This window comes from Strix aluco, chromosome 4 (genome assembly GCF_031877795.1).
Source record: "Strix aluco isolate bStrAlu1 chromosome 4, bStrAlu1.hap1, whole genome shotgun sequence".
NCBI lineage: Eukaryota > Metazoa > Chordata > Aves > Strigiformes > Strigidae > Strix > Strix aluco.
In genome coordinates this window covers 86,286,840-86,356,770 of record NC_133934.1, presented here as the reverse complement: position 1 = coordinate 86,356,770, position 69,931 = coordinate 86,286,840, and positions in this window count along the sequence as shown.

Below are 69,931 nucleotides of genomic sequence, written 5' to 3'. Positions count from 1 at the left end.
GCTTGCAGAGCACTGGGGAAAGGCAGGCAGAGAATTCCCTGCTAGCACCTTCTCTGTGCCTGGGAAGCAGAAGTGTTCACATTGCTTCGCAGAATTGCTTTCGTGCAAAAAAAGGAACACTTGTTCAGAACGAAAGAAAGCACAGAGCCCCAGATTTGCTGTTGCCCTGGAGAGCTTGCATAGCACTGGGGAAAGGCAGGCAGAGAATTCCCTGCTAGCACCTTCTCTGTGCCTGGGAAGCAGAAGTGTTCACATTCCTTCACAGAATCGCTTTTGTGCAAAAACAGGAACACTTGTTCAGAACGAAAGAAAGCAGAGAGCCCCAGATTTGCTGTTGTCCTGGAGAGCTTGCAGAGCACTGGGGAAAGGCAGGCAGAGAATTCCCTGCTAGCGCCTTCTCTGTGCCTGGGAAGCAGAAGTGTTCACATTGCTTCCCAGAATCGCTTTTGTGCAGAAAACACTAACACTTGTTCAGAACGAAAGAAAGCACAGAGCCCCAGATTTGCTGTTGTCCTGGAGAGCTTGCAGAGCACTGGGGAAAGGCAGGCAGAGAATTCCCTGCTAGCGCCTTCTCTGTGCCTGGGAAGCAGAAGTGTTCACATTGCTTCACAGAATCGCCTTTGTGCAGAAAACATTAACACTTGTTCAGAACGAAAGTAAGCACAGAGCCCCAGATTTTATGTTGTCCTGGAGAGCTTGCAGAGCAGTGGGGCAACGCATTCAGAGAATTCCGTGCTGGCACCTTCATTGTGCCTGGGAAGCAGAAGTGTTCACATTGCTTCGCAGAATCGCTTTTGTGCAGAAAACACTAACACTTGTTCAGAACAAAGAAAGCACAGAGCCCCAGATTTGCTGTTGCCCTGGAGAGCTTGCAGAGCACTGGGGAAAGGCAGGCAGAGAATTCCCTGCTAGCACCTTCTCTGTGCCTGGGAAGCAGAAGTGTTCACATTGCTTCGCAGAATCGCTTTTGTGCAGAAAACACTAACACTTGTTCAGAACGAAAGAAAGCACAGAGCCCCAGATTTGCTGTTGTCCTGGAGAGCTTGCAGACCACTGGGGAAAGCCAGGCAGAGAATTCCCTGCTGGCACCTTCTCTGTGCCTGGGAAGCAGAAGTGTTCACATTGCTTCGCAGAATCGCTTTCGTGCAAAAACAGGAACACTTGTTCAGAACGAAAGAAAGCACAGAGCCCCAGATTTGCTGTTGCCCTGGAGAGCTTGCAGAGCACTGGGGAAAGGCAGGCAGAGAATTCCCTGCTAGCACCTTCTCTGTGCCTGGGAAGCAGAAGTGTTCACATTGCTTCGCAGAATTGCTTTCGTGCAGAAAACAGTAACACTTGTTCAGAATAAAGAAAGCACAGAGCCCCAGATTTGCTGTTGCCCTGGAGAGATTGCAGAGCACTGGGGAAAGGCAGGCAGAGAATTCCCTGCTAGCACCTTCTCTGTGCCTGTTCACATTGCTTCGCAGAATCGCTTTTGTGCAGAAAACACTAACACTTGTTCAGAACGAAAGAAAGCACAGAGCCCCAGATTTGATGTTGTCCTGGAGAGCTTGCAGAGCACTGGGGAAAGGCAGGCAGAGAATTCCCTGCTAGCACCTTCTCTGTGCCTGGGAAGCAGAAGTGTTCACATTGCTTCGCAGAATCGCTTTTGTGCAAAAACAGGAACACTTGTTCAGAACGAAAGAAAGCAGAGAGCCCCAGATTTGCTGATGTCCTGGAGAGCTTGCAGAGCAGTGGGGCAACGCATTCAGAGCATTCCCTGCTGGCACCTTCTTTGTGCCTGGGAAGCAGAAGTGTTCACATTGCTTCACAGAATCGCTTTTGTGCAGAAAACAGTAACACTTGTTCAGAACGAAAGAAAGCACAGAGTCGCAGATTTGATGTTGACCTGGAGAGCTTGCAGAGCACTGGGGAAAGGCAGGCAGAGAATTCCCTGCTAGCACCTTCTCTGTGCCTGGGAAGAAGAAGTGTTCACATTGCTTCGCAGAATTGCTTTCGTGCAAAAACAGGAACACTTGTTCAGAACGAAAGAAAGCACAGAGCCCCAGATTTGCTGTTGCCCTGGAGAGCTTGCATAGCACTGGGGAAAGGCAGGCAGAGAATTCCCTGCTGGCACCTTCTCTGTGCCTGGGAAGCAGAAGTGTTCACATTCCTTCACAGAATCGCTTTTGTGCAGAAAACACTAACACTTGTTCAGAACGAAAGAACGCACAGAGCCCCAGATTTGCTGTTGTCCTGGAGAGCTTGCAGAGCAGTGGGGCAACGCAGGCAGAGAATTCCTTGCTAGCACCTTCTCTGTGCCTGGGAAGCAGAAGTGTTCACATTGCTTCGCAGAATCGCTTTTGTGCAGAAAACAGTAACACTTGTTCAGAACGAAAGAAAGCACAGAGCCCCAGATTTGATGTTGTCCTGGAGAGCTTGCAGAGCAGTGGGGCAACGCATTCAGAGAATTCCCTGCTGGCACCTTCCCTGTGCCTGGGAAGCAGAAGTGTTCACATTGCTTCGCAGAATCGCTTTCGTGCAAAAACAGGAACACTTGTTCAGAACGAAAGAAAGCACAGAGCCTCAGATTTTATGTTGTCCTGGAGAGCTTGCAGAGCACTGGGGAAAGGCAGGCAGAGAATTCCCTGCTAGCGCCTTCTCTGTGCCTGGGAAGCAGAAGTGTTCACCTTGCTTCGCAGAATCGCTTTTGTGCAAAAACAGGAACACTTGTTCAGAACGAAAGAAAGCACAGAGCCCCAGATTTGATGTTGTCCTGGAGAGCTTGCAGACCACTGGGGAAAGGCAGGCAGAGAATTCCCTGCTAGCACCTTCTCTGTGCCTGGGAAGCAGAAGTGTTCACATTGCTTCGCAGAATAGCTTTCGTGCAAAAACAGGAACACTTGTTCAGAACGAAAGAAAGCACAGAGCCCCAGATTTGATGTTGTCCTGGAGAGCTTGCAGAGCACTGGGGAAAGGCAGGCAGAGCATTCCCTGCTGGCACCTTCTCTGTGCCTGGGAAGCAGAAGTGTTCACATTGCTTCACAGAATCGCTTTTGTGCAGAAAACAGTAACACTTGTTCAGAACGAAAGAAAGCACAGAGTCGCAGATTTGATGTTGACCTGGAGAGCTTGCAGAGCACTGGGGAAAGGCAGGCAGAGAATTCCCTGCTAGCACCTTCTCTGTGCCTGGGAAGCAGAAGTGTTCACATTGCTTCGCAGAATCGCTTTTGTGCAGAAAACACTAACACTTGTTCAGAACGAAAGAACGCACAGAGCCCCAGATTTGATGTTGTCCTGGAGAGCTTGCAGAGCACTGGGGAAAGGCAGGCAGAGCATTCCCTGCTGGCACCTTCTCTGTGCCTGGGAAGCAGAAGTGTTCACATTGCTTCACAGAATCGCTTTTGTGCAGAAAACAGTAACACTTGTTCAGAACGAAAGAAAGCACAGAGTCGCAGATTTGATGTTGACCTGGAGAGCTTGCAGAGCACTGGGGAAAGGCAGGCAGAGAATTCCCTGCTAGCACCTTCTCTGTGCCTGGGAAGCAGAAGTGTTCACATTGCTTCGCAGAATTGCTTTCGTGCAAAAACAGGAACACTTGTTCAGAACGAAAGAAAGCACAGAGCCCCAGATTTGCTGTTGCCCTGGAGAGCTTGCATAGCACTGGGGAAAGGCAGGCAGAGAATTCCCTGCTGGCACCTTCTCTGTGCCTGGGAAGCAGAAGTGTTCACATTCCTTCACAGAATCGCTTTTGTGCAAAAACAGGAACACTTGTTCAGAACGAAAGAAAGCAGAGAGCCCCAGATTCTATGTTGTCCTGGAGAGCTTGCAGAGCAGTGGGGAAAGGCAGGCAGAGAATTCCCTGCTGGCACCTTCTCTGTGCCTGGGAAGCAGAAGTGTTCACATTGCTTCACAGAATCGCCTTTGTGCTGAAAACATTAACACTTGTTCAGAACGAAAGTAAGCACAGAGCCCCAGATTTTATGTTGTCCTGGAGAGCTTGCAGAGCAGTGGGGAAACGCAGGCAGAGCATTCCCTGCTAGCGCCTTCTCTGTGCCTGGGAAGCAGAAGTGTTCACATTGCTTCGCAGAATCGCTTTTGTGCAGAAAACACTAACACTTGTTCAGAACGAAAGAAAGCACAGAGCCCCAGATTTGCTGTTGCCCTGGAAAGCTTGCAGAGCACTGGGGAAAGGCAGGCAGAGAATTCCCTGCTGGCACCTTCTCTGTGCCTGTTCACATTGCTTCGCAGAATCGCTTTTGTGCAAAAACAGGAACACTTGTTCAGAACGAAAGAACGCACAGAGCCGCAGATTTGCTGTTGTCCTGGAGAGCTTGCAGAGCACTGGGGAAAGGCAGGCAGAGAATTCCCTGCTAGCACCTTCTCTGTGCCTGGGAAGCAGAAGTGTTCACATTGCTTCGCAGAATCGCTTTTGTGCAGAAAACACTAACACTTGTTCAGAACGAAAGAAAGCACAGAGCCCCAGATTTGATGTTGTCCTGGAGAGCTTGCAGAGCAGTGGGGCAACGCATTCAGAGAATTCCCTGCTGGCACCTTCCCTGTGCCTGGGAAGCAGAAGTGTTCACATTGCTTCGCAGAATCGCTTTCGTGCAAAAACAGGAACACTTGTTCAGAACGAAAGAAAGCACAGAGCCTCAGATTTTATGTTGTCCTGGAGAGCTTGCAGAGCACTGGGGAAATGCAGGCAGAGAATTCCCTGCTAGCACCTTCTCTGTGCCTGGGAAGCAGAAGTGTTCACCTTGCTTCGCAGAATCGCTTTTGTGCAGAAAACACTAACACTTGTTCAGAACAAAAGAAAGCACAGAGCCACAGATTTGCTGTTGTCCTGGAGAGCTTGCAGAGCACTGGGGAAAGGCAGGCAGAGAATTCCCTGCTAGCACCTTCTCTGTGCCTGGGAAGCAGAAGTGTTCACATTGCTTCGCAGAATCGCTTTTGTGCAGAAAACAGTAACACTTGTTCAGAATAAAGAAAGCACAGAGCCCCAGATTTGCTGTTGCCCTGGAGAGATTGCAGAGCACTGGGGAAAGGCAGGCAGAGAATTCCCTGCTAGCACCTTCTCTGTGCCTGGGAAGCACAAGTGTTCACCTTGCTTCGCTGAATCCCTTTTGTGCAGAAAACACTAACACTTGTTCAGAACGAAAGAAAGCACAGAGCCCCAGATTTGCTGTTGTCCTGGAGAGCTTGCAGAGCACTGGGGCAACGCAGGCAGAGAATTCCTTGCTAGCACCTTCTCTGTGCCTGGGAATCAGAAGTGTTCACCTTGCTTCGCAGAATCGCTTTTGTCCAGAAAACATTAACACTTGTTCAGAAGGAAAGAAAGCACAGAGCCCCAGATTTGATGTTGTCCCGGAGAGATTGCAGAGCAGTGGGGAAACGCAGGCAGAGCATTCCCTGCTAGCGCCTTCTCTGTGCCTGGGAAGCAGAAGTGTTCACATTGCTTCGCAGAATCGCTTTTGTGCAGAAAACACTAACACTTGTTCAGAACGAAAGAAAGCACAGAGCCCCAGATTTGCTGTTGTCCTGGAGAGCTTGCAGAGCACTGGGGAAAGGCAGGCAGAGAATTCCCTGCTAGCGCCTTCTCTGTGCCTGGGAAGCAGAAGTGTTCACCTTGCTTCGCAGAATCGCTTTTGTGCAAAAACAGGAACACTTGTTCAGAACGAAAGAAAGCACAGAGCCCCAGATTTGATGTTGTCCTGGAGAGCTTGCAGACCACTGGGGAAAGGCAGGCAGAGAATTCCCTGCTAGCACCTTCTCTGTGCCTGTGAAGCAGAAGTGTTCACATTGCTTCGCAGAATAGCTTTCGTGCAAAAACAGGAACACTTGTTCAGAACGAAAGAAAGCACAGAGCCCCAGATTTGATGTTGTCCTGGAGAGCTTGCAGAGCACTGGGGAAAGGCAGGCAGAGCATTCCCTGCTGGCACCTTCTCTGTGCCTGGGAAGCAGAAGTGTTCACATTGCTTCGCAGAATCGCTTTTGTGCAGAAAACACTAACACTTGTTCAGATCGAAAGAAAGCACAGAGCCCCAGATTTGCTGTTGTCCTGGAGAGCTTGCAGAGCAGTGGGGCAACGCATTCAGAGAATTCCCTGCTGGCACCTTCACTGTGCCTGGGAAGCAGAAGTGTTCACATTGCTTCGCAGAATCGCTTTTGTGCAGAAAACACTAACACTTGTTCAGAACAAAGAAAGCACAGAGCCCCAGATTTGCTGTTGCCCTGGAGAGCTTGCAGAGCACTGGGGAAAGGCAGGCAGAGAATTCCCTGCTAGCACCTTCTCTGTGCCTGGGAAGCAGAAGTGTTCACATTGCTTCCCAGAATCGCTTTTGTGCAGAAAACACTAACACTTGTTCAGAACGAAAGAAAGCACAGAGCCCCAGATTTGCTGTTGTCCTGGAGAGCTTGCAGAGCACTGGGGAAAGGCAGGCAGAGAATTCCCTGCTAGCGCCTTCTCTGTGCCTGGGAAGCAGAAGTGTTCACATTGCTTCACAGAATCGCTTTTGTGCAGAAAACACTAACACTTGTTCAGAACGAAAGAACGCACAGAGCCCCAGATTTGATGTTGTCCTGGAGAGCTTGCAGAGCACTGGGGAAAGGCAGGCAGAGCATTCCCTGCTGGCACCTTCTCTGTGCCTGGGAAGCAGAAGTGTTCACATTCCTTCACAGAATCGCTTTTGTGCAAAAACAGGAACACTTGTTCAGAACGAAAGAAAGCAGAGAGCCCCAGATTTGCTGTTGTCCTGGAGAGCTTGCAGAGCAGTGGGGAAAGGCAGGCAGAGAATTCCCTGCTGGCACCTTCTCTGTGCCTGGGAAGCAGAAGTGTTCACCTTGCTTCGCAGAATCGCTTTTGTGCAGAAAACAGTAACACTTGTTCAGAACGAAAGTAAGCACAGAGCCTCAGATTTTATGTTGTCCTGGAGAGCTTGCAGAGCACTGGGGAAAGGCAGGCAGAGAATTCCCTGCTAGCACCTTCTCTGTGCCTGGGAAGCAGAAGTGTTCACATTGCTTCGCAGAATCGCTTTTGTGCAGAAAACACTAACACTTGTTCAGAACAAAAGAAAGCACATAGCCACAGATTTGCTGTTGTCCTGGAGAGCTTGCAGAGCACTGGGGAAAGGCAGGCAGAGAATTCCCTGCTAGCGCCTTCTCTGTGCCTGGGAAGCAGAAGTGTTCACATTGCTTCACAGAATCGCTTTCGTGCAAAAACAGGAACACTTGTTCAGAACGAAAGAAAGCACAGAGCCACAGATTTGCTGTTGTCCTGGAGAGCTTGCAGAGCACTGGGGAAAGGCAGGCAGAGAATTCCCTGCTAGCACCTTCTCTGTGCCTGGGAAGCAGAAGTGTTCACATTGCTTCGCAGAATCGCTTTTGTGCAGAAAACAGTAACACTTGTTCAGAATAAAGAAAGCACAGAGCCCCAGATTTGCTGTTGCCCTGGAGAGATTGCAGAGCACTGGGGAAAGGCAGGCAGAGAATTCCCTGCTAGCACCTTCTCTGTGCCTGGGAAGCACAAGTGTTCACCTTGCTTCGCTGAATCCCTTTTGTGCAGAAAACACTAACACTTGTTCAGAACGAAAGAAAGCACAGAGCCCCAGATTTGCTGTTGTCCTGGAGAGCTTGCAGAGCACTGGGGCAACGCAGGCAGAGAATTCCTTGCTAGCACCTTCTCTGTGCCTGGGAATCAGAAGTGTTCACCTTGCTTCGCAGAATCGCTTTTGTCCAGAAAACATTAACACTTGTTCAGAAGGAAAGAAAGCACAGAGCCCCAGATTTGATGTTGTCCCGGAGAGATTGCAGAGCAGTGGGGAAACGCAGGCAGAGCATTCCCTGCTAGCGCCTTCTCTGTGCCTGGGAAGCAGAAGTGTTCACATTGCTTCGCAGAATCGCTTTTGTGCAGAAAACACTAACACTTGTTCAGAACGAAAGAAAGCACAGAGCCCCAGATTTGCTGTTGTCCTGGAGAGCTTGCAGAGCACTGGGGAAAGGCAGGCAGAGAATTCCCTGCTAGCGCCTTCTCTGTGCCTGGGAAGCAGAAGTGTTCACCTTGCTTCGCAGAATCGCTTTTGTGCAAAAACAGGAACACTTGTTCAGAACGAAAGAAAGCACAGAGCCCCAGATTTGATGTTGTCCTGGAGAGCTTGCAGACCACTGGGGAAAGGCAGGCAGAGAATTCCCTGCTAGCACCTTCTCTGTGCCTGGGAAGCAGAAGTGTTCACATTGCTTCGCAGAATAGCTTTCGTGCAAAAACAGGAACACTTGTTCAGAACGAAAGAAAGCACAGAGCCCCAGATTTGATGTTGTCCTGGAGAGCTTGCAGAGCACTGGGGAAAGGCAGGCAGAGCATTCCCTGCTGGCACCTTCTCTGTGCCTGGGAAGCAGAAGTGTTCACATTGCTTCGCAGAATCGCTTTTGTGCAGAAAACACTAACACTTGTTCAGATCGAAAGAAAGCACAGAGCCCCAGATTTGCTGTTGTCCTGGAGAGCTTGCAGAGCAGTGGGGCAACGCATTCAGAGAATTCCCTGCTGGCACCTTCACTGTGCCTGGGAAGCAGAAGTGTTCACATTGCTTCGCAGAATCGCTTTTGTGCAGAAAACACTAACACTTGTTCAGAACAAAGAAAGCACAGAGCCCCAGATTTGCTGTTGCCCTGGAGAGCTTGCAGAGCACTGGGGAAAGGCAGGCAGAGAATTCCCTGCTAGCACCTTCTCTGTGCCTGGGAAGCAGAAGTGTTCACATTGCTTCCCAGAATCGCTTTTGTGCAGAAAACACTAACACTTGTTCAGAACGAAAGAAAGCACAGAGCCCCAGATTTGCTGTTGTCCTGGAGAGCTTGCAGAGCACTGGGGAAAGGCAGGCAGAGAATTCCCTGCTAGCGCCTTCTCTGTGCCTGGGAAGCAGAAGTGTTCACATTGCTTCACAGAATCGCTTTTGTGCAGAAAACACTAACACTTGTTCAGAACGAAAGAACGCACAGAGCCCCAGATTTGATGTTGTCCTGGAGAGCTTGCAGAGCACTGGGGAAAGGCAGGCAGAGCATTCCCTGCTGGCACCTTCTCTGTGCCTGGGAAGCAGAAGTGTTCACATTCCTTCACAGAATCGCTTTTGTGCAAAAACAGGAACACTTGTTCAGAACGAAAGAAAGCAGAGAGCCCCAGATTTGCTGTTGTCCTGGAGAGCTTGCAGAGCAGTGGGGAAAGGCAGGCAGAGAATTCCCTGCTGGCACCTTCTCTGTGCCTGGGAAGCAGAAGTGTTCACCTTGCTTCGCAGAATCGCTTTTGTGCAGAAAACAGTAACACTTGTTCAGAACGAAAGTAAGCACAGAGCCTCAGATTTTATGTTGTCCTGGAGAGCTTGCAGAGCACTGGGGAAAGGCAGGCAGAGAATTCCCTGCTAGCACCTTCTCTGTGCCTGGGAAGCAGAAGTGTTCACATTGCTTCGCAGAATCGCTTTTGTGCAGAAAACACTAACACTTGTTCAGAACAAAAGAAAGCACAGAGCCACAGATTTGCTGTTGTCCTGGAGAGCTTGCAGAGCACTGGGGAAAGGCAGGCAGAGAATTCCCTGCTAGCGCCTTCTCTGTGCCTGGGAAGCAGAAGTGTTCACATTGCTTCACAGAATTGCTTTCGTGCAAAAACAGGAACACTTGTTCAGAACGAAAGAAAGCACAGAGCCCCAGATTTGCTGTTGCCCTGGAGAGCTTGCATAGCACTGGGGAAAGGCAGGCAGAGAATTCCCTGCTGGTACCTTCTCTGTGCCTGGGAAGCAGAAGTGTTCACCTTGCTTCGCAGAATCGCTTTTGTCCAGAAAACATTAACACTTATTCAGAACGAAATAAAGCACAGAGCCCCAGATTTGATGTTGTCCTGGAGAGCTTGCAGAGCAGTGGGGAAAGGCAGGCAGAGAATTCCCTGCTAGCGCCTTCTCTGTGCCTGGGAAGCAGAAGTGTTCACATTGCTTCACAGAATCGCCTTTGTGCAGAAAACATTAACACTTGTTCAGAACGAAAGTAAGCACAGAGCCCCAGATTTTATGTTGTCCTGGAGAGCTTGCAGAGCAGTGGGGAAACGCAGGCAGAGCATTCCCTGCTAGCGCCTTCTCTGTGCCTGGGAAGCAGAAGTGTTCACATTGCTTCGCAGAATCGCTTTTGTGCAGAAAACACTAACACTTGTTCAGAACGAAAGAAAGCACAGAGCCCCAGATTTGCTGTTGCCCTGGAAAGCTTGCAGAGCACTGGGGAAAGGCAGGCAGAGAATTCCCTGCTGGCACCTTCTCTGTGCCTGTTCACATTGCTTCGCAGAATCGCTTTTGTGCAAAAACAGGAACACTTGTTCAGAACGAAAGAACGCACAGAGCCGCAGATTTGCTGTTGTCCTGGAGAGCTTGCAGAGCACTGGGGAAAGGCAGGCAGAGAATTCCCTGCTAGCACCTTCTCTGTGCCTGGGAAGCAGAAGTGTTCACATTGCTTCGCAGAATCGCTTTTGTGCAGAAAACAGTAACACTTGTTCAGAACGAAAGAAAGCACAGAGCCCCAGATTTGATGTTGTCCTGGAGAGCTTGCAGAGCAGTGGGGCAACGCATTCAGAGAATTCCCTGCTGGCACCTTCCCTGTGCCTGGGAAGCAGAAGTGTTCACATTGCTTCGCAGAATCGCTTTCGTGCAAAAACAGGAACACTTGTTCAGAACGAAAGAAAGCACAGAGCCTCAGATTTTATGTTGTCCTGGAGAGCTTGCAGAGCACTGGGGAAATGCAGGCAGAGAATTCCCTGCTAGCACCTTCTCTGTGCCTGGGAAGCAGAAGTGTTCACCTTGCTTCGCAGAATCGCTTTTGTGCAGAAAACACTAACACTTGTTCAGAACAAAAGAAAGCACAGAGCCACAGATTTGCTGTTGTCCTGGAGAGCTTGCAGAGCACTGGGGAAAGGCAGGCAGAGAATTCCCTGCTAGCACCTTCTCTGTGCCTGGGAAGCAGAAGTGTTCACATTGCTTCGCAGAATCGCTTTTGTGCAGAAAACAGTAACACTTGTTCAGAATAAAGAAAGCACAGAGCCCCAGATTTGCTGTTGCCCTGGAGAGATTGCAGAGCACTAGGGAAAGGCAGGCAGAGAATTCCCTGCTAGCACCTTCTCTGTGCCTGGGAAGCACAAGTGTTCACCTTGCTTCGCTGAATCCCTTTTGTGCAGAAAACACTAACACTTGTTCAGAACGAAAGAAAGCACAGAGCCCCAGATTTGCTGTTGTCCTGGAGAGCTTGCAGAGCACTGGGGCAACGCAGGCAGAGAATTCCTTGCTAGCACCTTCTCTGTGCCTGGGAATCAGAAGTGTTCACCTTGCTTCGCAGAATCGCTTTTGTCCAGAAAACATTAACACTTGTTCAGAAGGAAAGAAAGCACAGAGCCCCAGATTTGATGTTGTCCCGGAGAGATTGCAGAGCAGTGGGGAAACGCAGGCAGAGCATTCCCTGCTAGCGCCTTCTCTGTGCCTGGGAAGCAGAAGTGTTCACATTGCTTCGCAGAATCGCTTTTGTGCAGAAAACACTAACACTTGTTCAGAACGAAAGAAAGCACAGAGCCCCAGATTTGCTGTTGTCCTGGAGAGCTTGCAGAGCACTGGGGAAAGGCAGGCAGAGAATTCCCTGCTAGCGCCTTCTCTGTGCCTGGGAAGCAGAAGTGTTCACCTTGCTTCGCAGAATCGCTTTTGTGCAAAAACAGGAACACTTGTTCAGAACGAAAGAAAGCACAGAGCCCCAGATTTGATGTTGTCCTGGAGAGCTTGCAGACCACTGGGGAAAGGCAGGCAGAGAATTCCCTGCTAGCACCTTCTCTGTGCCTGGGAAGCAGAAGTGTTCACATTGCTTCGCAGAATAGCTTTCGTGCAAAAACAGGAACACTTGTTCAGAACGAAAGAAAGCACAGAGCCCCAGATTTGATGTTGTCCTGGAGAGCTTGCAGAGCACTGGGGAAAGGCAGGCAGAGCATTCCCTGCTGGCACCTTCTCTGTGCCTGGGAAGCAGAAGTGTTCACATTGCTTCGCAGAATCGCTTTTGTGCAGAAAACACTAACACTTGTTCAGATCGAAAGAAAGCACAGAGCCCCAGATTTGCTGTTGTCCTGGAGAGCTTGCAGAGCAGTGGGGCAACGCATTCAGAGAATTCCCTGCTGGCACCTTCACTGTGCCTGGGAAGCAGAAGTGTTCACATTGCTTCGCAGAATCGCTTTTGTGCAGAAAACACTAACACTTGTTCAGAACAAAGAAAGCACAGAGCCCCAGATTTGCTGTTGCCCTGGAGAGCTTGCAGAGCACTGGGGAAAGGCAGGCAGAGAATTCCCTGATAGCACCTTCTCTGTGCCTGGGAAGCAGAAGTGTTCACATTGCTTCCCAGAATCGCTTTTGTGCAGAAAACACTAACACTTGTTCAGAACGAAAGAAAGCACAGAGCCCCAGATTTGCTGTTGTCCTGGAGAGCTTGCAGAGCACTGGGGAAAGGCAGGCAGAGAATTCCCTGCTAGCGCCTTCTCTGTGCCTGGGAAGCAGAAGTGTTCACATTGCTTCGCAGAATTGCTTTCGTGCAAAAAAAGGAACACTTGTTCAGAACGAAAGAAAGCACAGAGCCACAGATTTGCTGTTGCCCTGGAGAGCTTGCATAGCACTGGGGAAAGGCAGGCAGAGAATTCCCTGCTAGCACCTTCTCTGTGCCTGGGAAGCAGAAGTGTTCACATTCCTTCACAGAATCGCTTTTGTGCAAAAACAGGAACACTTGTTCAGAACGAAAGAAAGCAGAGAGCCCCAGATTTGCTGTTGTCCTGGAGAGCTTGCAGAGCACTGGGGAAAGGCAGGCAGAGAATTCCCTGCTAGCGCCTTCTCTGTGCCTGGGAAGCAGAAGTGTTCACATTGCTTCCCAGAATCGCTTTTGTGCAGAAAACACTAACACTTGTTCAGAACGAAAGAAAGCACAGAGCCCCAGATTTGCTGTTGTCCTGGAGAGCTTGCAGAGCACTGGGGAAAGGCAGGCAGAGAATTCCCTGCTGGCACCTTCTCTGTGCCTGGGAAGCAGAAGTGTTCACATTGCTTCGCAGAATCACTTTTGTGCAGAAAACAGTAACACTTGTTCAGAATAAAGAAAGCACAGAGCCCCAGATTTGCTGTTGCCCTGGAGAGATTGCAGAGCACTGGGGAAAGGCAGGCAGAGAATTCCCTGCTAGCACCTTCTCTGTGCCTGTTCACATTGCTTCGCAGAATCGCTTTTGTGCAGAAAACACTAACACTTGTTCAGAACGAAAGAAAGCACAGAGCCCCAGATTTGATGTTGTCCTGGAGAGCTTGCAGACCACTGGGGAAAGGCAGGCAGAGAATTCCCTGCTAGCACCTTCTCTGTGCCTGGGAAGCAGAAGTGTTCACATTGCTTCGCAGAATCGCTTTTGTGCAAAAACAGGAACACTTGTTCAGAACGAAAGAAAGCAGAGAGCCCCAGATTTGCTGTTGTCCTGGAGAGCTTGCAGAGCAGTGGGGCAACGCATTCAGAGCATTCCCTGCTGGCACCTTCTTTGTGCCTGGGAAGCAGAAGTGTTCACATTGCTTCACAGAATCGCTTTTGTGCAGAAAACAGTAACACTTGTTCAGAACGAAAGAAAGCACAGAGTCGCAGATTTGATGTTGACCTGGAGAGCTTGCAGAGCACTGGGGAAAGGCAGGCAGAGAATTCCCTGCTGGTACCTTCTCTGTGCCTGGGAAGCAGAAGTGTTCACCTTGCTTCGCAGAATCGCTTTTGTCCAGAAAACATTAACACTTATTCAGAACGAAATAAAGCACAGAGCCCCAGATTTGATGTTGTCCTGGAGAGCTTGCAGAGCAGTGGGGAAAGGCAGGCAGAGAATTCCCTGCTAGCGCCTTCTCTGTGCCTGGGAAGCAGAAGTGTTCACATTGCTTCACAGAATCGCCTTTGTGCAGAAAACATTAACACTTGTTCAGAACGAAAGTAAGCACAGAGCCCCAGATTTTATGTTGTCCTGGAGAGCTTGCAGAGCAGTGGGGAAACGCAGGCAGAGCATTCCCTGCTAGCGCCTTCTCTGTGCCTGGGAAGCAGAAGTGTTCACATTGCTTCGCAGAATCGCTTTTGTGCAGAAAACACTAACACTTGTTCAGAACGAAAGAAAGCACAGAGCCCCAGATTTGCTGTTGCCCTGGAAAGCTTGCAGAGCACTGGGGAAAGGCAGGCAGAGAATTCCCTGCTGGCACCTTCTCTGTGCCTGTTCACATTGCTTCGCAGAATCGCTTTTGTGCAAAAACAGGAACACTTGTTCAGAACGAAAGAACGCACAGAGCCGCAGATTTGCTGTTGTCCTGGAGAGCTTGCAGAGCACTGGGGAAAGGCAGGCAGAGAATTCCCTGCTAGCACCTTCTCTGTGCCTGGGAAGCAGAAGTGTTCACATTGCTTCGCAGAATCGCTTTTGTGCAGAAAACAGTAACACTTGTTCAGAACGAAAGAAAGCACAGAGCCCCAGATTTGATGTTGTCCTGGAGAGCTTGCAGAGCAGTGGGGCAACGCATTCAGAGAATTCCCTGCTGGCACCTTCCCTGTGCCTGGGAAGCAGAAGTGTTCACATTGCTTCGCAGAATCGCTTTCGTGCAAAAACAGGAACACTTGTTCAGAACGAAAGAAAGCACAGAGCCCCAGATTTGATGTTGTCCCGGAGAGCTTGCAGAGCACTGGGGAAATGCAGGCAGAGAATTCCCTGCTAGCACCTTCTCTGTGCCTGGGAAGCAGAAGTGTTCACCTTGCTTCGCAGAATCGCTTTTGTGCAGAAAACACTAACACTTGTTCAGAACAAAAGAAAGCACAGAGCCACAGATTTGCTGTTGTCCTGGAGAGCTTGCAGAGCACTGGGGAAAGGCAGGCAGAGAATTCCCTGCTAGCACCTTCTCTGTGCCTGGGAAGCAGAAGTGTTCACATTGCTTCGCAGAATCGCTTTTGTGCAGAAAACAGTAACACTTGTTCAGAATAAAGAAAGCACAGAGCCCCAGATTTGCTGTTGCCCTGGAGAGATTGCAGAGCACTAGGGAAAGGCAGGCAGAGAATTCCCTGCTAGCACCTTCTCTGTGCCTGGGAAGCACAAGTGTTCACCTTGCTTCGCTGAATCCCTTTTGTGCAGAAAACACTAACACTTGTTCAGAACGAAAGAAAGCACAGAGCCCCAGATTTGCTGTTGTCCTGGAGAGCTTGCAGAGCACTGGGGCAACGCAGGCAGAGAATTCCTTGCTAGCACCTTCTCTGTGCCTGGGAATCAGAAGTGTTCACCTTGCTTCGCAGAATCGCTTTTGTCCAGAAAACATTAACACTTGTTCAGAAGGAAAGAAAGCACAGAGCCCCAGATTTGATGTTGTCCCGGAGAGATTGCAGAGCAGTGGGGAAACGCAGGCAGAGCATTCCCTGATAGCGCCTTCTCTGTGCCTGGGAAGCAGAAGTGTTCACATTGCTTCGCAGAATCGCTTTTGTGCAGAAAACACTAACACTTGTTCAGAACGAAAGAAAGCACAGAGCCCCAGATTTGCTGTTGTCCTGGAGAGCTTGCAGAGCACTGGGGAAAGGCAGGCAGAGAATTCCCTGCTAGCGCCTTCTCTGTGCCTGGGAAGCAGAAGTGTTCACCTTGCTTCGCAGAATCGCTTTTGTGCAAAAACAGGAACACTTGTTCAGAACGAAAGAAAGCACAGAGCCCCAGATTTGATGTTGTCCTGGAGAGCTTGCAGACCACTGGGGAAAGGCAGGCAGAGAATTCCCTGCTAGCACCTTCTCTGTGCCTGGGAAGCAGAAGTGTTCACATTGCTTCGCAGAATAGCTTTCGTGCAAAAACAGGAACACTTGTTCAGAACGAAAGAAAGCACAGAGCCCCAGATTTGATGTTGTCCTGGAGAGCTTGCAGAGCACTGGGGAAAGGCAGGCAGAGCATTCCCTGCTGGCACCTTCTCTGTGCCTGGGAAGCAGAAGTGTTCACATTGCTTCGCAGAATCGCTTTTGTGCAGAAAACACTAACACTTGTTCAGATCGAAAGAAAGCACAGAGCCCCAGATTTGCTGTTGTCCTGGAGAGCTTGCAGAGCAGTGGGGCAACGCATTCAGAGAATTCCCTGCTGGCACCTTCACTGTGCCTGGGAAGCAGAAGTGTTCACATTGCTTCGCAGAATCGCTTTTGTGCAGAAAACACTAACACTTGTTCAGAACAAAGAAAGCACAGAGCCCCAGATTTGCTGTTGCCCTGGAGAGCTTGCAGAGCACTGGGGAAAGGCAGGCAGAGAATTCCCTGATAGCACCTTCTCTGTGCCTGGGAAGCAGAAGTGTTCACATTGCTTCCCAGAATCGCTTTTGTGCAGAAAACACTAACACTTGTTCAGAACGAAAGAAAGCACAGAGCCCCAGATTTGCTGTTGTCCTGGAGAGCTTGCAGAGCACTGGGGAAAGGCAGGCAGAGAATTCCCTGCTGGCACCTTCTCTGTGCCTGGGAAGCAGAAGTGTTCACATTGCTTCGCAGAATCGCTTTCGTGCAAAAACAGGAACACTTGTTCAGAACGAAAGAAAGCACAGAGCCCCAGATTTGCTGTTGCCCTGGAGAGCTTGCAGAGCACTGGGGAAAGGCAGGCAGAGAATTCCCTGCTAGCACCTTCTCTGTGCCTGGGAAGCAGAAGTGTTCACATTGCTTCGCAGAATTGCTTTCGTGCAAAAACAGGAACACTTGTTCAGAACGAAAGAAAGCACAGAGCCCCAGATTTGCTGTTGCCCTGGAGAGCTTGCATAGCACTGGGGAAAGGCAGGCAGAGAATTCCCTGCTAGCACCTTCTCTGTGCCTGGGAAGCAGAAGTGTTCACATTGCTTCGCAGAATCACTTTTGTGCAGAAAACAGTAACACTTGTTCAGAATAAAGAAAGCACAGAGCCCCAGATTTGCTGTTGCCCTGGAGAGATTGCAGAGCACTGGGGAAAGGCAGGCAGAGAATTCCCTGCTAGCACCTTCTCTGTGCCTGTTCACATTGCTTCGCAGAATCGCTTTTGTGCAGAAAACACTAACACTTGTTCAGAACGAAAGAAAGCACAGAGCCCCAGATTTGATGTTGTCCTGGAGAGCTTGCAGACCACTGGGGAAAGGCAGGCAGAGAATTCCCTGCTAGCACCTTCTCTGTGCCTGGGAAGCAGAAGTGTTCACATTGCTTCGCAGAATCGCTTTTGTGCAAAAACAGGAACACTTGTTCAGAACGAAAGAAAGCAGAGAGCCCCAGATTTGCTGTTGTCCTGGAGAGCTTGCAGAGCAGTGGGGCAACGCATTCAGAGCATTCCCTGCTGGCACCTTCTTTGTGCCTGGGAAGCAGAAGTGTTCACATTGCTTCACAGAATCGCTTTTGTGCAGAAAACAGTAACACTTGTTCAGAACGAAAGAAAGCACAGAGTCGCAGATTTGATGTTGACCTGGAGAGCTTGCAGAGCACTGGGGAAAGGCAGGCAGAGAATTCCCTGCTAGCACCTTCTCTGTGCCTGGGAAGAAGAAGTGTTCACATTGCTTCGCAGAATTGCTTTCGTGCAAAAACAGGAACACTTGTTCAGAACGAAAGAAAGCACAGAGCCCCAGATTTGCTGTTGCCCTGGAGAGCTTGCATAGCACTGGGGAAAGGCAGGCAGAGAATTCCCTGCTGGCACCTTCTCTGTGCCTGGGAAGCAGAAGTGTTCACCTTGCTTCGCAGAATCGCTTTTGTCCAGAAAACATTAACACTTATTCAGAACGAAATAAAGCACAGAGCCCCAGATTTGATGTTGTCCTGGAGAGCTTGCAGAGCAGTGGGGAAAGGCAGGCAGAGAATTCCCTGCTAGCGCCTTCTCTGTGCCTGGGAAGCAGAAGTGTTCACATTGCTTCACAGAATCGCCTTTGTGCAGAAAACATTAACACTTGTTCAGAACGAAAGTAAGCACAGAGCCCCAGATTTTATGTTGTCCTGGAGAGCTTGCAGAGCAGTGGGGAAACGCAGGCAGAGCATTCCCTGCTAGCGCCTTCTCTGTGCCTGGGAAGCAGAAGTGTTCACATTGCTTCGCAGAATCGCTTTTGTGCAGAAAACACTAACACTTGTTCAGAACGAAAGAAAGCACAGAGCCCCAGATTTGCTGTTGCCCTGGAAAGCTTGCAGAGCACTGGGGAAAGGCAGGCAGAGAATTCCCTGCTGGCACCTTCTCTGTGCCTGTTCACATTGCTTCGCAGAATCGCTTTTGTGCAAAAACAGGAACACTTGTTCAGAACGAAAGAACGCACAGAGCCGCAGATTTGCTGTTGTCCTGGAGAGCTTGCAGAGCACTGGGGAAAGGCAGGCAGAGAATTCCCTGCTAGCACCTTCTCTGTGCCTGGGAAGCAGAAGTGTTCACATTGCTTCGCAGAATCGCTTTTGTGCAGAAAACAGTAACACTTGTTCAGAACGAAAGAAAGCACAGAGCCCCAGATTTGATGTTGTCCTGGAGAGCTTGCAGAGCAGTGGGGCAACGCATTCAGAGAATTCCCTGCTGGCACCTTCCCTGTGCCTGGGAAGCAGAAGTGTTCACATTGCTTCGCAGAATCGCTTTCGTGCAAAAACAGGAACACTTGTTCAGAACGAAAGAAAGCACAGAGCCTCAGATTTTATGTTGTCCTGGAGAGCTTGCAGAGCACTGGGGAAATGCAGGCAGAGAATTCCCTGCTAGCACCTTCTCTGTGCCTGGGAAGCAGAAGTGTTCACCTTGCTTCGCAGAATCGCTTTTGTGCAGAAAACACTAACACTTGTTCAGAACAAAAGAAAGCACAGAGCCACAGATTTGCTGTTGTCCTGGAGAGCTTGCAGAGCACTGGGGAAAGGCAGGCAGAGAATTCCCTGCTAGCACCTTCTCTGTGCCTGGGAAGCAGAAGTGTTCACATTGCTTCGCAGAATCGCTTTTGTGCAGAAAACAGTAACACTTGTTCAGAATAAAGAAAGCACAGAGCCCCAGATTTGCTGTTGCCCTGGAGAGATTGCAGAGCACTAGGGAAAGGCAGGCAGAGAATTCCCTGCTAGCACCTTCTCTGTGCCTGGGAAGCACAAGTGTTCACCTTGCTTCGCTGAATCCCTTTTGTGCAGAAAACACTAACACTTGTTCAGAACGAAAGAAAGCACAGAGCCCCAGATTTGCTGTTGTCCTGGAGAGCTTGCAGAGCACTGGGGCAACGCAGGCAGAGAATTCCTTGCTAGCACCTTCTCTGTGCCTGGGAATCAGAAGTGTTCACCTTGCTTCGCAGAATCGCTTTTGTCCAGAAAACATTAACACTTGTTCAGAACGAAATAAAGCACAGAGCCCCAGATTCGATGTTGTCCCGGAGAGCTTGCAGAGCAGTGGGGAAAGGCAGGCAGAGCATTCCCTGCTAGCGCCTTCTCTGTGCCTGGGAAGCAGAAGTGTTCACATTGCTTCGCAGAATCGCTTTTGTGCAGAAAACACTAACACTTGTTCAGAACGAAAGAAAGCACAGAGCCCCAGATTTGCTGTTGTCCTGGAGAGCTTGCAGAGCACTGGGGAAAGGCAGGCAGAGAATTCCCTGCTAGCGCCTTCTCTGTGCCTGGGAAGCAGAAGTGTTCACCTTGCTTCGCAGAATCGCTTTTGTGCAAAAACAGGAACACTTGTTCAGAACGAAAGAAAGCACAGAGCCCCAGATTTGATGTTGTCCTGGAGAGCTTGCAGACCACTGGGGAAAGGCAGGCAGAGAATTCCCTGCTAGCACCTTCTCTGTGCCTGGGAAGCAGAAGTGTTCACATTGCTTCGCAGAATAGCTTTCGTGCAAAAACAGGAACACTTGTTCAGAACGAAAGAAAGCACAGAGCCCCAGATTTGATGTTGTCCTGGAGAGCTTGCAGAGCACTGGGGAAAGGCAGGCAGAGCATTCCCTGCTGGCACCTTCTCTGTGCCTGGGAAGCAGAAGTGTTCACATTGCTTCGCAGAATCGCTTTTGTGCAGAAAACACTAACACTTGTTCAGATCGAAAGAAAGCACAGAGCCCCAGATTTGCTGTTGTCCTGGAGAGCTTGCAGAGCAGTGGGGCAACGCATTCAGAGAATTCCCTGCTGGCACCTTCACTGTGCCTGGGAAGCAGAAGTGTTCACATTGCTTCGCAGAATCGCTTTTGTGCAGAAAACACTAACACTTGTTCAGAACAAAGAAAGCACAGAGCCCCAGATTTGCTGTTGCCCTGGAGAGCTTGCAGAGCACTGGGGAAAGGCAGGCAGAGAATTCCCTGATAGCACCTTCTCTGTGCCTGGGAAGCAGAAGTGTTCACATTGCTTCCCAGAATCGCTTTTGTGCAGAAAACACTAACACTTGTTCAGAACGAAAGAAAGCACAGAGCCCCAGATTTGCTGTTGTCCTGGAGAGCTTGCAGAGCACTGGGGAAAGGCAGGCAGAGAATTCCCTGCTAGCGCCTTCTCTGTGCCTGGGAAGCAGAAGTGTTCACATTGCTTCACAGAATCGCTTTTGTGCAGAAAACACTAACACTTGTTCAGAACGAAAGAACGCACAGAGCCCCAGATTTGATGTTGTCCTGGAGAGCTTGCAGAGCACTGGGGAAAGGCAGGCAGAGAATTCCCTGCTAGCACCTTCTCTGTGCCTGGGAAGCAGAAGTGTTCACATTGCTTCGCAGAATTGCTTTCGTGCAAAAAAAGGAACACTTGTTCAGAACGAAAGAAAGCACAGAGCCCCAGATTTGCTGTTGCCCTGGAGAGCTTGCATAGCACTGGGGAAAGGCAGGCAGAGAATTCCCTGCTAGCACCTTCTCTGTGCCTGGGAAGCAGAAGTGTTCACATTCCTTCACAGAATCGCTTTTGTGCAAAAACAGGAACACTTGTTCAGAACGAAAGAAAGCAGAGAGCCCCAGATTTGCTGTTGTCCTGGAGAGCTTGCAGAGCACTGGGGAAAGGCAGGCAGAGAATTCCCTGCTAGCGCCTTCTCTGTGCCTGGGAAGCAGAAGTGTTCACATTGCTTCCCAGAATCGCTTTTGTGCAGAAAACACTAACACTTGTTCAGAACGAAAGAAAGCACAGAGCCCCAGATTTGCTGTTGTCCTGGAGAGCTTGCAGAGCACTGGGGAAAGGCAGGCAGAGAATTCCCTGCTAGCGCCTTCTCTGTGCCTGGGAAGCAGAAGTGTTCACCTTGCTTCGCAGAATCGCTTTTGTCCAGAAAACATTAACACTTGTTCAGAACGAAATAAAGCACAGAGCACCAGATTTGATGTTGTCCCGGAGAGCTTGCAGAGCAGTGGGGAAAGGCAGGCAGAGAATTCCCTGCTAGCGCCTTCTCTGTGCCTGGGAAGCAGAAGTGTTCACATTGCTTCACAGAATCGCCTTTGTGCAGAAAACATTAACACTTGTTCAGAACGAAAGTAAGCACAGAGCCCCAGATTTTATGTTGTCCTGGAGAGCTTGCAGAGCAGTGGGGCAACGCATTCAGAGAATTCCGTGCTGGCACCTTCATTGTGCCTGGGAAGCAGAAGTGTTCACATTGCTTCGCAGAATCGCTTTTGTGCAGAAAACACTAACACTTGTTCAGAACAAAGAAAGCACAGAGCCCCAGATTTGCTGTTGCCCTGGAGAGCTTGCAGAGCACTGGGGAAAGGCAGGCAGAGAATTCCCTGCTAGCACCTTCTCTGTGCCTGGGAAGCAGAAGTGTTCACATTGCTTCGCAGAATCGCTTTTGTGCAGAAAACACTAACACTTGTTCAGAACGAAAGAAAGCACAGAGCCCCAGATTTGCTGTTGTCCTGGAGAGCTTGCAGACCACTGGGGAAAGCCAGGCAGAGAATTCCCTGCTGGCACCTTCTCTGTGCCTGGGAAGCAGAAGTGTTCACATTGCTTCGCAGAATCGCTTTCGTGCAAAAACAGGAACACTTGTTCAGAACGAAAGAAAGCACAGAGCCCCAGATTTGCTGTTGCCCTGGAGAGCTTGCAGAGCACTGGGGAAAGGCAGGCAGAGAATTCCCTGCTAGCACCTTCTCTGTGCCTGGGAAGCAGAAGTGTTCACATTGCTTCGCAGAATTGCTTTCGTGCAAAAACAGGAACACTTGTTCAGAATAAAGAAAGCACAGAGCCCCAGATTTGCTGTTGCCCTGGAGAGATTGCAGAGCACTGGGGAAAGGCAGGCAGAGAATTCCCTGCTAGCACCTTCTCTGTGCCTGTTCACATTGCTTCGCAGAATCGCTTTTGTGCAGAAAACACTAACACTTGTTCAGAACGAAAGAAAGCACAGAGCCCCAGATTTGATGTTGTCCTGGAGAGCTTGCAGAGCACTGGGGAAAGGCAGGCAGAGAATTCCCTGCTAGCACCTTCTCTGTGCCTGGGAAGCAGAAGTGTTCACATTGCTTCGCAGAATCGCTTTTGTGCAAAAACAGGAACACTTGTTCAGAACGAAAGAAAGCAGAGAGCCCCAGATTTGCTGATGTCCTGGAGAGCTTGCAGAGCAGTGGGGCAACGCATTCAGAGCATTCCCTGCTGGCACCTTCTTTGTGCCTGGGAAGCAGAAGTGTTCACATTGCTTCGCAGAATCGCTTTCGTGCAAAAACAGGAACACTTGTTCAGAACGAAAGAAAGCACAGAGCCTCAGATTTTATGTTGTCCTGGAGAGCTTGCAGAGCACTGGGGAAAGGCAGGCAGAGAATTCCCTGCTAGCGCCTTCTCTGTGCCTGGGAAGCAGAAGTGTTCACCTTGCTTCGCAGAATCGCTTTTGTGCAAAAACAGGAACACTTGTTCAGAACGAAAGAAAGCACAGAGCCCCAGATTTGATGTTGTCCTGGAGAGCTTGCAGACCACTGGGGAAAGGCAGGCAGAGAATTCCCTGCTAGCACCTTCTCTGTGCCTGGGAAGCAGAAGTGTTCACATTGCTTCGCAGAATAGCTTTCGTGCAAAAACAGGAACACTTGTTCAGAACGAAAGAAAGCACAGAGCCCCAGATTTGATGTTGTCCTGGAGAGCTTGCAGAGCACTGGGGAAAGGCAGGCAGAGCATTCCCTGCTGGCACCTTCTCTGTGCCTGGGAAGCAGAAGTGTTCACATTGCTTCACAGAATCGCTTTTGTGCAGAAAACAGTAACACTTGTTCAGAACGAAAGAAAGCACAGAGTCGCAGATTTGATGTTGACCTGGAGAGCTTGCAGAGCACTGGGGAAAGGCAGGCAGAGAATTCCCTGCTAGCACCTTCTCTGTGCCTGGGAAGCAGAAGTGTTCACATTGCTTCGCAGAATCGCTTTTGTGCAGAAAACACTAACACTTGTTCAGAACGAAAGAACGCACAGAGCCCCAGATTTGATGTTGTCCTGGAGAGCTTGCAGAGCACTGGGGAAAGGCAGGCAGAGCATTCCCTGCTGGCACCTTCTCTGTGCCTGGGAAGCAGAAGTGTTCACATTGCTTCACAGAATCGCTTTTGTGCAGAAAACAGTAACACTTGTTCAGAACGAAAGAAAGCACAGAGTCGCAGATTTGATGTTGACCTGGAGAGCTTGCAGAGCACTGGGGAAAGGCAGGCAGAGAATTCCCTGCTAGCACCTTCTCTGTGCCTGGGAAGCAGAAGTGTTCACATTGCTTCGCAGAATTGCTTTCGTGCAAAAACAGGAACACTTGTTCAGAACGAAAGAAAGCACAGAGCCCCAGATTTGCTGTTGCCCTGGAGAGCTTGCATAGCACTGGGGAAAGGCAGGCAGAGAATTCCCTGCTGGCACCTTCTCTGTGCCTGGGAAGCAGAAGTGTTCACATTGCTTCACAGAATCGCCTTTGTGCAGAAAACATTAACACTTGTTCAGAACGAAAGTAAGCACAGAGCCCCAGATTTTATGTTGTCCTGGAGAGCTTGCAGAGCAGTGGGGAAACGCAGGCAGAGCATTCCCTGCTAGCGCCTTCTCTGTGCCTGGGAAGCAGAAGTGTTCACATTGCTTCGCAGAATCGCTTTTGTGCAGAAAACACTAACACTTGTTCAGAACGAAAGAAAGCACAGAGCCCCAGATTTGCTGTTGCCCTGGAAAGCTTGCAGAGCACTGGGGAAAGGCAGGCAGAGAATTCCCTGCTGGCACCTTCTCTGTGCCTGTTCACATTGCTTCGCAGAATCGCTTTTGTGCAAAAACAGGAACACTTGTTCAGAACGAAAGAACGCACAGAGCCGCAGATTTGCTGTTGTCCTGGAGAGCTTGCAGAGCACTGGGGAAAGGCAGGCAGAGAATTCCCTGCTAGCACCTTCTCTGTGCCTGGGAAGCAGAAGTGTTCACATTGCTTCGCAGAATCGCTTTTGTGCAGAAAACAGTAACACTTGTTCAGAACGAAAGAAAGCACAGAGCCCCAGATTTGATGTTGTCCTGGAGAGCTTGCAGAGCAGTGGGGCAACGCATTCAGAGAATTCCCTGCTGGCACCTTCCCTGTGCCTGGGAAGCAGAAGTGTTCACATTGCTTCGCAGAATCGCTTTCGTGCAAAAACAGGAACACTTGTTCAGAACGAAAGAAAGCACAGAGCCTCAGATTTTATGTTGTCCTGGAGAGCTTGCAGAGCACTGGGGAAATGCAGGCAGAGAATTCCCTGCTAGCACCTTCTCTGTGCCTGGGAAGCAGAAGTGTTCACCTTGCTTCGCAGAATCGCTTTTGTGCAGAAAACACTAACACTTGTTCAGAACAAAAGAAAGCACAGAGCCACAGATTTGCTGTTGTCCTGGAGAGCTTGCAGAGCACTGGGGAAAGGCAGGCAGAGAATTCCCTGCTAGCACCTTCTCTGTGCCTGGGAAGCAGAAGTGTTCACATTGCTTCGCAGAATCGCTTTTGTGCAGAAAACAGTAACACTTGTTCAGAATAAAGAAAGCACAGAGCCCCAGATTTGCTGTTGCCCTGGAGAGATTGCAGAGCACTGGGGAAAGGCAGGCAGAGAATTCCCTGCTAGCACCTTCTCTGTGCCTGGGAAGCACAAGTGTTCACCTTGCTTCGCTGAATCCCTTTTGTGCAGAAAACACTAACACTTGTTCAGAACGAAAGAAAGCACAGAGCCCCAGATTTGCTGTTGTCCTGGAGAGCTTGCAGAGCACTGGGGCAACGCAGGCAGAGAATTCCTTGCTAGCACCTTCTCTGTGCCTGGGAATCAGAAGTGTTCACCTTGCTTCGCGAATCGCTTTTGTCCAGAAAACATTAACACTTGTTCAGAAGGAAAGAAAGCACAGAGCCCCAGATTTGATGTTGTCCCGGAGAGATTGCAGAGCAGTGGGGAAACGCAGGCAGAGCATTCCCTGCTAGCGCCTTCTCTGTGCCTGGGAAGCAGAAGTGTTCACATTGCTTCGCAGAATCGCTTTTGTGCAGAAAACACTAACACTTGTTCAGAACGAAAGAAAGCACAGAGCCCCAGATTTGCTGTTGTCCTGGAGAGCTTGCAGAGCACTGGGGAAAGGCAGGCAGAGAATTCCCTGCTAGCGCCTTCTCTGTGCCTGGGAAGCAGAAGTGTTCACCTTGCTTCGCAGAATCGCTTTTGTGCAAAAACAGGAACACTTGTTCAGAACGAAAGAAAGCACAGAGCCCCAGATTTGATGTTGTCCTGGAGAGCTTGCAGACCACTGGGGAAAGGCAGGCAGAGAATTCCCTGCTAGCACCTTCTCTGTGCCTGGGAAGCAGAAGTGTTCACATTGCTTCGCAGAATAGCTTTCGTGCAAAAACAGGAACACTTGTTCAGAACGAAAGAAAGCACAGAGCCCCAGATTTGATGTTGTCCTGGAGAGCTTGCAGAGCACTGGGGAAAGGCAGGCAGAGCATTCCCTGCTGGCACCTTCTCTGTGCCTGGGAAGCAGAAGTGTTCACATTGCTTCGCAGAATCGCTTTTGTGCAGAAAACACTAACACTTGTTCAGATCGAAAGAAAGCACAGAGCCCCAGATTTGCTGTTGTCCTGGAGAGCTTGCAGAGCAGTGGGGCAACGCATTCAGAGAATTCCCTGCTGGCACCTTCACTGTGCCTGGGAAGCAGAAGTGTTCACATTGCTTCGCAGAATCGCTTTTGTGCAGAAAACACTAACACTTGTTCAGAACAAAGAAAGCACAGAGCCCCAGATTTGCTGTTGCCCTGGAGAGCTTGCAGAGCACTGGGGAAAGGCAGGCAGAGAATTCCCTGCTAGCACCTTCTCTGTGCCTGGGAAGCAGAAGTGTTCACATTGCTTCCCAGAATCGCTTTTGTGCAGAAAACACTAACACTTGTTCAGAACGAAAGAAAGCACAGAGCCCCAGATTTGCTGTTGTCCTGGAGAGCTTGCAGAGCACTGGGGAAAGGCAGGCAGAGAATTCCCTGCTAGCGCCTTCTCTGTGCCTGGGAAGCAGAAGTGTTCACATTGCTTCACAGAATCGCTTTTGTGCAGAAAACACTAACACTTGTTCAGAACGAAAGAACGCACAGAGCCCCAGATTTGATGTTGTCCTGGAGAGCTTGCAGAGCACTGGGGAAAGGCAGGCAGAGCATTCCCTGCTGGCACCTTCTCTGTGCCTGGGAAGCAGAAGTGTTCACATTCCTTCACAGAATCGCTTTTGTGCAAAAACAGGAACACTTGTTCAGAACGAAAGAAAGCAGAGAGCCCCAGATTTGCTGTTGTCCTGGAGAGCTTGCAGAGCAGTGGGGAAAGGCAGGCAGAGAATTCCCTGCTGGCACCTTCTCTGTGCCTGGGAAGCAGAAGTGTTCACCTTGCTTCGCAGAATCGCTTTTGTGCAGAAAACAGTAACACTTGTTCAGAACGAAAGTAAGCACAGAGCCTCAGATTTTATGTTGTCCTGGAGAGCTTGCAGAGCACTGGGGAAAGGCAGGCAGAGAATTCCCTGCTAGCACCTTCTCTGTGCCTGGGAAGCAGAAGTGTTCACATTGCTTCGCAGAATCGCTTTTGTGCAGAAAACACTAACACTTGTTCAGAACAAAAGAAAGCACAGAGCCACAGATTTGCTGTTGTCCTGGAGAGCTTGCAGAGCACTGGGGAAAGGCAGGCAGAGAATTCCCTGCTAGCGCCTTCTCTGTGCCTGGGAAGCAGAAGTGTTCACATTGCTTCACAGAATCGCTTTCGTGCAAAAACAGGAACACTTGTTCAGAACGAAAGAAAGCACAGAGCCTCAGATTTTATGTTGTCCTGGAGAGCTTGCAGAGCACTGGGGAAATGCAGGCAGAGAATTCCCTGCTAGCACCTTCTCTGTGCCTGGGAAGCAGAAGTGTTCACCTTGCTTCGCAGAATCGCTTTTGTGCAGAAAACACTAACACTTGTTCAGAACAAAAGAAAGCACAGAGCCACAGATTTGCTGTTGTCCTGGAGAGCTTGCAGAGCACTGGGGAAAGGCAGGCAGAGAATTCCCTGCTAGCACCTTCTCTGTGCCTGGGAAGCAGAAGTGTTCACATTGCTTCGCAGAATCGCTTTTGTGCAGAAAACAGTAACACTTGTTCAGAATAAAGAAAGCACAGAGCCCCAGATTTGCTGTTGCCCTGGAGAGATTGCAGAGCACTGGGGAAAGGCAGGCAGAGAATTCCCTGCTAGCACCTTCTCTGTGCCTGGGAAGCACAAGTGTTCACCTTGCTTCGCTGAATCCCTTTTGTGCAGAAAACACTAACACTTGTTCAGAACGAAAGAAAGCACAGAGCCCCAGATTTGATGTTGTCCTGGAGAGCTTGCAGAGCACTGGGGCAACGCAGGCAGAGAATTCCCTGCTAGCACCTTCTCTGTGCCTGGGAAGCAGAAGTGTTCACATTGCTTCGCAGAATAGCTTTCGTGCAAAAACAGGAACACTTGTTCAGAACGAAAGAAAGCACAGAGCCCCAGATTTGATGTTGTCCTGGAGAGCTTGCAGAGCACTGGGGAAAGGCAGGCAGAGCATTCCCTGCTGGCACCTTCTCTGTGCCTGGGAAGCAGAAGTGTTCACATTGCTTCGCAGAATCGCTTTTGTGCAGAAAACACTAACACTTGTTCAGATCGAAAGAAAGCACAGAGCCCCAGATTTGCTGTTGTCCTGGAGAGCTTGCAGAGCAGTGGGGCAACGCATTCAGAGAATTCCCTGCTGGCACCTTCACTGTGCCTGGGAAGCAGAAGTGTTCACATTGCTTCGCAGAATCGCTTTTGTGCAGAAAACACTAACACTTGTTCAGAACAAAGAAAGCACAGAGCCCCAGATTTGCTGTTGCCCTGGAGAGCTTGCAGAGCACTGGGGAAAGGCAGGCAGAGAATTCCCTGCTAGCACCTTCTCTGTGCCTGGGAAGCAGAAGTGTTCACATTGCTTCCCAGAATCGCTTTTGTGCAGAAAACACTAACACTTGTTCAGAACGAAAGAAAGCACAGAGCCCCAGATTTGCTGTTGTCCTGGAGAGCTTGCAGAGCACTGGGGAAAGGCAGGCAGAGAATTCCCTGCTAGCGCCTTCTCTGTGCCTGGGAAGCAGAAGTGTTCACATTGCTTCACAGAATCGCTTTTGTGCAGAAAACACTAACACTTGTTCAGAACGAAAGAACGCACAGAGCCCCAGATTTGATGTTGTCCTGGAGAGCTTGCAGAGCACTGGGGAAAGGCAGGCAGAGCATTCCCTGCTGGCACCTTCTCTGTGCCTGGGAAGCAGAAGTGTTCACATTCCTTCACAGAATCGCTTTTGTGCAAAAACAGGAACACTTGTTCAGAACGAAAGAAAGCAGAGAGCCCCAGATTTGCTGTTGTCCTGGAGAGCTTGCAGAGCAGTGGGGAAAGGCAGGCAGAGAATTCCCTGCTGGCACCTTCTCTGTGCCTGGGAAGCAGAAGTGTTCACCTTGCTTCGCAGAATCGCTTTTGTGCAGAAAACAGTAACACTTGTTCAGAACGAAAGTAAGCACAGAGCCTCAGATTTTATGTTGTCCTGGAGAGCTTGCAGAGCACTGGGGAAATGCAGGCAGAGAATTCCCTGCTAGCACCTTCTCTGTGCCTGGGAAGCAGAAGTGTTCACATTGCTTCGCAGAATCGCTTTTGTGCAGAAAACACTAACACTTGTTCAGAACAAAAGAAAGCACAGAGCCACAGATTTGCTGTTGTCCTGGAGAGCTTGCAGAGCACTGGGGAAAGGCAGGCAGAGAATTCCCTGCTAGCGCCTTCTCTGTGCCTGGGAAGCAGAAGTGTTCACATTGCTTCACAGAATCGCTTTTGTGCAGAAAACACTAACACTTGTTCAGAACGAAAGAACGCACAGAGCCCCAGATTTGATGTTGTCCTGGAGAGCTTGCAGAGCACTGGGGAAAGGCAGGCAGAGAATTCCCTGCTAGCACCTTCTCTGTGCCTGGGAAGCAGAAGTGTTCACATTGCTTCGCAGAATTGCTTTCGTGCAAAAACAGGAACACTTGTTCAGAACGAAAGAAAGCACAGAGCCCCAGATTTGCTGTTGCCCTGGAGAGCTTGCATAGCACTGGGGAAAGGCAGGCAGAGAATTCCCTGCTAGCACCTTCTCTGTGCCTGGGAAGCAGAAGTGTTCACATTCCTTCACAGAATCGCTTTTGTGCAAAAACAGGAACACTTGTTCAGAACGAAAGAAAGCAGAGAGCCCCAGATTTGCTGTTGTCCTGGAGAGCTTGCAGAGCACTGGGGAAAGGCAGGCAGAGAGTTCCCTGCTAGCGCCTTCTCTGTGCCTGGGAAGCAGAAGTGTTCACATTGCTTCCCAGAATCGCTTTTGTGCAGAAAACACTAACACTTGTTCAGAACGAAAGAAAGCACAGAGCCCCAGATTTGCTGTTGTCCTGGAGAGCTTGCAGAGCACTGGGGAAAGGCAGGCAGAGAATTCCCTGCTGGCACCTTCTCTGTGCCTGGGAAGCAGAAGTGTTCACATTGCTTCGCAGAATCACTTTTGTGCAGAAAACAGTAACACTTGTTCAGAATAAAGAAAGCACAGAGCCCCAGATTTGCTGTTGCCCTGGAGAGCTTGCAGAGCAGTGGGGAAAGGCAGGCAGAGAATTCCCTGCTGGCACCTTCTCTGTGCCTGGGAAGCAGAAGTGTTCACATTGCTTCGCAGAATCACTTTTGTGCAGAAAACAGTAACACTTGTTCAGAATAAAGAAAGCACAGAGCCCCAGATTTGCTGTTGCCCTGGAGAGATTGCAGAGCACTGGGGAAAGGCAGGCAGAGAATTCCCTGCTAGCACCTTCTCTGTGCGTGTTCACATTGCTTCGCAGAATCGCTTTTGTGCAGAAAACACTAACACTTGTTCAGAACGAAAGAAAGCACAGAGCCCCAGATTTGATGTTGTCCTGGAGAGCTTGCAGAGCACTGGGGAAAGGCAGGCAGAGAGTTCCCTGCTAGCGCCTTCTCTGTGCCTGGGAAGCAGAAGTGTTCACATTGCTTCCCAGAATCGCTTTTGTGCAGAAAACACTAACACTTGTTCAGAACGAAAGAAAGCACAGAGCCCCAGATTTGCTGTTGTCCTGGAGAGCTTGCAGAGCACTGGGGAAAGGCAGGCAGAGAATTCCCTGCTGGCACCTTCTCTGTGCCTGGGAAGCAGAAGTGTTCACATTGCTTCGCAGAATTGCTTTCGTGCAAAAACAGGAACACTTGTTCAGAATAAAGAAAGCACAGAGCCCCAGATTTGCTGTTGCCCTGGAGAGCTTGCAGAGCAGTGGGGAAAGGCAGGCAGAGAATTCCCTGCTGGCACCTTCTCTGTGCCTGGGAAGCAGAAGTGTTCACATTGCTTCGCAGAATCACTTTTGTGCAGAAAACAGTAACACTTGTTCAGAATAAAGAAAGCACAGAGCCCCAGATTTGCTGTTGCCCTGGAGAGATTGCAGAGCACTGGGGAAAGGCAGGCAGAGAATTCCCTGCTAGCACCTTCTCTGTGCCTGTTCACATTGCTTCGCAGAATCGCTTTTGTGCAGAAAACACTAACACTTGTTCAGAACGAAAGAAAGCACAGAGCCCCAGATTTGATGTTGTCCTGGAGAGCTTGCAGACCACTGGGGAAAGGCAGGCAGAGAATTCCCTGCTAGCACCTTCTCTGTGCCTGGGAAGCAGAAGTGTTCACATTGCTTCGCAGAATCGCTTTTGTGCAAAAACAGGAACACTTGTTCAGAACGAAAGAAAGCAGAGAGCCCCAGATTTGCTGTTGTCCTGGAGAGCTTGCAGAGCAGTGGGGCAACGCATTCAGAGCATTCCCTGCTGGCACCTTCTTTGTGCCTGGGAAGCAGAAGTGTTCACATTGCTTCACAGAATCGCTTTTGTGCAGAAAACAGTAACACTTGTTCAGAACGAAAGAAAGCACAGAGTCGCAGATTTGATGTTGACCTGGAGAGCTTGCAGAGCACTGGGGAAAGGCAGGCAGAGAATTCCCTGCTAGCACCTTCTCTGTGCCTGGGAAGAAGAAGTGTTCACATTGCTTCGCAGAATCGCTTTCGTGCAAAAACAGGAACACTTGTTCAGAACGAAAGAAAGCACAGAGCCCCAGATTTGCTGTTGCCCTGGAGAGCTTGCATAGCACTGGGGAAAGGCAGGCAGAGAATTCCCTGCTGGCACCTTCTCTGTGCCTGGGAAGCAGAAGTGTTCACCTTGCTTCACAGAATCGCTTTTGTGCAGAAAACACTAACACTTATTCAGAACGAAATAAAGCACAGAGCCCCAGATTTGATGTTGTCCTGGAGAGCTTGCAGAGCAGTGGGGAAAGGCAGGCAGAGAATTCCCTGCTAGCGCCTTCTCTGTGCCTGGGAAGCAGAAGTGTTCACATTGCTTCACAGAATCGCCTTTGTGCAGAAAACATTAACACTTGTTCAGAACGAAAGTAAGCACAGAGCCCCAGATTTTATGTTGTCCTGGAGAGCTTGCAGAGCAGTGGGGCAACGCAGGCAGAGCATTCCCTGCTAGCGCCTTCTCTGTGCCTGGGAAGCAGAAGTGTTCACATTGCTTCGCAGAATCGCTTTTGTGCAGAAAACACTAACACTTGTTCAGAACGAAAGAAAGCACAGAGCCCCAGATTTGCTGTTGCCCTGGAAAGCTTGCAGAGCACTGGGGAAAGGCAGGCAGAGAATTCCCTGCTGGCACCTTCTCTGTGCCTGTTCACATTGCTTCGCAGAATCGCTTTTGTGCAAAAACAGGAACACTTGTTCAGAACGAAAGAACGCACAGAGCCGCAGATTTGCTGTTGTCCTGGAGAGCTTGCAGAGCACTGGGGAAAGGCAGGCAGAGAATTCCCTGCTAGCACCTTCTCTGTGCCTGGGAAGCAGAAGTGTTCACATTGCTTCGCAGAATCGCTTTTGTGCAGAAAACAGTAACACTTGTTCAGAACGAAAGAAAGCACAGAGCCCCAGATTTGATGTTGTCCTGGAGAGCTTGCAGAGCAGTGGGGCAACGCATTCAGAGAATTCCCTGCTGGCACCTTCCCTGTGCCTGGGAAGCAGAAGTGTTCACATTGCTTCGCAGAATCGCTTTCGTGCAAAAACAGGAACACTTGTTCAGAACGAAAGAAAGCACAGAGCCTCAGATTTTATGTTGTCCTGGAGAGCTTGCAGAGCACTGGGGAAATGCAGGCAGAGAATTCCCTGCTAGCACCTTCTCTGTGCCTGGGAAGCAGAAGTGTTCACCTTGCTTCGCAGAATCGCTTTTGTGCAGAAAACACTAACACTTGTTCAGAACAAAAGAAAGCACAGAGCCACAGATTTGCTGTTGTCCTGGAGAGCTTGCAGAGCACTGGGGAAAGGCAGGCAGAGAATTCCCTGCTAGCACCTTCTCTGTGCCTGGGAAGCAGAAGTGTTCACATTGCTTCGCAGAATCGCTTTTGTGCAGAAAACAGTAACACTTGTTCAGAATAAAGAAAGCACAGAGCCCCAGATTTGCTGTTGCCCTGGAGAGATTGCAGAGCACTGGGGAAAGGCAGGCAGAGAATTCCCTGCTAGCACCTTCTCTGTGCCTGGGAAGCACAAGTGTTCACCTTGCTTCGCTGAATCCCTTTTGTCCAGAAAACATTAACACTTGTTCAGAAGGAAAGAAAGCACAGAGCCCCAGATTTGATGTTGTCCCGGAGAGATTGCAGAGCAGTGGGGAAACGCAGGCAGAGCATTCCCTGCTAGCGCCTTCTCTGTGCCTGGGAAGCAGAAGTGTTCACATTGCTTCGCAGAATCGCTTTTGTGCAGAAAACACTAACACTTGTTCAGAACGAAAGAAAGCACAGAGCCCCAGATTTGCTGTTGTCCTGGAGAGCTTGCAGAGCACTGGGGCAACGCAGGCAGAGAATTCCCTGCTAGCGCCTTCTCTGTGCCTGGGAAGCAGAAGTGTTCACCTTGCTTCGCAGAATCGCTTTTGTGCAAAAACAGGAACACTTGTTCAGAACGAAAGAAAGCACAGAGCCCCAGATTTGATGTTGTCCTGGAGAGCTTGCAGACCACTGGGGAAAGGCAGGCAGAGAATTCCCTGCTAGCACCTTCTCTGTGCCTGGGAAGCAGAAGTGTTCACATTGCTTCGCAGAATAGCTTTCGTGCAAAAACAGGAACACTTGTTCAGAACGAAAGAAAGCACAGAGCCCCAGATTTGATGTTGTCCTGGAGAGCTTGCAGAGCACTGGGGAAAGGCAGGCAGAGCATTCCCTGCTGGCACCTTCTCTGTGCCTGGGAAGCAGAAGTGTTCACATTGCTTCGCAGAATCGCTTTTGTGCAGAAAACACTAACACTTGTTCAGATCGAAAGAAAGCACAGAGCCCCAGATTTGCTGTTGTCCTGGAGAGCTTGCAGAGCAGTGGGGCAACGCATTCAGAGAATTCCCTGCTGGCACCTTCACTGTGCCTGGGAAGCAGAAGTGTTCACATTGCTTCGCAGAATCGCTTTTGTGCAGAAAACACTAACACTTGTTCAGAACAAAGAAAGCACAGAGCCCCAGATTTGCTGTTGCCCTGGAGAGCTTGCAGAGCACTGGGGAAAGGCAGGCAGAGAATTCCCTGATAGCACCTTCTCTGTGCCTGGGAAGCAGAAGTGTTCACATTGCTTCCCAGAATCGCTTTTGTGCAGAAAACACTAACACTTGTTCAGAACGAAAGAAAGCACAGAGCCCCAGATTTGCTGTTGTCCTGGAGAGCTTGCAGAGCACTGGGGAAAGGCAGGCAGAGAATTCCCTGCTAGCGCCTTCTCTGTGCCTGGGAAGCAGAAGTGTTCACATTGCTTCACAGAATCGCTTTTGTGCAGAAAACACTAACACTTGTTCAGAACGAAAGAACGCACAGAGCCCCAGATTTGATGTTGTCCTGGAGAGCTTGCAGAGCACTGGGGAAAGGCAGGCAGAGCATTCCCTGCTGGCACCTTCTCTGTGCCTGGGAAGCAGAAGTGTTCACATTGCTTCACAGAATCGCTTTTGTGCAGAAAACAGTAACACTTGTTCAGAACGAAAGAAAGCACAGAGTCGCAGATTTGATGTTGACCTGGAGAGCTTGCAGAGCACTGGGGAAAGGCAGGCAGAGAATTCCCTGCTGGCACCTTCTCTGTGCCTGGGAAGCAGAAGTGTTCACATTCCTTCACAGAATCGCTTTTGTGCAAAAACAGGAACACTTGTTCAGAACGAAAGAAAGCAGAGAGCCCCAGATTTGCTGTTGTCCTGGAGAGCTTGCAGAGCACTGGAGAAAGGCAGGCAGAGAATTCCCTGCTGGCACCTTCTCTGTGCCTGGGAAGCAGAAGTGTTCACCTTGCTTTGCAGAATCGCTTTTGTGCAGAAAACAGTAACACTTGTTCAGAACGAAAGTAAGCACAGAGCCTCAGATTTTATGTTGTCCTGGAGAGCTTGCAGAGCACTGGGGAAAGGCAGGCAGAGAATTCCCTGCTAGCACCTTCTCTGTGCCTGGGAAGCAGAAGTGTTCACATTGCTTCGCAGAATCGCTTTTGTGCAGAAAACACTAACACTTGTTCAGAACAAAAGAAAGCACAGAGCCACAGATTTGCTGTTGTCCTGGAGAGCTTGCAGAGCACTGGGGAAAGGCAGGCAGAGAATTCCCTGCTAGCACCTTCTCTGTGCCTGGGAAGCAGAAGTGTTCACATTGCTTCGCAGAATCGCTTTTGTGCAGAAAACACTAACACTTATTCAGAACGAAAGAAAGCACAGAGCCCCAGATTTGCTGTTACCCTGGCGAGCTTTAAGAGCACTGGGGAAAGGCAGGCAGAGAATTCCCTGCTGGCACCTTCTCTGTGCCTGTTCACATTGCTTCGCAGAATCGCTTTTGTGCAAAAACAGGAACACTTGTTCAGAACGAAAGAAAGCACAGAGCCCCAGATTTGCTGTTGTCCTGGAGAGCTTGCAGAGCAGTGGGGCAACGCATTCAGAGAATTCCGTGCTGGCACCTTCCCTGTGCCTGGGAAGCAGAAGTGTTCACATTGCTTCGCAGAATCGCTTTCGTGCAAAAACAGGAACACTTGTTCAGAACGAAAGAAAGCACAGAGCCTCAGATTTTATGTTGTCCTGGAGAGCTTGCAGAGCACTGGGGAAATGCAGGCAGAGAATTCCCTGCTAGCACCTTCTCTGTGCCTGGGAAGCAGAAGTGTTCACCTTGCTTCGCAGAATCGCTTTTGTGCAGAAAACACTAACACTTGTTCAGAACAAAAGAAAGCACAGAGCCAGAGATTTGCTGTTGTCCTGGAGAGCTTGCAGAGCACTGGGGAAAGGCAGGCAGAGAATTCCCTGCTAGCACCTTCTCTGTGCCTGGGAAGCAGAAGTGTTCACATTGCTTCGCAGAATCGCTTTTGTGCAGAAAACAGTAACACTTGTTCAGAATAAAGAAAGCACAGAGCCCCAGATTTGCTGTTGCCCTGGAGAGATTGCAGAGCACTGGGGAAAGGCAGGCAGAGAATTCCCTGCTAGCACCTTCTCTGTGCCTGGGAAGCACAAGTGTTCACCTTGCTTCGCTGAATCCCTTTTGTGCAGAAAACACTAACACTTGTTCAGAACGAAAGAAAGCACAGAGCCCCAGATTTGCTGTTGTCCTGGAGAGCTTGCAGAGCACTGGGGCAACGCAGGCAGAGAATTCCCTGCTAGCACCTTCTCTGTGCCTGGGAATCAGAAGTGTTCACATTGCTTCGCAGAATCGCTTTTGGCCAGAAAACATTAACACTTGTTCAGAAGGAAAGAAAGCACAGAGCCCCAGATTTGATGTTGTCCCGGAGAGATTGCAGAGCAGTGGGGAAACGCAGGCAGAGCATTCCCTGCTAGCGCCTTCTCTGTGCCTGGGAAGCAGAAGTGTTCACATTGCTTCGCAGAATCGCTTTTGTGCAGAAAACACTAACACTTGTTCAGAACGAAAGAAAGCACAGAGCCCCAGATTTGCTGTTGTCCTGGAGAGCTTGCAGAGCACTGGGGAAAGGCAGGCAGAGAATTCCCTGCTAGCGCCTTCTCTGTGCCTGGGAAGCAGAAGTGTTCACCTTGCTTCGCAGAATCGCTTTTGTGCAAAAACAGGAACACTTGTTCAGAACGAAAGAAAGCACAGAGCCCCAGATTTGATGTTGTCCTGGAGAGCTTGCAGACCACTGGGGAAAGGCAGGCAGAGAATTCCCTGCTAGCACCTTCTCTGTGCCTGGGAAGCAGAAGTGTTCACATTGCTTCGCAGAATAGCTTTCGTGCAAAAACAGGAACACTTGTTCAGAACGAAAGAAAGCACAGAGCCCCAGATTTGATGTTGTCCTGGAGAGCTTGCAGAGCACTGGGGAAAGGCAGGCAGAGAATTCCCTGCTGGCACCTTCTCTGTGCCTGGGAAGCAGAAGTGTTCACATTGCTTCGCAGAATCGCTTTTGTGCAGAAAACACTAACACTTGTTCAGATCGAAAGAAAGCACAGAGCCCCAGATTTGATGTTGTCCTGGAGAGCTTGCAGAGCAGTGGGGCAACGCATTCAGAGAATTCCCTGCTGGCACCTTCACTGTGCCTGGGAAGCAGAAGTGTTCACATTGCTTCGCAGAATCGCTTTTGTGCAGAAAACACTAACACTTGTTCAGAACAAAGAAAGCACAGAGCCCCAGATTTGCTGTTGCCCTGGAGAGCTTGCAGAGCACTGGGGAAAGGCAGGCAGAGAATTCCCTGATAGCACCTTCTCTGTGCCTGGGAAGCAGAAGTGTTCACATTGCTTCGCAGAATCGCTTTTGTCCAGAAAACATTAACACTTGTTCAGAACGAAAGAAAGCACAGAGCCCCAGATTTGCTGTTGTCCTGGAGAGCTTGCAGAGCACTGGGGAAAGGCAGGCAGAGAATTCCCTGCTAGCGCCTTCTCTGTGCCTGGGAAGCAGACGTGTTCACCTTGCTTCGCAGAATCGCTTTTGTGCAAAAACAGGAACACTTGTTCAGAACGAAAGAAAGCACAGAGCCCCAGATTTGATGTTGTCCTGGAGAGCTTGCAGACCACTGGGGAAAGGCAGGCAGAGAATTCCCTGCTGGCACCTTCTCTGTGCCTGGGAAGCAGAAGTGTTCACATTGCTTCGCAGAATCGCTTTCGTGCAAAAACAGGAACACTTGTTCAGAACGAAAGAAAGCACAGAGCCTCAGATTTTATGTTGTCCTGGAGAGCTTGCAGAGCACTGGGGAAAGGCAGGCAGAGAATTCCCTGCTAGCACCTTCTCTGTGCCTGGGAAGCAGAAGTGTTCACATTGCTTCGCAGAATCGCTTTTGTGCAGAAAACACTAACACTTGTTCAGAACGAAAGAAAGCACAGAGCCACAGATTTGCTGTTGTCCTGGAGAGCTTGCAGAGCACTGGGGAAAGGCAGGCAGAGAATTCCCTGCTAGCACCTTCTCTGTGCCTGGGAAGCAGAAGTGTTCACATTGCTTCGCAGAATCGCTTTTGTGCAGAAAACAGTAACACTTGTTCAGAATAAAGAAAGCACAGAGCCCCAGATTTGCTGTTGCCCTGGAGAGATTGCAGAGCACTGGGGAAAGGCAGGCAGAGAATTCCCTGCTAGCACCTTCTCTGTGCCTGTTCACATTGCTTCGCAGAATCGCTTTTGTGCAGAAAACACTAACACTTGTTCAGAACGAAAGAACGCACAGAGCCGCAGATTTGCTGTTGTCCTGGAGAGCTTGCAGAGCACTGGGGAAAGGCAGGCAGAGAATTCCCTGCTAGCACCTTCTCTGTGCCTGGGAAGCAGAAGTGTTCACATTGCTTCCCAGAATCGCTTTTGTGCAGAAAACACTAACACTTGTTCAGAACGAAAGAAAGCACAGAGCCCCAGATTTGCTGTTACCGTGGCGAGCTTTAAGAGCACTGGGGAAAGGCAGGCAGAGAATTCCCTGCTAGCACCTTCTCTGTGCCTGGGAAGCAGAAGTGTTCACATTGCTTCGCAGAATCGCTTTTGTGCAGAAAACAGTAACACTTGTTCAGAACGGAAGAACGCACAGAGCCCCAGATTTGATGTTGTCCTGGAGAGCTTGCAGAGCACTGGGGAAAGGCAGGCAGAGCATTCCCTGCTGGCACCTTCTCTGTGCCTGGGAAGCAGAAGTGTTCACATTGCTTCGCAGAATCGCTTTTGTGCAGAAAACACTAACACTTGTTCAGAACGAAAGAACGCACAGAGCCCCAGATTTGATGTTGTCCTGGAGAGCTTGCAGAGCACTGGGGAAAGGCAGGCAGAGCATTCCCTGCTAGCACCTTCTTTGTGCCTGGGAAGCAGAAGTGTTCACATTGCTTCACAGAATCGCTTTTGTGCAGAAAACACTAACACTTGTTCAGAACGAAAGAAAGCACAGAGTCGCAGATTTGATGTTGACCTGGAGAGCTTGCAGAGCACTGGGGAAAGGCAGGCAGAGAATTCCCTGCTAGCACCTTCTCTGTGCCTGGGAAGCAGAAGTGTTCACATTGCTTCGCAGAATTGCTTTCGTGCAAAAACAGGAACACTTGTTCAGAACGAAAGAAAGCACAGAGCCCCAGATTTGCTGTTGCCCTGGAGAGCTTGCATAGCACTGGGGAAAGGCAGGCAGAGAATTCCCTGCTGGCACCTTCTCTGTGCCTGGGAAGCAGAAGTGTTCACATTGCTTCGCAGAATCACTTTTGTGCAGAAAACAGTAACACTTGTTCAGAATAAAGAAAGCACAGCGCCCCAGATTTGCTGTTGCCCTGGAGAGATTGCAGAGCACTGGGGAAAGGCAGGCAGAGAATTCCCTGCTAGCACCTTCTCTGTGCCTGTTCACATTGCTTCGCAGAATCGCTTTTGTGCAGAAAACACTAACACTTGTTCAGAACGAAAGAAAGCACAGAGCCCCAGATTTGATGTTGTCCTGGAGAGCTTGCAGACCACTGGGGAAAGGCAGGCAGAGAATTCCCTGCTAGCACCTTCTCTGTGCCTGGGAAGCAGAAGTGTTCACATTGCTTCGCAGAATCGCTTTTGTGCAAAAACAGGAACACTTGTTCAGAACGAAAGAAAGCAGAGAGCCCCAGATTTGCTGTTGTCCTGGAGAGCTTGCAGAGCAGTGGGGCAACGCATTCAGAGCATTCCCTGCTGGCACCTTCTTTGTGCCTGGGAAGCAGAAGTGTTCACATTGCTTCACAGAATCGCTTTTGTGCAGAAAACAGTAACACTTGTTCAGAACGAAAGAAAGCACAGAGTCGCAGATTTGATGTTGACCTGGAGAGCTTGCAGAGCACTGGGGAAAGGCAGGCAGAGAATTCCCTGCTAGCACCTTCTCTGTGCCTGGGAAGAAGAAGTGTTCACATTGCTTCGCAGAATTGCTTTCGTGCAAAAACAGGAACACTTGTTCAGAACGAAAGAAAGCACAGAGCCCCAGATTTGCTGTTGCCCTGGAGAGCTTGCATAGCACTGGGGAAAGGCAGGCAGAGAATTCCCTGCTGGCACCTTCTCTGTGCCTGGGAAGCAGAAGTGTTCACATTCCTTCACAGAATCGCTTTTGTGCAGAAAACACTAACACTTGTTCAGAACGAAAGAAAGCACAGAGCCCCAGATTTGCTGTTGTCCTGGAGAGCTTGCAGAGCAGTGGGGCAACGCAGGCAGAGAATTCCTTGCTAGCACCTTCTCTGTGCCTGGGAAGCAGAAGTGTTCACCTTGCTTCGCAGAATCGCTTTTGTCCAGAAAACATTAACACTTATTCAGAACGAAATAAAGCACAGAGCCCCAGATTTGATGTTGTCCTGGAGAGCTTGCAGAGCAGTGGGGAAAGGCAGGCAGAGAATTCCCTGCTAGCGCCTTCTCTGTGCCTGGGAAGCAGAAGTGTTCACATTGCTTCACAGAATCGCCTTTGTGCAGAAAACATTAACACTTGTTCAGAACGAAAGTAAGCACAGAGCCCCAGATTTTATGTTGTCCTGGAGAGCTTGCAGAGCAGTGGGGAAACGCAGGCAGAGCATTCCCTGCTAGCGCCTTCTCTGTGCCTGGGAAGCAGAAGTGTTCACATTGCTTCGCAGAATCGCTTTTGTGCAGAAAACACTAACACTTGTTCAGAACGAAAGAAAGCACAGAGCCCCAGATTTGCTGTTGCCCTGGAAAGCTTGCAGAGCACTGGGGAAAGGCAGGCAGAGAATTCCCTGCTGGCACCTTCTCTGTGCCTGTTCACATTGCTTCGCAGAATCGCTTTTGTGCAAAAACAGGAACACTTGTTCAGAACGAAAGAACGCACAGAGCCGCAGATTTGCTGTTGTCCTGGAGAGCTTGCAGAGCACTGGGGAAAGGCAGGCAGAGAATTCCCTGCTAGCACCTTCTCTGTGCCTGGGAAGCAGAAGTGTTCACATTGCTTCGCAGAATCGCTTTTGTGCAGAAAACAGTAACACTTGTTCAGAACGAAAGAAAGCACAGAGCCCCAGATTTGCTGTGTCCCGGAGAGCTTGCAGAGCACTGGGGCAACGCAGGCAGAGAATTCCCTGCTAGCACCTTCTCTGTGCCTGGGAATCAGAAGTGTTCACCTTGCTTCGCAGAATCGCTTTTGTCCAGAAAACATTAACACTTGTTCACAACGAAAGAAAGCACAGAGCCCCAGATTTGATGTTGTCCCGGAGAGATTGCAGAGCAGTGGGGAAACGCAGGCAGAGCATTCCCTGCTAGCGCCTTCTCTGTGCCTGGGAAGCAGAAGTGTTCACATTGCTTCGCAGAATCGCTTTTGTGCAGAAAACACTAACACTTGTTCAGAACGAAAGAAAGCACAGAGCCCCAGATTTGCTGTTGTCCTGGAGAGCTTGCAGAGCACTGGGGAAAGGCAGGCAGAGAATTCCCTGCTAGCGCCTTCTCTGTGCCTGGGAAGCAGAAGTGTTCACCTTGCTTCGCAGAATCGCTTTTGTGCAAAAACAGGAACACTTGTTCAGAACGAAAGAAAGCACAGAGCCCCAGATTTGATGTTGTCCTGGAGAGCTTGCAGACCACTGGGGAAAGGCAGGCAGAGAATTCCCTGCTAGCACCTTCTCTGTGCCTGGGAAGCAGAAGTGTTCACATTGCTTCGCAGAATAGCTTTCGTGCAAAAACAGGAACACTTGTTCAGAACGAAAGAAAGCACAGAGCCCCAGATTTGATGTTGTCCTGGAGAGCTTGCAGACCACTGGGGAAAGGCAGGCAGAGCATTCCCTGCTGGCACCTTCTCTGTGCCTGGGAAGCAGAAGTGTTCACATTGCTTCGCAGAATCGCTTTTGTGCAGAAAACACTAACACTTGTTCAGATCGAAAGAAAGCACAGAGCCCCAGATTTGCTGTTGTCCTGGAGAGCTTGCAGAGCAGTGGGGCAACGCATTCAGAGAATTCCCTGCTGGCACCTTCACTGTGCCTGGGAAGCAGAAGTGTTCACATTGCTTCGCAGAATCGCTTTTGTGCAGAAAACACTAACACTTGTTCAGAACAAAGAAAGCACAGAGCCCCAGATTTGCTGTTGCCCTGGAGAGCTTGCAGAGCACTGGGGAAAGGCAGGCAGAGAATTCCCTGATAGCACCTTCTCTGTGCCTGGGAAGCAGAAGTGTTCACATTGCTTCGCAGAATCGCTTTTGTCCAGAAAACATTAACACTTGTTCAGAACGAAAGAAAGCACAGAGCCCCACATTTGCTGTTGTCCCGGAGAGCTTGCAGAGCACTGGGGAAAGGCAGGCAGAGAATTCCCTGCTAGCACCTTCTCTGTGCCTGGGAAGCAGAAGTGTTCACATTGCTTCCCAGAATCGCTTTTGTGCAGAAAACACTAACACTTGTTCAGAACGAAAGAAAGCACAGAGCCCCAGATTTGCTGTTGTCCTGGAGAGCTTGCAGAGCACTGGGGAAAGGCAGGCAGAGAATTCCCTGCTAGCGCCTTCTCTGTGCCTGGGAAGCAGAAGTGTTCACATTGCTTCCCAGAATCGCTTTTGTGCAGAAAACACTAACACTTGTTCAGAACGAAAGAACGCACAGAGCCCCAGATTTGATGTTGTCCTGGAGAGCTTGCAGAGCACTGGGGAAAGGCAGGCAGAGCATTCCCTGCTGGCACCTTCTCTGTGCCTGGGAAGCAGAAGTGTTCACATTGCTTCACAGAATCGCTTTTGTGCAGAAAACAGTAACACTTGTTCAGAACGAAAGAAAGCACAGAGTCGCAGATTTGATGTTGACCTGGAGAGCTTGCAGAGCACTGGGGAAAGGCAGGCAGAGAATTCCCTGCTAGCACCTTCTCTGTGCCTGGGAAGCAGAAGTGTTCACATTGCTTCGCAGAATTGCTTTCGTGCAAAAACAGGAACACTTGTTCAGAAGGAAAGAAAGCACAGAGCCCCAGATTTGCTGTTGCCCTGGAGAGCTTGCATAGCACTGGGGAAAGGCAGGCAGACAATTCCCTGCTGGCACCTTCTCTGTGCCTGGGAAGCAGAAGTGTTCACATTCCTTCACAGAATCGCTTTTGTGCAGAAAACACTAACACTTGTTCAGAACGAAAGAAAGCACAGAGCCCCAGATTTGCTGTTGTCCTGGAGAGCTTGCAGAGCAGTGGGGCAACGCAGGCAGAGAATTCCTTGCTAGCACCTTCTCTGTGCCTGGGAAGCAGAAGTGTTCACCTTGCTTCGCAGAATCGCTTTTGTCCAGAAAACATTAACACTTGTTCAGAACGAAATAAAGCACAGAGCCCCAGATTTGATGTTGTCCCGGAGAGCTTGCAGAGCAGTGGGGAAAGGCAGGCAGAGAATTCCCTGCTAGCGCCTTCTCTGTGCCTGGGAAGCAGAAGTGTTCACATTGCTTCACAGAATCGCCTTTGTGCAGAAAACATTAACACTTGTTCAGAACGAAAGTAAGCACAGAGCCCCAGATTTTATGTTGTCCTGGAGAGCTTGCAGAGCAGTGGGGCAACGCATTCAGAGAATTACGTGCTGGCACCTTCATTGTGCCTGGGAAGCAGAAGTGTTCACATTGCTTCGCAGAATCGCTTTTGTGCAGAAAACACTAACACTTGTTCAGAACGAAAGAAAGCACAGAGCCCCAGATTTGCTGTTGCCCTGGAAAGCTTGCAGAGCACTGGGGAAAGGCAGGCAGAGAATTCCCTGCTGGCACCTTCTCTGTGCCTGTTCACATTGCTTCGCAGAATCGCTTTTGTGCAAAAACAGGAACACTTGTTCAGAACGAAAGAACGCACAGAGCCGCAGATTTGCTGTTGTCCTGGAGAGCTTGCAGAGCACTGGGGAAAGGCAGGCAGAGAATTCCCTGCTAGCACCTTCTCTGTGCCTGGGAAGCAGAAGTGTTCACATTGCTTCGCAGAATCGCTTTTGTGCAGAAAACAGTAACACTTGTTCAGAACGAAAGAAAGCACAGAGCCCCAGATTTGCTGTTGTCCCGGAGAGCTTGCAGAGCACTGGGGCAACGCAGGCAGAGAATTCCCTGCTAGCACCTTCTCTGTGCCTGGGAATCAGAAGTGTTCACCTTGCTTCGCAGAATCGCTTTTGTCCAGAAAACATTAACACTTGTTCACAACGAAAGAAAGCACAGAGCCCCAGATTTGATGTTGTCCCGGAGAGATTGCAGAGCAGTGGGGAAACGCAGGCAGAGCATTCCCTGCTAGCGCCTTCTCTGTGCCTGGGAAGCAGAAGTGTTCACATTGCTTCGCAGAATCGCTTTTGTGCAGAAAACACTAACACTTGTTCAGAACGAAAGAAAGCACAGAGCCCCAGATTTGCTGTTGTCCTGGAGAGCTTGCAGAGCACTGGGGAAAGGCAGGCAGAGAATTCCCTGCTAGCGCCTTCTCTGTGCCTGGGAAGCAGAAGTGTTCACCTTGCTTCGCAGAATCGCTTTTGTGCAAAAACAGGAACACTTGTTCAGAACGAAAGAAAGCACAGAGCCCCAGATTTGATGTTGTCCTGGAGAGCTTGCAGACCACTGGGGAAAGGCAGGCAGAGAATTCCCTGCTAGCACCTTCTCTGTGCCTGGGAAGCAGAAGTGTTCACATTGCTTCGCAGAATAGCTTTCGTGCAAAAACAGGAACACTTGTTCAGAACGAAAGAAAGCACAGAGCCCCAGATTTGATGTTGTCCTGGAGAGCTTGCAGACCACTGGGGAAAGGCAGGCAGAGCATTCCCTGCTGGCACCTTCTCTGTGCCTGGGAAGCAGAAGTGTTCACATTGCTTCGCAGAATCGCTTTTGTGCAGAAAACACTAACACTTGTTCAGATCGAAAGAAAGCACAGAGCCCCAGATTTGCTGTTGTCCTGGAGAGCTTGCAGAGCAGTGGGGCAACGCATTCAGAGAATTCCCTGCTGGCACCTTCACTGTGCCTGGGAAGCAGAAGTGTTCACATTGCTTCGCAGAATCGCTTTTGTGCAGAAAACACTAACACTTGTTCAGAACAAAGAAAGCACAGAGCCCCAGATTTGCTGTTGCCCTGGAGAGCTTGCAGAGCACTGGGGAAAGGCAGGCAGAGAATTCCCTGATAGCACCTTCTCTGTGCCTGGGAAGCAGAAGTGTTCACATTGCTTCGCAGAATCGCTTTTGTCCAGAAAACATTAACACTTGTTCAGAACGAAAGAAAGCACAGAGCCCCACATTTGCTGTTGTCCCGGAGAGCTTGCAGAGCACTGGGGAAAGGCAGGCAGAGAATTCCCTGCTAGCACCTTCTCTGTGCCTGGGAAGCAGAAGTGTTCACATTGCTTCCCAGAATCGCTTTTGTGCAGAAAACACTAACACTTGTTCAGAACGAAAGAAAGCACAGAGCCCCAGATTTGCTGTTGTCCTGGAGAGCTTGCAGAGCACTGGGGAAAGGCAGGCAGAGAATTCCCTGCTAGCGCCTTCTCTGTGCCTGGGAAGCAGAAGTGTTCACATTGCTTCCCAGAATCGCTTTTGTGCAGAAAACACTAACACTTGTTCAGAACGAAAGAACGCACAGAGCCCCAGATTTGATGTTGTCCTGGAGAGCTTGCAGAGCACTGGGGAAAGGCAGGCAGAGCATTCCCTGCTGGCACCTTCTCTGTGCCTGGGAAGCAGAAGTGTTCACATTGCTTCACAGAATCGCTTTTGTGCAGAAAACAGTAACACTTGTTCAGAACGAAAGAAAGCACAGAGTCGCAGATTTGATGTTGACCTGGAGAGCTTGCAGAGCACTGGGGAAAGGCAGGCAGAGAATTCCCTGCTAGCACCTTCTCTGTGCCTGGGAAGCAGAAGTGTTCACATTGCTTCGCAGAATTGCTTTCGTGCAAAAACAGGAACACTTGTTCAGAAGGAAAGAAAGCACAGAGCCCCAGATTTGCTGTTGCCCTGGAGAGCTTGCATAGCACTGGGGAAAGGCAGGCAGACAATTCCCTGCTGGCACCTTCTCTGTGCCTGGGAAGCAGAAGTGTTCACATTCCTTCACAGAATCGCTTTTGTGCAGAAAACACTAACACTTGTTCAGAACGAAAGAAAGCACAGAGCCCCAGATTTGCTGTTGTCCTGGAGAGCTTGCAGAGCAGTGGGGCAACGCAGGCAGAGAATTCCTTGCTAGCACCTTCTCTGTGCCTGGGAAGCAGAAGTGTTCACCTTGCTTCGCAGAATCGCTTTTGTCCAGAAAACATTAACACTTGTTCAGAACGAAATAAAGCACAGAGCCCCAGATTTGATGTTGTCCCGGAGAGCTTGCAGAGCAGTGGGGAAAGGCAGGCAGAGAATTCCCTGCTAGCGCCTTCTCTGTGCCTGGGAAGCAGAAGTGTTCACATTGCTTCACAGAATCGCCTTTGTGCAGAAAACATTAACACTTGTTCAGAACGAAAGTAAGCACAGAGCCCCAGATTTTATGTTGTCCTGGAGAGCTTGCAGAGCAGTGGGGCAACGCATTCAGAGAATTACGTGCTGGCACCTTCATTGTGCCTGGGAAGCAGAAGTGTTCACATTGCTTCGCAGAATCGCTTTTGTGCAGAAAACACTAACACTTGTTCAGAACAAAGAAAGCACAGAGCCCCAGATTTGCTGTTGCCCTGGAGAGCTTGCAGAGCACTGGGGAAAGGCAGGCAGAGAATTCCCTGCTAGCACCTTCTCTGTGCCTGGGAAGCAGAAGTGTTCACATTGCTTCGCAGAATCGCTTTTGTGCAGAAAACACTAACACTTGTTCAGAACGAAAGAAAGCACAGAGCCCCAGATTTGCTGTTGTCCTGGAGAGCTTGCAGACCACTGGGGAAAGCCAGGCAGAGAATTCCCTGCTGGCACCTTCTCTGTGCCTGGGAAGCAGAAGTGTTCACATTGCTTCGCAGAATCGCTTTCGTGCAAAAACAGGAACACTTGTTCAGAACGAAAGAAAGCACAGAGCCCCAGATTTGCTGTTGCCCTGGAGAGCTTGCAGAGCACTGGGGAAAGGCAGGCAGAGAATTCCCTGCTAGCACCTTCTCTGTGCCTGGGAAGCAGAAGTGTTCACATTGCTTCGCAGAATTGCTTTCGTGCAAAAACAGGAACACTTGTTCAGAACGAAAGAAAGCACAGAGCCCCAGATTTGCTGTTGCCCTGGAGAGCTTGCAGAGCAGTGGGGAAAGGCAGGCAGAGAATTCCCTGCTGGCACCTTCTCTGTGCCTGGGAAGCAGAAGTGTTCACCTTGCTTCGCAGAATCGCTTTTGTCCAGAAAACATTAACACTTGTTCAGAACGAAATAAAGCACAGAGCCCCAGATTCGATGTTGTCCCGGAGAGCTTGCAGAGCAGTGGGGAAAGGCAGGCAGAGAATTCCCTGCTAGCGCCTTCTCTGTGCCTGGGAAGCAGAAGTGTTCACATTGCTTCACAGAATCGCCTTTGTGCAGAAAACATTAACACTTGTTCAGAACGAAAGTAAGCACAGAGCCCCAGATTTTATGTTGTCCTGGAGAGCTTGCAGAGCAGTGGGGCAACGCATTCAGAGAATTCCGTGCTGGCACCTTCATTGTGCCTGGGAAGCAGAAGTGTTCACATTGCTTCGCAGAATCGCTTTTGTGCAGAAAACACTAACACTTGTTCAGAACAAAGAAAGCACAGAGCCCCAGATTTGCTGTTGCCCTGGAGAGCTTGCAGAGCACTGGGGAAAGGCAGGCAGAGAATTCCCTGCTAGCACCTTCTCTGTGCCTGGGAAGCAGAAGTGTTCACATTGCTTCGCAGAATCGCTTTTGTGCAGAAAACACTAACACTTGTTCAGAACGAAAGAAAGCACAGAGCCCCAGATTTGCTGTTGTCCTGGAGAGCTTGCAGACCACTGGGGAAAGCCAGGCAGAGAATTCCCTGCTGGCACCTTCTCTGTGCCTGGGAAGCAGAAGTGTTCACATTGCTTCGCAGAATCGCTTTTGTGCAGAAAACACTAACACTTGTTCAGAACAAAAGAAAGCACAGAGCCACAGATTTGCTGTTGTCCTGGAGAGCTTGCAGAGCACTGGGGAAAGGCAGGCAGAGAATTCCCTGCTAGCACCTTCTCTGTGCCTGGGAAGCAGAAGTGTTGACATTGCTTCGCAGAATCGCTTTTGTGCAGAAAACAGTAACACTTGTTCAGAATAAAGAAAGCACAGAGCCCCAGATTTGATGTTGCCCTGGAGAGCTTGCAGAGCACTGGGGAAAGGCAGGCAGAGAATTCCCTGCTAGCACCTTCTCTGTGCCTGGGAAGCACAAGTGTTCACCTTGCTTCGCTGAATCCCTTTTGTGCAGAAAACACTAACACTTGTTCAGAACGAAAGAAAGCACAGAGCCCCAGATTTGCTGTTGTCCTGGAGAGCTTGCAGAGCACTGGGGCAACGCAGGCAGAGAATTCCTTGCTAGCACCTTCTCTGTGCCTGGGAATCAGAAGTGTTCACCTTGCTTCGCAGAATCGCTTTTGTCCAGAAAACATTAACACTTGTTCAGAACGAAAGAAAGCACAGAGCCCCAGATTTGATGTTGTCCCGGAGAGATTGCAGAGCAGTGGGGAAACGCAGGCAGAGCATTCCCTGCTAGCGCCTTCTCTGTGCCTGGGAAGCAGAAGTGTTCACATTGCTTCGCAGAATCGCTTTTGTGCAGAAAACACTAACACTTGTTCAGAACGAAAGAAAGCACAGAGCCCCAGATTTGCTGTTGTCCTGGAGAGCTTGCAGAGCACTGGGGAAAGGCAGGCAGAGAATTCCCTGCTAGCGCCTTCTCTGTGCCTGGGAAGCAGAAGTGTTCACCTTGCTTCGCAGAATCGCTTTTGTGCAAAAACAGGAACACTTGTTCAGAACGAAAGAAAGCACAGAGCCCCAGATTTGATGTTGTCCTGGAGAGCTTGCAGACCACTGGGCAAAGGCAGGCAGAGAATTCCCTGCTAGCACCTTCTCTGTGCCTGGGAAGCAGAAGTGTTCACATTGCTTCGCAGAATAGCTTTCGTGCAAAAACAGGAACACTTGTTCAGAACGAAAGAAAGCACAGAGCCCCAGATTTGATGTTGTCCTGGAGAGCTTGCAGACCACTGGGGAAAGGCAGGCAGAGAATTCCCTGCTGGCACCTTCTCTGTGCCTGGGAAGCAGAAGTGTTCACATTGCTTCGCAGAATCGCTTTTGTGCAAAAACAGGAACACTTGTTCAGAACGAAAGAAAGCACAGAGCCTCAGATTTTATGTTGTCCTGGAGAGCTTGCAGAGCACTGGGGAAATGCAGGCAGATAATTCCCTGCTAGCACCTTCTCTGTGCCTGGGAAGCAGAAGTGTTCACATTGCTTCACAGAATCGCTTTTGTGCAGAAAACACTAACACTTGTTCAGAACAAAAGAAAGCACAGAGCCACAGATTTGCTGTTGTCCTGGAGAGCTTGCAGAGCACTGGGGAAAGGCAGGCAGAGAATTCCCTGCTAGCACCTTCTCTGTGCCTGGGAAGCAGAAGTGTTCACATTGCTTCGCAGAATCGCTTTCGTGCAAAAACAGGAACACTTGTTCAGAACGAAAGAAAGCACAGAGCCTCAGATTTTATGTTGTCCTGGAGAGCTTGCAGAGCACTGGGGAAATGCAGGCAGATAATTCCCTGCTAGCACTTTCTCTGTGCCTGGGAAGCAGAAGTGTTCACATTGCTTCGCAGAATCGCTTTTGTGCAGAAAACACTAACACTTGTTCAGAACAAAAGAAAGCACAGAGCCCCAGATTTGCTGTTGCCCTGGAGAGATTGCAGAGCACTGGGGAAAGGCAGGCAGAGAATTCCCTGCTAGCACCTTCTCTGTGCCTGTTCACATTGCTTCGCAGAATCGCTTTTGTGCAGAAAACACTAACACTTGTTCAGAACGAAAGAACGCACAGAGCCGCAGATTTGCTGTTGTCCTGGAGAGCTTGCAGAGCACTGGGGAAAGGCAGGCAGAGAATTCCCTGCTAGCACCTTCTCTGTGCCTGGGAAGCAGAAGTGTTCACATTGCTTCGCAGAATCGCTTTTGTGCAGAAAAAAGTAACACTTGTTCAGAACGGAAGAACGCACAGAGCCCCAGATTCTATGTTGTCCTGGAGAGCTTGCAGAGCACTGGGGAAAGGCAGGCAGAGCATTCCCTGCTGGCACCTTCTCTGTGCCTGGGAAGCAGAAGTGTTCACATTGCTTCGCAGAATCGTTTTTGTGCAGAAAACACTAACACTTGTTCAGATCGAAAGAAAGCACAGAGCCCCAGATTTGCTGTTGTCCTGGAGAGCTTGCAGAGCAGTGGGGCAACGCATTCAGAGAATTCCCTGCTGGCACCTTCTCTGTGCCTGGGAATCAGAAGTGTTCACCTTGCTTCGCAGAATCGCTTTTGTGCAGAAAACACTAACACTTGTTCAGAACAAAGAAAGCACAGAGCCCCAGATTTGCTGTTGCCCTGGAGAGCTTGCAGAGCACTGGGGAAAGGCAGGCAGAGAATTCCCTGCTGGCACCTTCTCTGTGCCTGGGAATCAGAAGTGTTCACCTTGCTTCGCAGAATCGCTTTTGTCCAGAAAACATTAACACTTGTTCAGAACGAAAGAAAGCACAGAGCCCCAGATTTGATGTTGTCCCGGAGAGCTTGCAGAGCACTGGGGAAAGGCAGGCAGAGAATTCCCTGCTAGCGCCTTCTCTGTGCCTGGGAAGCAGAAGTGTTCACATTGCTTCCCAGAATCGCTTTTGTGCAGAAAACACTAACACTTGTTCAGAAAGAAAGAAAGCACAGAGCCCCAGATTTGCTGTTGTCCTGGAGAGCTTGCAGAGCACTGGGGAAAGGCAGGCAGAGAATTCCCTGCTAGCGCCTTCTCTGTGCCTGGGAAGCAGAAGTGTTCACATTGCTTCACAGAATCGCTTTTGTGCAGAAAACACTAACACTTGTTCAGAACGAAAGAACGCACAGAGCCCCAGATTTGATGTTGTCCTGGAGAGCTTGCAGAGCACTGGGGAAAGGCAGGCAGAGCATTCCCTGCTAGCACCTTCTTTGTGCCTGGGAAGCAGAAGTGTTCACATTGCTTCACAGAATCGCTTTTGTGCAGAAAACACTAACACTTGTTCAGAACGAAAGAAAGCACAGAGTCGCAGATTTGATGTTGACCTGGAGAGCTTGCAGAGCACTGGGGAAAGGCAGGCAGAGAATTCCCTGCTAGCACCTTCTCTGTGCCTGGGAAGCAGAAGTGTTCACATTGCTTCGCAGAATTGCTTTCGTGCAAAAACAGGAACACTTGTTCAGAACGAAAGAAAGCACAGAGCCCCAGATTTGCTGTTGCCCTGGAGAGCTTGCATAGCACTGGGGAAAGGCAGGCAGAGCATTCCCTGCTGGCAACTTCTCTGTGCCTGGGAAGCAGAAGTGTTCACATTCCTTCACAGAATCGCTTTTGTGCAGAAAACACTAACACTTGTTCAGAACGAAAGAAAGCACAGAGCCCCAGATTTGCTGTTGTCCTGGAGAGCTTGCAGAGCAGTGGGGCAACGCAGGCAGAGAATTCCTTGCTAGCACCTTCTCTGTGCCTGGGAAGCAGAAGTGTTCACCTTGCTTCGCAGAATCGCTTTTGTCCAGAAAACATTAACACTTGTTCAGAACGAAATAAAGCACAGAGCACCAGATTTGATGTTGTCCCGGAGAGCTTGCAGAGCATTCGGGAAAGGCAGGCAGAGAATTCCCTGCTAGCGCCTTCTCTGTGCCTGGGAAGCAGAAGTGTTCACATTGCTTCACAGAATCGCCTTTGTGCAGAAAACATTAACACTTGTTCAGAACGAAAGTAAGCACAGAGCCCCAGATTTTATGTTGTCCTGGAGAGCTTGCAGAGCAGTGGGGCAACGCATTCAGAGAATTCCGTGCTGGCACCTTCATTGTGCCTGGGAAGCAGAAGTGTTCACATTGCTTCGCAGAATCGCTTTTGTGCAGAAAACACTAACACTTGTTCAGAACAAAGAAAGCACAGAGCCCCAGATTTGCTGTTGCCCTGGAGAGCTTGCAGAGCACTGGGGAAAGGCAGGCAGAGAATTCCCTGCTAGCACCTTCTCTGTGCCTGGGAAGCAGAAGTGTTCACATTGCTTCGCAGAATCGCTTTTGTGCAGAAAACACTAACACTTGTTCAGAACGAAAGAAAGCACAGAGCCCCAGATTTGCTGTTGTCCTGGAGAGCTTGCAGACCACTGGGGAAAGCCAGGCAGAGAATTCCCTGCTGGCACCTTCTCTGTGCCTGGGAAGCAGAAGTGTTCACATTGCTTCGCAGAATCGCTTTCGTGCAAAAACAGGAACACTTGTTCAGAACGAAAGAAAGCACAGAGCCCCAGATTTGCTGTTGCCCTGGAGAGCTTGCAGAGCACTGGGGAAAGGCAGGCAGAGAATTCCCTGCTAGCACCTTCTCTGTGCCTGGGAAGCAGAAGTGTTCACATTGCTTCGCAGAATTGCTTTCGTGCAAAAACAGGAACACTTGTTCAGAACGAAAGAAAACACAGAGCCCCAGATTTGCTGTTGCCCTGGAGAGCTTGCAGAGCAGTGGGGAAAGGCAGGCAGAGAATTCCCTGCTGGCACCTTCTCTGTGCCTGGGAAGCAGAAGTGTTCACATTGCTTCGCAGAATCACTTTTGTGCAGAAAACAGTAACACTTGTTCAGAATAAAGAAAGCACAGAGCCCCAGATTTGCTGTTGCCCTGGAGAGATTGCAGAGCACTGGGGAAAGGCAGGCAGAGAATTCCCTGCTAGCACCTTCTCTGTGCCTGTTCACATTGCTTCGCAGAATCGCTTTTGTGCAGAAAACACTAACACTTGTTCAGAACGAAAGAAAGCACAGAGCCCCAGATTTGATGTTGTCCTGGAGAGCTTGCAGACCACTGGGGAAAGGCAGGCAGAGAATTCCCTGCTAGCACCTTCTCTGTGCCTGGGAAGCAGAAGTGTTCACCTTGCTTCGCAGAATCGCTTTTGTGCAGAAAACACTAACACTTGTTCAGAACAAAAGAAAGCACAGAGCCACAGATTTGCTGTTGTCCTGGAGAGCTTGCAGAGCACTGGGGAAAGGCAGGCAGAGAATTCCCTGCTAGCACCTTCTGTGTGCCTGGGAAGCAGAAGTGTTCACATTGCTTCACAGAATCGCTTTTGTGCAGAAAACAGTAACACTTGTTCAGAACGAAAGAAAGCACAGAGTCGCAGATTTGATGTTGACCTGGAGAGCTTGCAGAGCACTGGGGAAAGGCAGGCAGAGAATTCCCTGCTAGCACCTTCTCTGTGCCTGGGAAGAAGAAGTGTTCACATTGCTTCGCAGAATTGCTTTCGTGCAAAAACAGGAACACTTGTTCAGAACGAAAGAAAGCACAGAGCCCCAGATTTGCTGTTGCCCTGGAGAGCTTGCATAGCACTGGGGAAAGGCAGGCAGAGAATTCCCTGCTGGCACCTTCTCTGTGCCTGGGAAGCAGAAGTGTTCACATTCCTTCACAGAATCGCTTTTGTGCAGAAAACACTAACACTTGTTCAGAACGAAAGAAAGCACAGAGCCCCAGATTTGCTGTTGTCCTGGAGAGCTTGCAGAGCAGTGGGGCAACGCAGGCAGAGAATTCCTTGCTAGCACCTTCTCTGTGCCTGGGAAGCAGAAGTGTTCACCTTGCTTCGCAGAATGGCTTTTGTCCAGAAAACATTAACACTTATTCAGAACGAAATAAAGCACAGAGCCCCAGATTTGATGTTGTCCTGGAGAGCTTGCAGAGCAGTGGGGAAAGGCAGGCAGAGAATTCCCTGCTAGCGCCTTCTCTGTGCCTGGGAAGCAGAAGTGTTCACATTGCTTCACAGAATCGCCTTTGTGCAGAAAACATTAACACTTGTTCAGAACGAAAGTAAGCACAGAGCCCCAGATTTGATGTTGTCCTGGAGAGCTTGCAGAGCAGTGGGGAAACGCAGGCAGAGCATTCCCTGCTAGCGCCTTCTCTGTGCCTGGGAAGCAGAAGTGTTCACATTGCTTCGCAGAATCGCTTTTGTGCAGAAAACACTAACACTTGTTCAGAACGAAAGAAAGCACAGAGCCCCAGATTTGCTGTTGCCCTGGAAAGCTTGCAGAGCACTGGGGAAAGGCAGGCAGAGAATTCCCTGCTGGCACCTTCTCTGTGCCTGTTCACATTGCTTCGCAGAATCGCTTTTGTGCAAAAACAGGAACACTTGTTCAGAACGAAAGACCGCACAGAGCCGCAGATTTGCTGTTGTCCTGGAGAGCTTGCATAGCACTGGGGAAAGGCAGGCAGAGAATTCCCTGCTAGCACCTTCTCTGTGCCTGGGAAGCAGAAGTGTTCACATTGCTTCGCAGAATCGCTTTTGTGCAGAAAACAGTAACACTTGTTCAGAACGAAAGAAAGCACAGAGCCCCAGATTTGATGTTGTCCTGGAGAGCTTGCAGAGCAGTGGGGCAACGCATTCAGAGAATTCCGTGCTGGCACCTTCCCTGTGCCTGGGAAGCAGAAGTGTTCACATTGCTTCGCAGAATCGCTTTCGTGCAAAAACAGGAACACTTGTTCAGAACGAAAGAAAGCACAGAGCCTCATATTTTATGTTGTCCTGGAGAGCTTGCAGAGCACTGGGGAAATGCAGGCAGAGAATTCCCTGCTAGCACCTTCTCTGTGCCTGGGAAGCAGAAGTGTTCACCTTGCTTCGCAGAATCGCTTTTGTGCAGAAAACACTAACACTTGTTCAGAACAAAAGAAAGCACAGAGCCACAGATTTGCTGTTGTCCTGGAGAGCTTGCAGAGCACTGGGGAAAGGCAGGCAGAGAATTCCCTGCTAGCACCTTCTGTGTGCCTGGGAAGCAGAAGTGTTCACATTGCTTCGCAGAATCGCTTTTGTGCAGAAAACAGTAACACTTGTTCAGAATAAAGAAAGCACAGAGCCCCAGATTTGCTGTTGCCCTGGAGAGCTTGCAGAGCACTGGGGAAAGGCAGGCAGAGAATTCCCTGCTAGCACCTTCTCTGTGCCTGGGAAGCACAAGTGTTCACCTTGCTTCGCTGAATCCCTTTTGTGCAGAAAACACTAACACTTGTTCAGAACGAAAGAAAGCACAGAGCCCCAGATTTGCTGTTGTCCTGGAGAGCTTGCAGAGCACTGGGGCAACGCAGGCAGAGAATTCCCTGCTAGCACCTTCTCTGTGCCTGGGAATCAGAAGTGTTCACCTTGCTTCGCAGAATCGCTTTTGTCCAGAAAACATTAACACTTGTTCACAACGAAAGAAAGCACAGAGCCCCAGATTTGATGTTGTCCCGGAGAGATTGCAGAGCAGTGGGGAAACGCAGGCAGAGCATTCCCTGCTAGCGCCTTCTCTGTGCCTGGGAAGCAGAAGTGTTCACATTGCTTCGCAGAATCGCTTTTGTGCAGAAAACACTAACACTTGTTCAGAACGAAAGAAAGCACAGAGCCCCAGATTTGCTGTTGTCCTGGAGAGCTTGCAGAGCACTGGGGAAAGGCAGGCAGAGAATTCCCTGCTAGCGCCTTCTCTGTGCCTGGGAAGCAGAAGTGTTCACCTTGCTTCGCAGAATCGCTTTTGTGCAGAAAAGACTAACACTTGTTCAGAAGAAAAGAAAGCACAGAGCCCCAGATTTGATGTTGTCCTGGAGAGCTTGCAGAGCACTGGGGAAAGGCAGGCAGAGAATTCCCTGCTAGCACCTTCTCTGTGCCTGGGAAGCAGAAGTGTTCACATTGCTTCGCAGAATAGCTTTCGTGCAAAAACAGGAACACTTGTTCAGAACGAAAGAAAGCACAGAGCCCCAGATTTGATGTTGTCCTGGAGAGCTTGCAGAGCACTGGGGAAAGGCAGGCAGAGCATTCCCTGCTGGCACCTTCTCTGTGCCTGGGAAGCAGAAGTGTTCACATTGCTTCGCAGAATCGCTTTTGTGCAGAAAACACTAACACTTGTTCAGATCGAAAGAAAGCACAGAGCCCCAGATTTGCTGTTGTCCTGGAGAGCTTGCAGAGCAGTGGGGCAACGCATTCAGAGAATTCCCTGCTGGCACCTTCACTGTGCCTGGGAAGCAGAAGTGTTCACATTGCTTCGCAGAATCGCTTTTGTGCAGAAAACACTAACACTTGTTCAGAACAAAGAAAGCACAGAGCCCCAGATTTGCTGTTGCCCTGGAGAGCTTGCAGAGCACTGGGGAAAGGCAGGCAGAGAATTCCCTGATAGCACCTTCTCTGTGCCTGGGAAGCAGAAGTGTTCACATTGCTTCGCAGAATCGCTTTTGTCCAGAAAACATTAACACTTGTTCAGAACGAAAGAAAGCACAGAGCCCCAGATTTGATGTTGTCCCGGAGAGCTTGCAGAGCACTGGGGAAAGGCAGGCAGAGAATTCCCTGCTAGCGCCTTCTCTGTGCCTGGGAAGCAGAAGTGTTCACATTGCTTCCCAGAATCGCTTTTGTGCAGAAAACACTAACACTTGTTCAGAACGAAAGAAAGCACAGAGCCCCAGATTTGCTGTTGTCCTGGAGAGCTTGCAGAGCACTGGGGAAATGCAGGCAGAGAATTCCCTGCTAGCGCCTTCTCTGTGCCTGGGAAGCAGAAGTGTTCACATTGCTTCCCAGAATCGCTTTTGTGCAGAAAACACTAACACTTGTTCAGAACGAAAGAACGCACAGAGCCCCAGATTTGATGTTGTCCTGGAGAGCTTGCAGAGCACTGGGGAAAGGCAGGCAGAGCATTCCCTGCTGGCACCTTCTCTGTGCCTGGGAAGCAGAAGTGTTCACATTGCTTCACAGAATCGCTTTTGTGCAGAAAACAGTAACACTTGTTCAGAACGAAAGAAAGCACAGAGTCGCAGATTTGATGTTGACCTGGAGAGCTTGCAGAGCACTGGGGAAAGGCAGGCAGAGAATTCCCTGCTAGCACCTTCTCTGTGCCTGGGAAGCAGAAGTGTTCACATTGCTTCGCAGAATTGCTTTCGTGCAAAAACAGGAACACTTGTTCAGAACGAAAGAAAGCACAGAGCCCCAGATTTGCTGTTGCCCTGGAGAGCTTGCATAGCACTGGGGAAAGGCAGGCAGAGAATTCCCTGCTGGCACCTTCTCTGTGCCTGGGAATCAGAAGTGTTCACCTTGCTTCGCAGAATCGCTTTTGTCCAGAAAACATTAACACTTGTTCAGAACGAAAGAAAGCACAGAGCCCCAGATTTGATGTTGTCCCGGAGAGCTTGCAGAGCACTGGGGAAAGGCAGGCAGAGAATTCCCTGCTAGCGCCTTCTCTGTGCCTGGGAAGCAGAAGTGTTCACATTGCTTCCCAGAATCGCTTTTGTGCAGAAAACACTAACACTTGTTCAGAAAGAAAGAAAGCACAGAGCCCCAGATTTGCTGTTGTCCTGGAGAGCTTGCAGAGCAGTGGGGCAACGCAGGCAGAGAATTCCTTGCTAGCACCTTCTCTGTGCCTGGGAAGCAGAAGTGTTCACCTTGCTTCGCAGAATCGCTTTTGTCCAGAAAACATTAACACTTGTTCAGAACGAAATAAAGCACAGAGCACCAGATTTGATGTTGTCCCGGAGAGCTTGCAGAGCAGTGGGGAAAGGCAGGCAGAGAATTCCCTGCTAGCGCCTTCTCTGTGCCTGGGAAGCAGAAGTGTTCACATTGCTTCACAGAATCGCCTTTGTGCAGAAAACATTAACACTTGTTCAGAACGAAAGTAAGCACAGAGCCCCAGATTTTATGTTGTCCTGGAGAGCTTGCAGAGCAGTGGGGCAACGCATTCAGAGAATTCCGTGCTGGCACCTTCATTGTGCCTGGGAAGCAGAAGTGTTCACATTGCTTCGCAGAATCGCTTTTGTGCAGAAAACACTAACACTTGTTCAGAACAAAGAAAGCACAGAGCCCCAGATTTGCTGTTGCCCTGGAGAGCTTGCAGAGCACTGGGGAAAGGCAGGCAGAGAATTCCCTGCTAGCACCTTCTCTGTGCCTGGGAAGCAGAAGTGTTCACATTGCTTCGCAGAATCGCTTTTGTGCAGAAAACACTAACACTTGTTCAGAACGAAAGAAAGCACAGAGCCCCAGATTTGCTGTTGTCCTGGAGAGCTTGCAGACCACTGGGGAAAGCCAGGCAGAGAATTCCCTGCTGGCACCTTCTCTGTGCCTGGGAAGCAGAAGTGTTCACATTGCTTCGCAGAATCGCTTTCGTGCAAAAACAGGAACACTTGTTCAGAACGAAAGAAAGCACAGAGCCCCAGATTTGCTGTTGCCCTGGAGAGCTTGCAGAGCACTGGGGAAAGGCAGGCAGAGAATTCCCTGCTAGCACCTTCTCTGTGCCTGGGAAGCAGAAGTGTTCACATTGCTTCGCAGAATTGCTTTCGTGCAAAAACAGGAACACTTGTTCAGAACGAAAGAAAGCACAGAGCCCCAGATTTGCTGTTGCCCTGGAGAGCTTGCAGAGCAGTGGGGAAAGGCAGGCAGAGAATTCCCTGCTGGCACCTTCTCTGTGCCTGGGAAGCAGAAGTGTTCACATTGCTTCGCAGAATCACTTTTGTGCAGAAAACAGTAACACTTGTTCAGAATAAAGAAAGCACAGAGCCCCAGATTTGCTGTTGCCCTGGAGAGATTGCAGAGCACTGGGGAAAGGCAGGCAGAGAATTCCCTGCTAGCACCTTCTCTGTGCCTGTTCACATTGCTTCGCAGAATCGCTTTTGTGCAGAAAACACTAACACTTGTTCAGAACGAAAGAAAGCACAGAGCCCCAGATTTGATGTTGTCCTGGAGAGCTTGCAGACCACTGGGGAAAGGCAGGCAGAGAATTCCCTGCTAGCACCTTCTCTGTGCCTGGGAAGCAGAAGTGTTCACATTGCTTCGCAGAATCGCTTTTGTGCAAAAACAGGAACACTTGTTCAGAACGAAAGAAAGCAGAGAGCCCCAGATTTGCTGTTGTCCTGGAGAGCTTGCAGAGCAGTGGGGCAACGCATTCAGAGCATTCCCTGCTGGCACCTTCTTTGTGCCTGGGAAGCAGAAGTGTTCACATTGCTTCACAGAATCGCTTTTGTGCAGAAAACAGTAACACTTGTTCAGAACGAAAGAAAGCACAGAGTCGCAGATTTGATGTTGACCTGGAGAGCTTGCAGAGCACTGGGGAAAGGCAGGCAGAGAATTCCCTGCTGGTACCTTCTCTGTGCCTGGGAAGCAGAAGTGTTCACCTTGCTTCGCAGAATCGCTTTTGTCCAGAAAACATTAACACTTATTCAGAACGAAATAAAGCACAGAGCCCCAGATTTGATGTTGTCCTGGAGAGCTTGCAGAGCAGTGGGGAAAGGCAGGCAGAGAATTCCCTGCTAGCGCCTTCTCTGTGCCTGGGAAGCAGAAGTGTTCACATTGCTTCACAGAATCGCCTTTGTGCAGAAAACATTAACACTTGTTCAGAACGAAAGTAAGCACAGAGCCCCAGATTTTATGTTGTCCTGGAGAGCTTGCAGAGCAGTGGGGAAACGCAGGCAGAGCGTTCCCTGCTAGCGCCTTCTCTGTGCCTGGGAAGCAGAAGTGTTCACATTGCTTCGCAGAATCGCTTTTGTGCAGAAAACACTAACACTTGTTCAGAACGAAAGAAAGCACAGAGCCCCAGATTTGCTGTTGCCCTGGAAAGCTTGCAGAGCACTGGGGAAAGGCAGGCAGAGAATTCCCTGCTGGCACCTTCTCTGTGCCTGTTCACATTGCTTCGCAGAATCGCTTTTGTGCAAAAACAGGAACACTTGTTCAGAACGAAAGAACGCACAGAGCCGCAGATTTGCTGTTGTCCTGGAGAGCTTGCAGAGCACTGGGGAAAGGCAGGCAGAGAATTCCCTGCTAGCACCTTCTCTGTGCCTGGGAAGCAGAAGTGTTCACATTGCTTCGCAGAATCGCTTTTGTGCAGAAAACAGTAACACTTGTTCAGAACGAAAGAAAGCACAGAGCCCCAGATTTGATGTTGTCCTGGAGAGCTTGCAGAGCAGTGGGGCAACGCATTCAGAGAATTCCCTGCTGGCACCTTCCCTGTGCCTGGGAAGCAGAAGTGTTCACATTGCTTCGCAGAATCGCTTTCGTGCAGAAAACAGTAACACTTGTTCAGAACGAAAGAAAGCACAGAGCCCCAGATTTGATGTTGTCCCGGAGAGCTTGCAGAGCACTGGGGAAATGCAGGCAGAGAATTCCCTGCTAGCACCTTCTCTGTGCCTGGGAAGCAGAAGTGTTCACCTTGCTTCGCAGAATCGCTTTTGTGCAGAAAACACTAACACTTGTTCAGAACAAAAGAAAGCACAGAGCCACAGATTTGCTGTTGTCCTGGAGAGCTTGCAGAGCACTGGGGAAAGGCAGGCAGAGAATTGCCTGCTAGCACCTTCTCTGTGCCTGGGAAGCAGAAGTGTTCACATTGCTTCGCAGAATCGCTTTTGTGCAGAAAACAGTAACACTTGTTCAGAATAAAGAAAGCACAGAGCCCCAGATTTGCTGTTGCCCTGGAGAGATTGCAGAGCACTAGGGAAAGGCAGGCAGAGAATTCCCTGCTAGCACCTTCTCTGTGCCTGGGAAGCAGAAGTGTTCACATTGCTTCCCAGAATCGCTTTTGTGCAGAAAACACTAACACTTGTTCAGAACGAAAGAAAGCACAGAGCCCCAGATTTGCTGTTGTCCTGGAGAGCTTGCAGAGCACTGGGGAAATGCAGGCAGAGAATTCCCTGCTAGCGCCTTCTCTGTGCCTGGGAAGCAGAAGTGTTCACATTGCTTCCCAGAATCGCTTTTGTGCAGAAAACACTAACACTTGTTCAGAACGAAAGAACGCACAGAGCCCCAGATTTGATGTTGTCCTGGAGAGCTTGCAGAGCACTGGGGAAAGGCAGGCAGAGCATTCCCTGCTGGCACCTTCTCTGTGCCTGGGAAGCAGAAGTGTTCACATTGCTTCACAGAATCGCTTTTGTGCAGAAAACAGTAACACTTGTTCAGAACGAAAGAAAGCACAGAGTCGCAGATTTGATGTTGACCTGGAGAGCTTGCAGAGCACTGGGGAAAGGCAGGCAGAGAATTCCCTGCTAGCACCTTCTCTGTGCCTGGGAAGCAGAAGTGTTCACATTGCTTCGCAGAATTGCTTTCGTGCAAAAACAGGAACACTTGTTCAGAACGAAAGAAAGCACAGAGCCCCAGATTTGCTGTTGCCCTGGAGAGCTTGCATAGCACTGGGGAAAGGCAGGCAGAGAATTCCCTGCTGGCACCTTCTCTGTGCCTGGGAATCAGAAGTGTTCACCTTGCTTCGCAGAATCGCTTTTGTCCAGAAAACATTAACACTTGTTCAGAACGAAAGAAAGCACAGAGCCCCAGATTTGATGTTGTCCCGGAGAGCTTGCAGAGCACTGGGGAAAGGCAGGCAGAGAATTCCCTGCTAGCGCCTTCTCTGTGCCTGGGAAGCAGAAGTGTTCACATTGCTTCCCAGAATCGCTTTTGTGCAGAAAACACTAACACTTGTTCAGAAAGAAAGAAAGCACAGAGCCCCAGATTTGCTGTTGTCCTGGAGAGCTTGCAGAGCAGTGGGGCAACGCAGGCAGAGAATTCCTTGCTAGCACCTTCTCTGTGCCTGGGAAGCAGAAGTGTTCACCTTGCTTCGCAGAATCGCTTTTGTCCAGAAAACATTAACACTTGTTCAGAACGAAATAAAGCACAGAGCACCAGATTTGATGTTGTCCCGGAGAGCTTGCAGAGCAGTGGGGAAAGGCAGGCAGAGAATTCCCTGCTAGCGCCTTCTCTGTGCCTGGGAAGCAGAAGTGTTCACATTGCTTCACAGAATCGCCTTTGTGCAGAAAACATTAACACTTGTTCAGAACGAAAGTAAGCACAGAGCCCCAGATTTTATGTTGTCCTGGAGAGCTTGCAGAGCAGTGGGGCAACGCATTCAGAGAATTCCGTGCTGGCACCTTCATTGTGCCTGGGAAGCAGAAGTGTTCACATTGCTTCGCAGAATCGCTTTTGTGCAGAAAACACTAACACTTGTTCAGAACAAAGAAAGCACAGAGCCCCAGATTTGCTGTTGCCCTGGAGAGCTTGCAGAGCACTGGGGAAAGGCAGGCAGAGAATTCCCTGCTAGCACCTTCTCTGTGCCTGGGAAGCAGAAGTGTTCACATTGCTTCGCAGAATCGCTTTTGTGCAGAAAACACTAACACTTGTTCAGAACGAAAGAAAGCACAGAGCCCCAGATTTGCTGTTGTCCTGGAGAGCTTGCAGACCACTGGGGAAAGCCAGGCAGAGAATTCCCTGCTGGCACCTTCTCTGTGCCTGGGAAGCAGAAGTGTTCACATTGCTTCGCAGAATCGCTTTCGTGCAAAAACAGGAACACTTGTTCAGAACGAAAGAAAGCACAGAGCCCCAGATTTGCTGTTGCCCTGGAGAGCTTGCAGAGCACTGGGGAAAGGCAGGCAGAGAATTCCCTGCTAGCACCTTCTCTGTGCCTGGGAAGCAGAAGTGTTCACATTGCTTCGCAGAATTGCTTTCGTGCAAAAACAGGAACACTTGTTCAGAACGAAAGAAAGCACAGAGCCCCAGATTTGCTGTTGCCCTGGAGAGCTTGCAGAGCAGTGGGGAAAGGCAGGCAGAGAATTCCCTGCTGGCACCTTCTCTGTGCCTGGGAAGCAGAAGTGTTCACATTGCTTCGCAGAATCACTTTTGTGCAGAAAACAGTAACACTTGTTCAGAATAAAGAAAGCACAGAGCCCCAGATTTGCTGTTGCCCTGGAGAGATTGCAGAGCACTGGGGAAAGGCAGGCAGAGAATTCCCTGCTAGCACCTTCTCTGTGCCTGTTCACATTGCTTCGCAGAATCGCTTTTGTGCAGAAAACACTAACACTTGTTCAGAACGAAAGAAAGCACAGAGCCCCAGATTTGATGTTGTCCTGGAGAGCTTGCAGACCACTGGGGAAAGGCAGGCAGAGAATTCCCTGCTAGCACCTTCTCTGTGCCTGGGAAGCAGAAGTGTTCACATTGCTTCGCAGAATCGCTTTTGTGCAAAAACAGGAACACTTGTTCAGAACGAAAGAAAGCAGAGAGCCCCAGATTTGCTGTTGTCCTGGAGAGCTTGCAGAGCAGTGGGGCAACGCATTCAGAGCATTCCCTGCTGGCACCTTCTTTGTGCCTGGGAAGCAGAAGTGTTCACATTGCTTCACAGAATCGCTTTTGTGCAGAAAACAGTAACACTTGTTCAGAACGAAAGAAAGCACAGAGTCGCAGATTTGATGTTGACCTGGAGAGCTTGCAGAGCACTGGGGAAAGGCAGGCAGAGAATTCCCTGCTGGTACCTTCTCTGTGCCTGGGAAGCAGAAGTGTTCACCTTGCTTCGCAGAATCGCTTTTGTCCAGAAAACATTAACACTTATTCAGAACGAAATAAAGCACAGAGCCCCAGATTTGATGTTGTCCTGGAGAGCTTGCAGAGCAGTGGGGAAAGGCAGGCAGAGAATTCCCTGCTAGCGCCTTCTCTGTGCCTGGGAAGCAGAAGTGTTCACATTGCTTCACAGAATCGCCTTTGTGCAGAAAACATTAACACTTGTTCAGAACGAAAGTAAGCACAGAGCCCCAGATTTTATGTTGTCCTGGAGAGCTTGCAGAGCAGTGGGGAAACGCAGGCAGAGCATTCCCTGCTAGCGCCTTCTCTGTGCCTGGGAAGCAGAAGTGTTCACATTGCTTCGCAGAATCGCTTTTGTGCAGAAAACACTAACACTTGTTCAGAACGAAAGAAAGCACAGAGCCCCAGATTTGCTGTTGCCCTGGAAAGCTTGCAGAGCACTGGGGAAAGGCAGGCAGAGAATTCCCTGCTGGCACCTTCTCTGTGCCTGTTCACATTGCTTCGCAGAATCGCTTTTGTGCAAAAACAGGAACACTTGTTCAGAACGAAAGAACGCACAGAGCCGCAGATTTGCTGTTGTCCTGGAGAGCTTGCAGAGCACTGGGGAAAGGCAGGCAGAGAATTCCCTGCTAGCACCTTCTCTGTGCCTGGGAAGCAGAAGTGTTCACATTGCTTCGCAGAATCGCTTTTGTGCAGAAAACAGTAACACTTGTTCAGAACGAAAGAAAGCACAGAGCCCCAGATTTGATGTTGTCCTGGAGAGCTTGCAGAGCAGTGGGGCAACGCATTCAGAGAATTCCCTGCTGGCACCTTCCCTGTGCCTGGGAAGCAGAAGTGTTCACATTGCTTCGCAGAATCGCTTTCGTGCAGAAAACAGTAACACTTGTTCAGAACGAAAGAAAGCACAGAGCCCCAGATTTGATGTTGTCCCGGAGAGCTTGCAGAGCACTGGGGAAATGCAGGCAGAGAATTCCCTGCTAGCACCTTCTCTGTGCCTGGGAAGCAGAAGTGTTCACCTTGCTTCGCAGAATCGCTTTTGTGCAGAAAACACTAACACTTGTTCAGAACAAAAGAAAGCACAGAGCCACAGATTTGCTGTTGTCCTGGAGAGCTTGCAGAGCACTGGGGAAAGGCAGGCAGAGAATTGCCTGCTAGCACCTTCTCTGTGCCTGGGAAGCAGAAGTGTTCACATTGCTTCGCAGAATCGCTTTTGTGCAGAAAACAGTAACACTTGTTCAGAATAAAGAAAGCACAGAGCCCCAGATTTGCTGTTGCCCTGGAGAGATTGCAGAGCACTAGGGAAAGGCAGGCAGAGAATTCCCTGCTAGCACCTTCTCTGTGCCTGGGAAGCACAAGTGTTCACCTTGCTTCGCTGAATCCCTTTTGTGCAGAAAACACTAACACTTGTTCAGAACGAAAGAAAGCACAGAGCCCCAGATTTGCTGTTGTCCTGGAGAGCTTGCAGAGCACTGGGGCAACGCAGGCAGAGAATTCCTTGCTAGCACCTTCTCTGTGCCTGGGAATCAGAAGTGTTCACCTTGCTTCGCAGAATCGCTTTTGTCCAGAAAACATTAACACTTGTTCAGAAGGAAAGAAAGCACAGAGCCCCAGATTTGATGTTGTCCCGGAGAGATTGCAGAGCAGTGGGGAAACGCAGGCAGAGCATTCCCTGCTAGCGCCTTCTCTGTGCCTGGGAAGCAGAAGTGTTCACATTGCTTCGCAGAATCGCTTTTGTGCAGAAAACACTAACACTTGTTCAGAACGAAAGAAAGCACAGAGCCCCAGATTTGCTGTTGTCCTGGAGAGCTTGCAGAGCACTGGGGAAAGGCAGGCAGAGAATTCCCTGCTAGCGCCTTCTCTGTGCCTGGGAAGCAGAAGTGTTCACCTTGCTTCGCAGAATCGCTTTTGTGCAAAAACAGGAACACTTGTTCAGAACGAAAGAAAGCACAGAGTCGCAGATTTGATGTTGACCTGGAGAGCTTGCAGAGCACTGGGGAAAGGCAGGCAGAGAATTCCCTGCTAGCACCTTCTCTGTGCCTGGGAAGCAGAAGTGTTCACATTGCTTCGCAGAATTGCTTTCGTGCAAAAACAGGAACACTTGTTCAGAACGAAAGAAAGCACAGAGCCCCAGATTTGCTGTTGCCCTGGAGAGCTTGCATAGCACTGGGGAAAGGCAGGCAGAGAATTCCCTGCTGGCACCTTCTCTGTGCCTGGGAATCAGAAGTGTTCACCTTGCTTCGCAGAATCGCTTTTGTCCAGAAAACATTAACACTTGTTCAGAACGAAAGAAAGCACAGAGCCCCAGATTTGATGTTGTCCCGGAGAGCTTGCAGAGCACTGGGGAAAGGCAGGCAGAGAATTCCCTGCTAGCGCCTTCTCTGTGCCTGGGAAGCAGAAGTGTTCACATTGCTTCCCAGAATCGCTTTTGTGCAGAAAACACTAACACTTGTTCAGAAAGAAAGAAAGCACAGAGCCCCAGATTTGCTGTTGTCCTGGAGAGCTTGCAGAGCAGTGGGGCAACGCAGGCAGAGAATTCCTTGCTAGCACCTTCTCTGTGCCTGGGAAGCAGAAGTGTTCACCTTGCTTCGCAGAATCGCTTTTGTCCAGAAAACATTAACACTTGTTCAGAACGAAATAAAGCACAGAGCACCAGATTTGATGTTGTCCCGGAGAGCTTGCAGAGCAGTGGGGAAAGGCAGGCAGAGAATTCCCTGCTAGCGCCTTCTCTGTGCCTGGGAAGCAGAAGTGTTCACATTGCTTCACAGAATCGCCTTTGTGCAGAAAACATTAACACTTGTTCAGAACGAAAGTAAGCACAGAGCCCCAGATTTTATGTTGTCCTGGAGAGCTTGCAGAGCAGTGGGGAAACGCAGGCAGAGCATTCCCTGCTAGCGCCTTCTCTGTGCCTGGGAAGCAGAAGTGTTCACATTGCTTCGCAGAATCGCTTTTGTGCAGAAAACACTAACACTTGTTCAGAACGAAAGAAAGCACAGAGCCCCAGATTTGCTGTTGCCCTGGAAAGCTTGCAGAGCACTGGGGAAAGGCAGGCAGAGAATTCCCTGCTGGCACCTTCTCTGTGCCTGTTCACATTGCTTCGCAGAATCGCTTTTGTGCAAAAACAGGAACACTTGTTCAGAACGAAAGAACGCACAGAGCCGCAGATTTGCTGTTGTCCTGGAGAGCTTGCAGAGCACTGGGGAAAGGCAGGCAGAGAATTCCCTGCTAGCACCTTCTCTGTGCCTGGGAAGCAGAAGTGTTCACATTGCTTCGCAGAATCGCTTTTGTGCAGAAAACAGTAACACTTGTTCAGAACGAAAGAAAGCACAGAGCCCCAGATTTGATGTTGTCCTGGAGAGCTTGCAGAGCAGTGGGGCAACGCATTCAGAGAATTCCCTGCTGGCACCTTCCCTGTGCCTGGGAAGCAGAAGTGTTCACATTGCTTCGCAGAATCGCTTTCGTGCAGAAAACAGTAACACTTGTTCAGAACGAAAGAAAGCACAGAGCCCCAGATTTGATGTTGTCCCGGAGAGCTTGCAGAGCACTGGGGAAATGCAGGCAGAGAATTCCCTGCTAGCACCTTCTCTGTGCCTGGGAAGCAGAAGTGTTCACCTTGCTTCGCAGAATCGCTTTTGTGCAGAAAACACTAACACTTGTTCAGAACAAAAGAAAGCACAGAGCCACAGATTTGCTGTTGTCCTGGAGAGCTTGCAGAGCACTGGGGAAAGGCAGGCAGAGAATTGCCTGCTAGCACCTTCTCTGTGCCTGGGAAGCAGAAGTGTTCACATTGCTTCGCAGAATCGCTTTTGTGCAGAAAACAGTAACACTTGTTCAGAATAAAGAAAGCACAGAGCCCCAGATTTGCTGTTGCCCTGGAGAGATTGCAGAGCACTAGGGAAAGGCAGGCAGAGAATTCCCTGCTAGCACCTTCTCTGTGCCTGGGAAGCACAAGTGTTCACCTTGCTTCGCTGAATCCCTTTTGTGCAGAAAACACTAACACTTGTTCAGAACGAAAGAAAGCACAGAGCCCCAGATTTGCTGTTGTCCTGGAGAGCTTGCAGAGCACTGGGGCAACGCAGGCAGAGAATTCCTTGCTAGCACCTTCTCTGTGCCTGGGAATCAGAAGTGTTCACCTTGCTTCGCAGAATCGCTTTTGTCCAGAAAACATTAACACTTGTTCAGAAGGAAAGAAAGCACAGAGCCCCAGATTTGATGTTGTCCCGGAGAGATTGCAGAGCAGTGGGGAAACGCAGGCAGAGCATTCCCTGCTAGCGCCTTCTCTGTGCCTGGGAAGCAGAAGTGTTCACATTGCTTCGCAGAATCGCTTTTGTGCAGAAAACACTAACACTTGTTCAGAACGAAAGAAAGCACAGAGCCCCAGATTTGCTGTTGTCCTGGAGAGCTTGCAGAGCACTGGGGAAAGGCAGGCAGAGAATTCCCTGCTAGCGCCTTCTCTGTGCCTGGGAAGCAGAAGTGTTCACCTTGCTTCGCAGAATCGCTTTTGTGCAAAAACAGGAACACTTGTTCAGAACGAAAGAAAGCACAGAGTCGCAGATTTGATGTTGACCTGGAGAGCTTGCAGAGCACTGGGGAAAGGCAGGCAGAGAATTCCCTGCTAGCACCTTCTCTGTGCCTGGGAAGCAGAAGTGTTCACATTGCTTCGCAGAATTGCTTTCGTGCAAAAACAGGAACACTTGTTCAGAACGAAAGAAAGCACAGAGCCCCAGATTTGCTGTTGCCCTGGAGAGCTTGCATAGCACTGGGGAAAGGCAGGCAGAGAATTCCCTGCTGGCACCTTCTCTGTGCCTGGGAATCAGAAGTGTTCACCTTGCTTCGCAGAATCGCTTTTGTCCAGAAAACATTAACACTTGTTCAGAACGAAAGAAAGCACAGAGCCCCAGATTTGATGTTGTCCCGGAGAGCTTGCAGAGCACTGGGGAAAGGCAGGCAGAGAATTCCCTGCTAGCGCCTTCTCTGTGCCTGGGAATCAGAAGTGTTCACATTGCTTCCCAGAATCGCTTTTGTGCAGAAAACACTAACACTTGTTCAGAAAGAAAGAAAGCACAGAGCCCCAGATTTGCTGTTGTCCTGGAGAGCTTGCAGAGCAGTGGGGCAACGCAGGCAGAGAATTCCTTGCTAGCACCTTCTCTGTGCCTGGGAAGCAGAAGTGTTCACCTTGCTTCGCAGAATCGCTTTTGTCCAGAAAACATTAACACTTGTTCAGAACGAAATAAAGCACAGAGCACCAGATTTGATGTTGTCCCGGAGAGCTTGCAGAGCAGTGGGGAAAGGCAGGCAGAGAATTCCCTGCTAGCGCCTTCTCTGTGCCTGGGAAGCAGAAGTGTTCACATTGCTTCACAGAATCGCCTTTGTGCAGAAAACATTAACACTTGTTCAGAACGAAAGTAAGCACAGAGCCCCAGATTTTATGTTGTCCTGGAGAGCTTGCAGAGCAGTGGGGCAACGCATTCAGAGAATTCCGTGCTGGCACCTTCATTGTGCCTGGGAAGCAGAAGTGTTCACATTGCTTCGCAGAATCGCTTTTGTGCAGAAAACACTAACACTTGTTCAGAACAAAGAAAGCACAGAGCCCCAGATTTGCTGTTGCCCTGGAGAGCTTGCAGAGCACTGGGGAAAGGCAGGCAGAGAATTCCCTGCTAGCACCTTCTCTGTGCCTGGGAAGCAGAAGTGTTCACATTGCTTCGCAGAATCGCTTTTGTGCAGAAAACACTAACACTTGTTCAGAACGAAAGAAAGCACAGAGCCCCAGATTTGCTGTTGTCCTGGAGAGCTTGCAGACCACTGGGGAAAGCCAGGCAGAGAATTCCCTGCTGGCACCTTCTCTGTGCCTGGGAAGCAGAAGTGTTCACATTGCTTCGCAGAATCGCTTTCGTGCAAAAACAGGAACACTTGTTCAGAACGAAAGAAAGCACAGAGCCCCAGATTTGCTGTTGCCCTGGAGAGCTTGCAGAGCACTGGGGAAAGGCAGGCAGAGAATTCCCTGCTAGCACCTTCTCTGTGCCTGGGAAGCAGAAGTGTTCACATTGCTTCGCAGAATTGCTTTCGTGCAAAAACAGGAACACTTGTTCAGAACGAAAGAAAGCACAGAGCCCCAGATTTGCTGTTGCCCTGGAGAGCTTGCAGAGCAGTGGGGAAAGGCAGGCAGAGAATTCCCTGCTGGCACCTTCTCTGTGCCTGGGAAGCAGAAGTGTTCACATTGCTTCGCAGAATCACTTTTGTGCAGAAAACAGTAACACTTGTTCAGAATAAAGAAAGCACAGAGCCCCAGATTTGCTGTTGCCCTGGAGAGATTGCAGAGCACTGGGGAAAGGCAGGCAGAGAATTCCCTGCTAGCACCTTCTCTGTGCCTGTTCACATTGCTTCGCAGAATCGCTTTTGTGCAGAAAACACTAACACTTGTTCAGAACGAAAGAAAGCACAGAGCCCCAGATTTGATGTTGTCCTGGAGAGCTTGCAGACCACTGGGGAAAGGCAGGCAGAGAATTCCCTGCTAGCACCTTCTCTGTGCCTGGGAAGCAGAAGTGTTCACATTGCTTCGCAGAATCGCTTTTGTGCAAAAACAGGAACACTTGTTCAGAACGAAAGAAAGCAGAGAGCCCCAGATTTGCTGTTGTCCTGGAGAGCTTGCAGAGCAGTGGGGCAACGCATTCAGAGCATTCCCTGCTGGCACCTTCTTTGTGCCTGGGAAGCAGAAGTGTTCACATTGCTTCACAGAATCGCTTTTGTGCAGAAAACAGTAACACTTGTTCAGAACGAAAGAAAGCACAGAGTCGCAGATTTGATGTTGACCTGGAGAGCTTGCAGAGCACTGGGGAAAGGCAGGCAGAGAATTCCCTGCTGGTACCTTCTCTGTGCCTGGGAAGCAGAAGTGTTCACCTTGCTTCGCAGAATCGCTTTTGTCCAGAAAACATTAACACTTATTCAGAACGAAATA